General features: G+C 37.1%; 1 pseudogene; it reads right to left on the bottom strand.

Annotated features, from left to right (window-relative positions):
* Positions 1-42,465: 42,465 nt before the first annotated feature.
* Positions 42,466-68,241, bottom strand: LOC122732060 (annotated as a pseudogene).
* Positions 68,242-72,089: the final 3,848 nt, after the last annotated feature.

Genomic DNA, 72,089 nt, shown 5'->3' with positions numbered 1-72,089 from the left:
CGGCTGAGAAGATGTGACTTGCCCATAGCCCCACAACTGAGATGTGATAGAGGCAGAAAATGAATCTAGATTTTCCTGACTTCAAGGCTGCCTACCTTCCCCCTCTCTCCCCACTCCAACTGTTCTTTTATCTCTTATGACACACATTCTTTTATTATTCATTTGAAATGTGACTCCCACAGTTTAGTTTTAAATTTTTCAGTTAATAAGCATTTATGTTCTTTCCTATCAGCATTCCCTCTGCCACCATTAAAAAGGAAAAATAACCAAAATCCTTGTAACAAATCTGCATAATCAAGCAAAAACAAAGTCCTACATTGTCACCACCTAAAAATGTTTATCTATTCTGCATTTGAGTATTACCTCTTGGGACAGGGGTACCATGCAGCATCCTAGATCTTCTGAAATCATGGTTCATCACTCCATTGATCAGTATTTTTAAGTCTTTTTAAAATTGCCCTTAAAATAGGTATTGTATAAAATATCTTATTGGTCTTGCTCACTTCATAGAAGTGTAGGGCTATGTGTGCCGGGGCTGGGTTCACTGTGTGCTGTATTGTTTCACCAATGTAAGTTATATGTGATCACATGGGTCTCTCTAGATGTGGTTCCCAGGAAGGCAAGGCTAGATATCTCTAGGGTGTTTTCTCTTGCCCTTCTCCCAAGAGAGACTTTGATTTCTGCCAGGAGGAGAAGCAAGAGGTCAGGGTCAGGGACTGGCCACTCTGCTTTCTTCAGAGAGAGGGAGCACTAGGTTAGAATTATGTCTATTCTCTCAAATATCGTTAGTGGAGGGGAAATGATTTTTAGGTTCAAGTTGCCGTCCTAATCACTATCCCTTAATGGAGGAGTTCCTCAAACTATATAATCAAGGTTTGACTCCCTTCCCATCCAGTGCCAGCTCCACAATGAAAAAAAATGTTGCAAAGAGTAAATAAACCTATTTATCTAAACTGAAAGCAGACAGAAATCATAGGAAAGTAAGAAGAGAAAAGATAGCAGAAAATATGGAGTGAATCATGAACTTTTCCACTCAGAGCAAGATAACTCAGTTCAGCAGAGAGGAGAAATACTTTTCTCCTCTTGGATGAGTTTCAGGTATCACCGAAGGGGAAATCCCCCAGTCTCTAGTGTACTGAGCCGAGAATAGAGACATGTTTATGGTCACCAGCTCCTTTATAGGTTGACTTCTTCTCAGAGTCTTTATCTCCCTCAGGAATATGGAACTGGGGGTCTTCCCTAGCAAAGCTGGAAGCCAGAAGACTAGGATCTCTCTTCTCTCAAGCTAGTTGAATATTCTCTCGCTCAATATGGAGTCTTATGCAAATTGTCCTCTGAACCAAAGGTTCCATAAGTCTTCCCAGGTTTCTCTGGACCTGTCTCTTTCATCATTTCTTACAGCATGATTTGCCATCACATTCACATACCATATTTCTTCATTTTCTACCAGCTGCTCTGGTTTTGACTCTACAAACATCATGCTTCCCCCAGGATAAATTCGTCATAATGGAGATTGCATCAGCCTTGGTACTCAGCACCTCCTCAGCATCTTCAGTTTGCCTCTCCTCTCTTATTAAAGGCTGGAGGTCGTAGCAAAATACTTCTTCCAAATGCTCTCTTTATAGGGGGCTCAGAATGTCCAACCATCTTCATTTCCCTCAAGCTACTTTGAATAGTTTTGAATTCATAAACATCATAGCCTCATGCTTGTTACCTTCTGGTACCCCCCTTCTCTTTCCACTTCCTTTCCTGTTGTTTTCTCCCACTAGATAGTAAGCTCCTTGAGGAAAGGAACTGTCTTTACTTTTCTTATTTATATCCTTACCACTTAGCATAATGCCTGACACATAGTAGGCTCTTGATAAATATTTGTTGACCACTGACATAATTTGTTTGTCCATTCCTCAATTGTTGGGCACCCCTTGTTTCTAGTTTTTTGCTTCCACAAAAAAGCTGATATACATATTTTTGCACATTTGGATTCTTTTCCATTTCCTTTCATCTCATTGGTCTAGTAGTAACATCATGGGGTCAGATAACATGCACAATTTTGTGACTTTTTGATCATACCAATCCACAACTCTATCAAGTACATTAATATTCCAGTTTTCCCATGGTCCCTCCAAATTTTGTCATTTTCCTTTTTTATCAACTTTGCCAATTAGGTAGATGTGAGGTAAGCACTTCAGAGTTACTTTTATTTGCATTTCTTTAATTATTAATGATCTGGAAGATTTTTTCCATGTTGATGCCTTGGATGTCTTCCTTTAAAAACTACTTGCTCATTTATCAATTTGAGAATGATTCTTATAAATTTGAATCAGTTTTTAATATATCTTGAAAATGAGATCTTTATGAGAGAAGCCTTATGAAACTTCACCCCTGTACTCCCCTGGGAATTTCTGGCTCTGGGATACCCTTTCTCCCACTTGGGAGTTTTTCCTTGGACCTCCACTTTGAGGAGGGCATCCTTTATTCATCTTCTCGATTTGCTTTTGCCTCGCTGGTTCCATCATCATGTCCCCTGTTTCAGCCTTTTCTGTGTATTGTTTCACCCGTTTAGGATATAAGCTGCTTGAGGGCCCAGACTCTCTTTTTGTTTGTGTTTGCATCCTTAGCACTTAGCACAGTGCCTGGTATACAGTAAGTGCTTAATACATTTTTCTTGATTGACTAACTGCTCTTGTTTGTCCTTGTTTCTTCAGTTTGTTTATGATAAGACTTTTAAAGTCTATATCATTTCTCTCTTTTGCTGAGTAAAATGTTTAGCAAAATAAATTTTCCCTTGAAATCATTGTTGTCGTTATTTCATATGAAATTATATATTATTTCTTTGACTTGTTCTTTATCACACCAATTCTTTAGGATTAAGTATTTAGCCAGATTTGGTGGCATGTGCCTGTATTCTCAGCTACTGTGAAGCTGGTAGATCTCTTGAGCTTGGGAATTATGGGTTGGAGTGGGTTATGCAAATATACCTGCACAGTTATGATCACTAATTGTATATTTCCCTCAACTTTACTGTCTTATACTCCCCCCCCTTTTTGCGGGGCAATGAGGATTAAGTGACTTGCCCAGGGTCACACAGCTAGTAAGTGTCAAGTGTGTAAGGCTGGATTTGAACTCAGGTCCTCCTGAATCCAGGGCCAGTGCTTTATCCACTGTGCCACCTAGCTGCCCCCACTGTCTTATATTTTTTACCCTTTTTGTTGCCTGGCCCCATTTTTCACAGCTTCTTTTCCTTTCTTCTTTCCCTGTAAACATCTCTTCATGATCCATTCCTCCCCCCAACCCCAAAGCTTAGGTTTTTTTTCCTTTAAACAAATTCTTCTCTGAATTTATTCTTTTTATCCCCTTCTTTACCTTTCCCCATTCTCTCCTGTTTCCCTATTGAGTTAAATTTATTTCTACTTATATGTGTGTTTGTATGTGTGTTCCATCCTCTTTTGACCAATTCACATGAATGTGAGGTTGAGATGATTCCCATTTCTCCTACCCCTTCCATGTTTGTATAATCATTTACCTGTGAACCTTGATTATGTGAGATAAGTTCCCCATCTTTTCCTCTTTCCTTTTCCTCATTGTATTCCTTTCCTCCCTTTTTTCCTTTAAGATCATCAAAATATAACAAAATCACTCATAGTCCATCTGTCTTATTCAACTTCTTCTGCTGACTCCTGATCATATTAACATATTGAAGGACCCTTTGAATAATGTTCCTGCCTCCAATTTGATTGTAAACAACTCATCTGTATAAGGCCCTCTCCTAATTACTTACTTGTATTTTATTTTTTTATGTTTCTTGAGTCCTATGTTTGTATTTCAAAGTTTCTATTCAGCTTAGGGCTTTTCATCAGGAATTCTTGGAAGTCCTCTATTTCATTGATAATTAATCCCCACCCCCAGAAGATTATACTTGGTTTTGTTGAGTAAGTTATTCTTGATTGTAGGCCTATTTATTTTGCCTTTTAGAATACTACATTCCATACTTTCTGCTTCTTTATTATAGTAGCTGCTAACCTTTATTATAGTTGGTGCTTAATCTTGTGTAATCCTTGTGGTTCCTTAGTATGTGAATTCTTTCTTTCTGGCTATGACATTTATGGAAGTTTTCATTTTGAGGTTTCTTTCAGGAGGTGATCAGTGGACTTTAAATTTTGTTTACTTTGCTCTCTTGTTCTAATATGTTTCTTTCATTATTTCTTAAAATGCAATATCCCAGGTCTTTTTTGATCATGGCTTTCAGGCAGTTCAATAATTCTTAAATTATTTCTCTTTGATTTGTATTCCAGGTCCTCCTTTAAAATATAAAATCCTTACATTTTCTTCCCTTTTCAGTTATTTGATTTTTTAATATTTCAGTGTGTTTCATGGAGTCATTAGATTGTTTGGTCTCTTCTGTTTTCCCAAGAGTCTCTTACTTGGGTAAGGTTTTGTAACTCTTGTACTAAGATGTTAATTCTCTTAACATATCTCTCATTTATTTTTTGGTTCTTTCCTCTATTGCTGTCATTTATTTTGTTTTGTTTTGTTTGCTTTCATTTATTTTTATAATGAAATGACACTATTGGTCACTTTCCTCTTGATACTCCCTTCTCTCTAGATTTTTGTGGCAGTGCTCTCTCTTGCTTCTCTTCCTACCATTTTGACAACTCCTCAATCTCCTTTCCTAGCTATTTATCCAGACCACACTCACTTCCCATGGATGTAACCCAAGGTCCTACCCTGGACCCTCTTCTCTTCTCTAAAGTATTTCACTTTGTGGTCTTATTCCCCTGAATTCAATTATAATCTATGCATATAATTCTTATTTCTGTTTGTTCATCCCTGACCTCTCTTTGCAACTCCAGTCTCACATCTCCAACTACTTTGTGTACATCTTAAAAGGGATATTACATAGACATCTTAAATTCAACTTGTCCAAAACTGAACTCATTGTCTTTTCCTCCAAACGCTGACCTCTTCCTAACTTTTCTATTACTGTCTGTTTTTATTTATTTATTTATTTTTTAATTTATTTATTTATTTATTTATTTATGTATTTATGTATTTATGTATTTATTTTTGCAGGGCAGTGGGAGTTAAGTGACTTGCCTAGGGTCACACAGCTAGTAAGTGTCAAGTGTCTGAGGACAGATTTGAACTCAGGTCCTTCTGAATCCGGGTTTGGTACTCTATTCACTGTGCCACGTAGCTGCCCCCATCTATTACTGTCAATAATATCACCATCCCCTCAGTCACCCAGGCTTGAAACTTAGGTAACCTCAACTCCTCCTCTCTCACCCCTCACATCTAGTTAGTGGTCGAGTCCAGTTACTTCCACCTTTGTAACATCTCTTCCATCTACTACCTTCTCTCCTCTGAAACTGCCATCGCCTTGGTATGGACTCTCATCACATAACTTGCTGGTCGACCTCCCTGCCTCAAGTCTTTTCTCACTCCTTTCCATCTTTCATTGAATTTTCAAGGTGATCTTCCTAAAGGACATGTCTGACCATGTATCCCTCTTTCTCCCATTCATGAGACTCTCGTTGTTCCCTGTTACCTCCATGATCAAACAGAAAACACTCTGTTTGGCTCTTGAAACCCTTCATAACCTCGCCTCTTTTTATATCTCCCTCTCCTTGACATCATCTCTGCAGTAGAGCGACACTATCTTCCTTCCTGTTCCTCATACACAATGCTGCATCTCCTGACTCTATGCCTTTTCATTGGCTATTCCCCATGCCAGGAACTGTCTCCTTCTTCATCTTGGCATCCCAGCTTCCCTGGCATCCTTCAAGTCTGCTAAAGTCCCATCCTCTACCAGAAGCCTGTGGAAGTCCTTCTTGTTCTTAAAGCCTTCGCTCTAAGATTATCTCCAATTTATCCTGTATATGTTTCATTTGTACATATAGTTCTATTTATAACTGCATATGTAATCATTTGCATGTTGTCTCCCTCATGAGACCACGAGCCCTTTGAAAGCAGGACCTTTATCTGCCTTTTTAATATCCCTAGCATTTAGCACAGTACCTGACACATAGTTGGTATTAGGAAATGCTTGCTGATAACTTAAAGTGTAATTTTTTACTTTTGTATCTATCATTTCCTCTGGAGTTATTATTATTATTTTTTTTGTGGGGCAATGAGGGTTAAGTGCTTTGCCCAGGGTCATACAGCTAGTAAGTGTCAAGTGTCTGAGGTCAGATTTGAACTTAGGTCCTCCTAAATCCAGGGCCAGTGCTATATCCACTGTACCACCTAGCTGCCCCTTCTAGGATTTCTAATGGATCTTGTGGATGAAGGCATCTTTTTCTTTGAGGTTCTATTGCAGATGTTCCAGAGTTATTCTACTCTTTTGGGTTCATGTGTTGGGCATTCCTGTCATGCTAATAGCTCTTAATCTTTCTGTTTCTTTCCTCCTTCTACCTTTGCTTTTTCAGATGGGGACTTGGTGTTAGGGCGAGGCTCAGTGTACTTCTAGCAAGATTGTCACGATCTATCTTATCTGTTGTTCCACTACTGGGCTCAGGCAGAAAAGTAGGCAACAATCATTTAATAAAGACATAGCATATGCCAGGTACTGTGCTAAAATACTGGGGACAAAAATACAACAGAAAGAAAGTCAATCTTTGCCCTCATGCAGCTTACACTCTAATGAAGGAAGATGGTACACAAAAGGGATTGGAAAATGGCAAGAGAGGTGGAATATGCCTATGTAGGGGCATAGAGGCAACATCTGGAGTGTTAGAACCAAAGCTTAGAGGGGAATGAATGATAGTTGTCATAGGTCCTCCCCCAAATGGAGACTGTAGAAGGAAATCACCAATGGGAGAAGAGAGGCCCAGGGGCAAAGGGATGGTTCAGAATGAGAAGGCAGCTAAGGCATGGAGGTGAAATATGGAGTGACATAAAGAGAGTCAAGAGGTGGGAATTGGTGCTGCTGCCTCGTTCTTCATCAAGAGTCTGCCTCTGGGGCAGCTAGGTAACCTCCGGCCCTGGATTCAGGAGTACCTGACTTCAAATCCGGCCTCAGACACTTGAAACTTACTAGCTGTGTGACCCTGGGCAAGTCACTTAACCCCCTTTGTCCCACAAAAAAAAGTCTGCCTCTGAGAATCCCTTTCCTTGGTCATGCGTTAGCCTGATGCCCTCCCTGGGCTTCAGAGAAGGCTGCACTGCTTCCTCCTACTCTGCCATTTTGACTGGTATTATTCAGTTGTTTCTAAGGTGAGGTGTCCTACATTTGTTCTTTCTGTCAGTCTTTTGTATAGCCTCAAGTGGATGAGATCCTCTGTTCAAAGAGAGTTCTTTAGGAAAGAAGAGGTTTGGAACAGCCATTGTGGGGATTTTAAGAGCAAATCAAGAATTAACATGTTTATGTATAACCGTTATCTGAGGAGAGGGGAAGAAGGGAAGGAGGGATAGAATTTGGAACTCAAAAATTTAAATAAAAATATTTATTTATTATAAAAAATTAATAAAGAAAATATTTTTTGAAAAAGAACATGTTTATCTTAAAAAGAGTAAAGTTGGAGTGGGGGTGGGGTTAGGAAGACAGGGGCATTAGCTATATACATATATTGAAGGAGTTATAGGGAAAAAGAATTACACTGTTTTACTTGGCCCCGGAGGCCAATGGATGAAAGTTGTGGCAGAGAGATTAAGGCTCAGTGTGGGGGGAAAACTATAACAATTGAAGGTATCCGAAAATGGAATGAGTTACCACAGGAAGTAATGTTCTCCACAGTCAGAGGCTGGATGACCCCTTGATTAAAGTAAGAATTCCTTTTCAGGTTGAGGTTGTACTAGATAACCTCTAAGAACTCTTCTGACTCTGAGATTCTGAATCACCAATGTTCTTATAATTCTTTTAAAGAAAGTTAATCTATTATAAATAGTTCTATAATGTAGCTGGAAAGGTCCTTAGAGATAATCAGGTCCAACACACTCATTTTACGGAATAGGAAATTGAGTTCCAGAAAGGGAAAATAACTTGCCTAAAGCCACACACTAATGAACGGCAGAGTCAGTGCAAAATATTGGTGATTAATTGGGGTGATTAATTTTGTTTAATAATTATTATAAGATGATTATGCTGACATATTCAAATCATCCTTTCTCTGGATGTGCAAGTGAATGGAACCCTGCATGTTTTGCTAGTCTGTCTTGGTATATGAGGTTTCCATCTACTTTGAAAGAAAGGAAGAATAAATGAACAAAAGAAAGCTTATCAATTGTGGCTCAAATGCAAATCATATGATTAGAGAAGTAAAAGTTTGGGCAAAAGTGCCACCTTGTGGAAGGAGTTCATGGGTGCAGGTAGAAACCAGCTGAGAACCTGTTAATATACTTTCTGCTGTCTTGCCTTTTTAACTTAATGTTTCCTTGATACATAATAGCTGGAGATTTTTGAAATGATATAATCTATCCTTTTATTCTGAAGATTGGTTGTTTTAAATCCTATTATTATAAAATTAGAATGGAAAAATCTCAATTCTAAGTATAGGTAGATGTATTTTTCCAATACTTTAATATGATATTGACGAACCAGAAAGTTAGGTATGTATGAGAAATGCCTTCAAAACACAACTGAATTTTTAAATTTTCCTTTATATGATAGATTCCATTACAAAGTATTTCTGGAAAAGAATTAGAAATGTAACTGCGTCTTAGGTGTGGATTGCATGTCAATTTCTTCTTTATAGAGGGATAAGTTCTGAGAATTTTGTTGAGGTTTCTTTTGATTTACTCTTATAAGAATGAGTGACCAGGAATAAACCTAGGCAACTGAAGAAAGCTAGAGGAAAAGAACACTGCTTGCAGTCTCTGCTTGATAGATCTCGCTTTGGTAGAGATGGGGAACATCTCTGGTCTGGCTACTTCAATACACATGCACTCATTTCATTTAGTGTCATTTATTCCTTATGCTGAAGATGATTTGATTGGATCTGTCTATTGTAGATTTCAACCTAATTCTGGGATTTGGGCCATAAAAGGGAGAAGGGGACCTGTAAGAGGACCGGTTGGGAGAAGCAGAGTCAACTATGGTAGATGAGGAAAGAGTTCTGCATTTGGAGTTAGAGATCCTGGATTCCGATTCTGTTTTTTTCCACCAACTTCCTGTGTGATCTTAGGCAGCTTCCTGTGGGCTTCCATTTCCTCATCTATAAAATGAAGGTATTGGAATAGAGCCTTTTTCAATTTTCTCCTGGCTCGATTTCAATATCCTATGATACAGAGAAGAGCTGAGCAAGAAGAGCAAGGACCGGGCTGAGGGTCCTGGTGAAGTCTGCATCGGCACAGCTTCCTCGGTGGCAGCCAGGTGAGGCAGTGGTAGAACCTCTCCTAAATTTCCAGAGGGGAAACCCCATGAACCTAGGTGAGGAGAGAACCATGTGGCTCCAGAGGGGACAGCAGCTATTGCAGTGTTAGAGTGGCAAGAATCCCAGGCTCTAGACTCTTCATCACTGCGTGGCTGCTGAAATGGAGGAGCAGCAAAGGATAGAGCCTTGGTGTGAAGGAGCAAACCTGGATGTTATTTTCCTACTAGCATGAGTTAAGTGGACTATGCAGGTTTGTAGGACGAGGGTTGGCTTTCTAGGAATTCCAAATGGAAAGGTCCCTTTTGGGAAAGCTCTAAACCCATAAGTCTGTAGGACTATACAGGGTTCTTAGGGAAGATGAGGACTTGCCAGTAGGTTGGGGGGGGGGTCGTCTCTTCTGGAACACCACATAGGTTTCCTTTTGTTGTTATTATTGTTGAATTGTTTCAATTGTGTCTGACTCTTCATGACCCTGTTTGGGGTTTTACTGGAAAAGATCCTGGAGCGGTTTGCCATTTCCTTCTCCAGCTCATTTTACGGAGGAGGAAACTGAGGCAAACAGGGTGAAGTAACTTGCCCAAGATCACATAGCTAGTAAGTGTCTGAGGCAGGATTTGAACTCAGAAAGATGAGTCTTTCTGACTCCAGGCTGGTGCTCTGTGAACTATGGTGCCACCTAGTTGCCCATGTTTCCCTAAGAGGGAGTCTCAATTACAGATTTTTGCTGTAGTCATAGTGAGGGAGGATAAGAGATTCTCTAGGACATGGGAGAGTTTGTTTTAATTATTTATGGATACTTATGAAGCCTTTGTATTTTTCCCCCATTTTTTCCTATTAGATGAAATAAAGGCTGTCCTATATCCTTTGTATACTGTTATTTTGAATGCTTGAACAGGAGTTCTTTTATTCACATAGGTCAAAATTTAGACACAATATGTATATGTGTTTATATTCCCTTGGGGAAACGCTGGATGAGGGCAGAATGAGTCAAAGAGAGTGACTTATGACGTTATTAAAGGCAACAGCATAAAAAACATTGGAAGAGAACTAGACTTTTCACAGCAATGGTGAGGGGAAGTGTTCTGAGCCAAACAAAGGATAAAAGGAATCACAGAAATAAAATAGATGATTTAAGTTACATAAAATTGAATAGCTGTTGAGTATGTACAGGGGAACTTTGTATCAGCTATCTCTGATAAGGGTCTAATATATATATAAGGATTTAATACTCTTTTTACTGCATCGTACCACTTTTCAAGAAAAAGCGAATGCCTCATTTACATATTAGTTTTCAAATACTAAAGGCAGCCATCTTTATATCCTCCTTATATTGAGAATTAAAGACCAAGAACCATTTGCAAATGGATAAGTGGTCAAAAGATATGAACAAACAGTGCTCAAAGGAAGAATCGTAAACTATTTACAATCTTACGAAAGACTACTCCAAATCACTAATAATAAGAAAAATGGCTATTTTAGCAAGGGTGATTTTGCCTAATACTGAGCAAATTGACAAACACAACAAAAGATGGGAATAGTTAGTGTCGGAGGAGTTGTGGAAAGACACCCACACTAACTCACTATTTGTTAGGGATGTGACTGGTCCAACCATTCTGGAAAGCAATGTGGGATGATGCTTTTAAAAACAGCTAAAATGTCCATATGCTTTCATTTTATGGAGTCTCTTGTTACACATCCATCCCAAGGATGTCAAAGACAGAAAGACAAGTCCCATATGCACCCCAATATTCATAGCAGCACTTTCTTTAGTGACAAAGAACTAGGGAGAAAAGTAAATGTTCATTGATTGGGGGAAATGACTAAACATGTTACAGCATTACAGTGAAGTAATAATCATCATAGCTAGCGTTTATATTACACTTTAATGTTTGCAAAACATTTTACATGTGTCTCATTTTATCCTTCCAACAGCCCTGGGAGGCAGGCACTAATATTATTCCCATTTTGTATATGAGAATAATGAGTCGAACGGAAGTTCAGTGACTTGCTCAGGGTCACAGCTAGTACAAGTCTTTCTGACTCCTGATTCTGTGTTCTCTTACTATGCCCTAAGAAACAGTGGGGGTATCTAGGTATCTCAGTGGATAGAGTGCTGGCCTTAGAGTCAGGAGGACCTGAATTCAAATCCAGCCTCAGAGACTTACTAGCAGTGTGATCCTGGGCACATTACTTAATCCTGTTTGCTTCAGTTTCCTCATATGTAAAATGAGCTGGAGAGGGAAATGGCAAACTACACTCTAGTATCTTTGCTAAGAAAACCCCAAACGGGGTCACAGAGTCCTGAAATGACTCAACAGCAACAACCAAAGAAACAATGACTATGAAGAGCTGCATGGGAATTCTTACATGAATTGATACATAATGAAGGAAGCAGACAAGCAAAACAATATACACATCTTGTCTTCACCAATGTAAATGCAAAGCCTCTAAACCAGATCCTGACTATGTGTAATTATGGTGACCAGAAAAGAGACAAGAAAATGCATCTCTCTTCTATGCTGCCTGTGTTATGACCACTGGTCATCCTCATTCTCCTCCTCTTTGCTTCCTCCATCACCATGGGCTCCAATAAATGAGCCTTTACCTTTTGTCTTATCTTGCCCATGCTACTTACTGGCCATCCCCTCACCACACTGCTTACATTGCTGCCATCATTCTCATTTTCCCCCCACTGGATAATTAAACTCTGCTCTTGGGTTGCCAGGCTCTGATAGGTGGGTTTCCCCCTTAATTTGTTCCCAGGACATTTCTATATCATGCTGCCTTAAGCTTAGCCATAGTTAGTTCCCTCACCGAACCCAACTCCCCTTTCTATTTCCCCTTTATTTACTATCATCTCTCATTGGAATATAAACTTGAGGGCAGAAACCCTCATTTTTGTATGCCCAGCACTTCCAACAATGCCTGGTACATTATGGTAAGTGTATAAGAGTAAGTGTAGAAATTTATTCTTTCTTTGAAGAGGTAGAGAACTATGATCTACAAAATTATTATGTATTCTGTTAGGATTGTTGATTAGTTTTGCTGAACTTCTTTTTGACTTTTATTCTTTGTCACAAAGAATGGCTTGATGGGTATGGGTAGGTGCAAGATTATATTTGGAAATGAAGGTGATGTAAGAAGAAAATATATTAAAATTAGACATTTTGAACACATGATGATGTTAAGCCACATTTTAAGGTCCTTTATAGCTCTAACTATGAAGATGGCAAAAGGCTTTGCTTTGTAATTATATTGACCTGAATGCTTTTTAAAAAAAAGACTCATATCATTAAGTGCTAGTATTTTTAAAAATAGTTTTAATAGCAGTGTTGTTGAAAACTTGTTATAAAGTGAAATTCAAATCACATAATCTCAAAGCTGTCAGTTAGCTCAGAAATCATTTAGCCCAATCCATACCAGAATAAGGCTGCCTTTCATGATATCCATGGCAATGATGGAGAATTCTCTACTTTGCGAGGCAGTCAGTTTCACTTTGGGGCAGTTCTGGTTATTAGGAAATATTCCTTATATCAGGTTAAAATCAGACATGCTGTAACTTGCACTCATTTATCTTAGTTCCTCCCTCTGTAGCCAAGGATCATGGGCTTTAGCATTGGAAGGGACCCTGGAGGCCATTTAGATGAGGAGAGGAAGGCTCAGAGATTCAGTGACTTATTCAAGGTCACACATGGAGTGAGTGGCAGAGCCAGGATTAAACTCCTGGAATTCACATTCAATGTTCTTTTTTTTTTTTTTTTTTTTTTTTTTTGCGGGGCAATTGGGGTTAAGTGACTTGCCCAAGGTCACACAGTAAGTGTTTAAGTGTCTGAGGCTGGATTTGAACTCAGGCCCTCCTGAATCCAGGGCCAGTGCTCTATCCACTGTGCCACCTAGCTGCCCCGAATGTTCTTTTGACTGCTGTACCATATTGACTTGTGGGAAAAGTCTAATTGCTCTCCTCCATGATAGCTTTCAAATACTTAAGACCACCATTTTCATATCCTTTCAAATCTTCCCTTATTCAGGCCAGATGTTTTACCTTATCCTGATATATAGCAGAGTCCCCAGAAATATAATTCCAAATTTTTATTGTCTCATGTTTTATTTTGCCACCTTTTTATTTCTGATAAACCTTGCATTGATAATGGTGTCTTATTAGAAGTTTAACTTTTAAAAATCACTATCCTAGGGGCAGCTAGGTGGCACAGTGAATAAAGCACTGACCCTGGATTCAGGAGGACCTGAGTTCAAATCTGGCCTCAGACACTTGCTAGCTGTGTGACCCTGGGCAGGTCACTTAACCCTCATTGCCCTGCCCCCACCCCCAAAAAAAAAGAAAAGAAAAAAGAAAAAGAAAAAAATCATTATCCTTTCAAGTAGGTCATTGGTATTTCCATAGAACTGTGATTTCATCAACTTGGGTATTCCTCAATGCCTGTATTATAGGTTCAAAGATCAGAGAATCATAGATTCAGAGCTAGATGGGAACTTAGAGATGCATAAGGTCAAACTGCCTCATTTGATATATGAGGAAACTGAGGCATAGAAAGTAACTTGCCCAGAGTCTCACAGCTAGTAGAGATCTGAGATGAGATTTGAATTTAGGTTTTCCTGACTCCAATTCCAGCACTCTATTCACTATGACCTCTATTTGCTTCAACCTGTACATACCTTCATATTAGACAGTCCTCATGAATTGTTGTGGCTAAAACAATCCATCTCCTAGTGTCCAACTCTTTGTTGAGCTGTTCTGTTGTCACCTAATCTTTTTTTTGGTCAGCTATTCTTTGATGATAGACAGTCAGACCCATACCTGAAGACTTTTTAGCAAGGTGGACTTTCTAATATTCCAAGATCACATCAACATGGAGGTATCAGAATGACATTAGAGTAGCCAATGATGTATAAACAAATTCACCAGAAATGATAAATTCTTGTTGGCATAGTCTTGGAATCAGAAGGACCGAGTTTGAATTCTGCCTTAGACATCTACTGTATGCTGCCTGACAATGATCAAACCAATTAACCTTTAAGCCTCAGTTTCATTATCTGTGAAATGGGAGCAATATTAATACCTATCTTGCAGGGGTTTTGTGAAGATCAAACTAGATAATATATGTGAAATACTTTGTAAATCTTAAAGAATTATATAAAATGATAGTTTCTGTTAAGATTTTCATCATCAATTCAACTTTGTATCTATTTCTATACTTATGTATTGTGTTTATATATGTAGATACACATAATTTTGTTGTATACTAAAATTTGATCCTGGGCAGGGTTATTTTAAAAAATGTATCTTATAACACTAAAAATGTACTTGCTCTTTAACCCGTCAGTACTGCTACTGATTCTAGCTCCCCAAGAAGGTCAATGACAGTAACAAATACAATCCTTAACACTCCCTCTACATATATATCAAAATATTCATAGATGCAATTTTTATGGTAGCAAAAAGCCAGAAACAAAATGGGTGCCTATTGATTGAGGAATAGGTAAACAAATTGCGCTATTTGTAATGGAATATTGTTTCATGAGAAATGACAAATACAAAGAATTTATAAAACATTGGAAGATATATGAACTAGTACAGAGTGAAGTAAGGAGAATTGGTAGAACAGCATAGGTGACCATAATGTAAATGAAAAGAAATTCCAGAAGGCAGCCACATGCACATTAATTAGAATGTCAAATTTTGGTCATTGAGAGCAGTTGAGGTAATGATATACTTCACTTCTTGGTAAAAAGATGGGAGACTCCAGGTATAGATTGGTGCATATGCTATCAGACCATAGTCATTCTGGTGCCTGCTTTTGATACAAGGAAGGGTTCAGCTGGGGAGAGAGGGCCAAATGTAAAAAGCCTCATTAAAACTTAAAAAAATGTGATTTATAAGATAACCTCAAAGAAAGAGTAGCAGTGGAATCTGTGAACATGTCATTATAAGAGACAATGGAACCTGATTTACAGATGTGGGTAAGTCACTTCTCTGTGAGCCTCAGTTTCCCCTTCTGTAAAGTGAAGATAATAATCCCTACCCTGTCTGTCTCAAAGGGCTGTTGAAAGATTCAAATGAATGTGTATGAAAACACTCTGCACCCATAAAGCACTGTGCAAATGTGAGCTGTTCTCATTTTTACATATCAGCTTTCTTTAAAGGGCACTGCTGCCCTATTGGGGATTCATTGGTTGCCTTTTTGCATGTTTCGGTGATGCTGATGCTTAGACATTTTTTCAGAGTCATAAATAGGGCTGTCATTTCCATTTTTTGTTCTCTTTTGAAGGTTTGCATGCTCATTTAGCTGTAGGAAGGGATGAAAGAGCAAATCAACACCCTCTGCGGTTGCTGAAACCCAAGGGGGAAATAGATTTGAAAGCCTGTCTAGGTAATGGGCATCTTTGGATTGTTTTGAGTTCTGCCAACTGCATATAGGCTTCAGACAAACTAGGAAGGACCCTAAGGAGGGAAGCCTTTTCTTTTGGTTCTGTTGGATTCGGGATTTTAGGAGAAAATATTCTTTTTGAGAAGTTCTGTCTCTAAAAGATGAATCTCAAGGCAGGAAGACTCACTCTTAGCAGAAGTTTTCTTTCTTCTCTTTTTCTAATTTCTTTTCACAGAAATGTTAGGATGCCAGCTTCTCTTTTCACTGCCACCAGCCCTAGGGCAGTGGTTTACAAACGTTTAAAAATGTGTACTCCATATGTAAAATATTTTATATTATTTGTGCAAATGTTAGTATTTATAAATGTATATTTATATAAAATGCATATTTATAAAAGGTAGGTTTCTGTTACATGCATTTGCTTTATGTATATGTGTGTTTACAAGTTATATATAGTACTACTGAACTAATATAAATAGTAAAGCTTACACAGAAATAGAAAAGATCAGGGAAAGAAGAAAATAATACTTGATCCTAGAGTCAGGAGGGAGCCACTGGAGTTTGAGGAGTGACATGGTTGGACCTGCGCTTAAAGAAAATGACTTTTGTAGCTGTGTGGAGGCTGGATTGCAGTGAGGAGTGCCTTGAGGTAGAGAGAACAATTAGGATTCTGGTGCAGCAGTATAGATGAGCGGTGATATAATCCTAAAGTAAGGTAGTAGCCATGTGGGTACAGAGAAGGGTTTCAAATGTGAGAGATGTAAGTTAGTCAATAAATTCATTAAGCTTCTATTATGTTTTAGGCAATGGACTCAGGGCTGGGGATACAAAGAAACCCAAACAACATTCCCTGCCCTTGAGGGGCTCACAGTTTAGTTGAGGAGACGTGGAAAACATCATGCAAGCAACTCTGTACAAACACACTATATACAGGATAAATTGGAAGTGATCAACAGAGGGAAGGTACTGGAGCTATGAAGGACTGGGAAAGAGTTCCTTCCTATAGACAGTGGGATTTAAACTGGGGCTTGGAGGAAGCCCGTGAAGCCAGTAGGAAGTGAAGAGGAAAGACAGCATTCCACGTGTGAGAGCCAACCAGTGAAAATGCCTGGAGCTGAGAGATGGAGAGTCTTAGAAGAATTAGCAAAGAGGCCAGTATCCCTGAACTGAAGAAAATGTGGTAGAAGGAAAGCTGGGGGAGAAAAAACGGGGAGAGCTGGGTAAGATGCAAAGATAGAACTGATGAGATTGGGCAGTTGATTGGATATGTGGATGTAGGATGAGAGAAAGCAAGGAGTTCCAGATCACACCAAGGTTGTTGAAAATCTTGGTGACTAGAAGAATGGTGGTGCCATTGATAACAAGAGGGATATTTAGAAGATGGGTGGGTTTGGGAAAGAATAAGGCAATAATATCTGTGATCCAAGTCTCAAGCTATATGTGCTTGCTCAGCCTGGATAGAAGCAGCGAATAAATTTAAATTTATAAAAAAAAGGGGTGGTCAAAAGATTCCTAACAATACACCTAGCTCATGATAGAATTCATTGCTCTGAAAGGAAGTGGGTTTTCTCTCATTAGAGGTCTTTAAGCAAAGGCTGGCTGGTCATTTTTGTAGGATGCTGTAGAAGGGATTCTCATTCAGGTACATGTTGGAGTAGATCGCCTCTGAAGTCCTTTTTCATTTTAAAATCCTATAAAACAAAGAAATAAAACCCATATAGTTTTATATCAGTTAATCCATTTAGCTTTCCTGCCTCAATGCCTCTCTTCATACTGTGCCTTCTGCCTGCACTTCCTACCCCTTTTCTATCTGTTAATATCCCGTCTGTCCTTTAAGGAGAGCTCAAATGCCTTTCTTGCTTCTTCTACCATCTCATTGTTAGAAATAATCTTTCTTTCCTTTGACCTTGTGCTTAGTACCTTCTTGATTTTCTTTAAGTTTTTTGGCTGTATTTTGCATTTACTCTATGGTTATTGAATATTGATGTATGTGTCATGTGGGGATTCAGTGAAAGCAGTGGACTGGGACTCATGAGTTGGGTTTGAATCTTGACTGTCGCTTAATATTTGTGTGACCTTGGGAAAATCACTTTACCTTCTTAAGTCTCAATTTCCCCATATGTAAAATGGAAATATTTACATGGCCTAAGTCACTGAGTTCTTGTGAGGAACAAACATGAATGTATATGAAAGCTTCAAAAACCTTTGTGTTATACAAATTTAAGCTTTTATTGTTATTATTACTCCACTAACATCCTACTTTAATATTTCATGATGGAACGAATATGGTCCTGGGTTCTTTAAAGCTATGTCAGCAGGGTGCAAGGTCCTAGTTCTACCAACCTGTTCAAGATTTTGAGTACTGGCATAGTGATGGGCATATATGTATGTCACCAGTCAGGAGACTAGCTGAGCCAAGTTTATAGATATCATCAAGTGACTAAGAAGGTGATCAATTATTTGACCACAGCTCTCAGAAAAACAAATTATTTATTTAGGCTTCATGAAATTCATTGGTGGAGATGATATTCATACCAATGCAATTATGGATCCATGAAACATTATTGTTGTTGTTACTAGTCTGTATTCTCTTGTTTTTTTTTTTAATCTCCCCTAGTGTCTATCAGTACTCTGCATATGTTGGCACTTTAATAGTGTTTGTTGAATTAATAAATAGTTTAATAAGGCAACTGTATTGCTCCTGACCAGTTTGACCAAAACCCCCAACTCTTTCTTAAGCTTTTAAGGAATTCTTACAAACAAATACAAGACAAACAATCTACCAGAGATAGTTCTGTTTTCCATTTTTGAAGAGTGATTGCAATCATCCTTTGTTTTCAATACTGTGTAACTTCCTGGTGGCACACAGAAATTCCATTATTATAGAGCTGAAGTTCTTGGAAATGTGAAACATTCTGAAAATTCATTCAAAGCTTTAAAACTTATTATATCCAGGAGAGACAGATTTAAGATTGCTACAGTTTCTGGTTGAAGTACTTCGAGCAGAAATCCATACTCCATTAGGTTTTTGAACATTATGTGACCTTAATTTTCCAGATATTTTGCCCTTTAAATTGAAAGTAGTATTTTAATACTATTTAAGTCTTCTGAAGGGGCTTGTAATATCATAGACTTAAGTTGTGAAACATTTGAACCAAATGAAAGGTAAAATAGCAACTGACTCTAGTATCTAGAATTTTACTTTTAAAAAAAATTTCCAAAGATACAGTGCCATAAAGATATGTATTGGACATACTTAATGCACTGAAGTTGGTGAAGAAAGCTATTTGTTGGTATGCGAGGTTGTTCACACTGTACCTTGGACAGCGTTTCATTCATTGTGTCTTTTCTCTGCTTTGATGACAATATTTCTAAGCAGTAGGCACTGTAAGTTCTGTGAAGTTAGGGGATTTATTTCTTATAAAACTATGGTCTGGGCAAAATGAAAATCTACCTGGACAATAGCAGTGGAGTTATCTCACTCCACCAGATAAAGCCAGAAATATAAGACTGCATTGTATTACTGAGGTAACAGGGTCTGTTTGAAAAATCCTCTGTGGAAAAGGCTAGATCAAAAGAATCTTGCCCTTTCATTAGTAAATTAGGTCAGTATTTTAATAATGTGCTCATTGAAAACTGTACACATTTTTCCTGAGTAATTGATATAATATAATCCAATTCCTATCTTAGAGTTATAATAAGTGAACTGAGTTCTTTGAGAGCTCTTAATTGCTTCATCCGTTTTTCTTTGTAAAATGTTGTTTAGAACCTGAATTGGCCATATAATCTTTGCTTTGGTTTGTCGTTCACTCAGAGATATGATACTCTGAGTTTTCTTTATTAGTCTATAGAATCAGGGTTTTAAAAATATATTAGCTCTCATCTTTGTAATACTTTAGTTATGAGTTGACTATTAGGAGCACACTGTTCCCTGAATGATTTCCCTTACACAGACTCACATTACATTTGTTAAATGCCAAATAAATTACATGACCATTTTAATGTCAAGTAATTACTGTATTGAATTGCTAGGGGATATCCTTTAATGTAAAGAAGCAACCGATGATAACATCTCTAAAGCTTTTCACTGCTAGTATCAATCTTATGATGTTATATTCCTTAGCTGTTACACCATATACCTCTTGTGTGCTGTTGTTCTGGTCAGTCTTGTTGCTTCAGCCTTTAAGGTCAAACACAAAGAAATCATCCTTTAGAACCTGGATCCCCAGCAGGTTGTGATTTGTGGCTGGCAAGCTCAGTTGGGTAGAGTCTGGTATTCATGAGGTCAGGCTTATACTTTTGCTCTTTTATATCAGACAATTACACTCAGCTCCATTGCAAGACTTCACTGACCAGTTGTAAGTTTTCTACTGGGAATCAGGATACTTGGGGTCTTGTCTTGATTCTTCCTCTTGTTGTGTGACCTTGGTTAAACCTCAGGTGCTATTGCTACATTTCCAGCTAAATCTCACACTACTCCCTTCTCTGTTACACTCCAGTCAAACTGGTCTGCTCCCTATTCCCAGAACATGGTCCGTTCCTTCTTTGCTTTCATTTTCCCTCTCCCTGAAGTGCCCTCCTCTCCTCCACTTATTGAATTCATACCCATCCCTTAAAGCCCAAATGCTACGTCTTTGCCAAAGACTTTTCTGCTTACCCCTTGTCCATAACTTCAAGTCTTATGTAACATTTTGCATCTTTCTGAACAGACATGATATATTTTATTCAATTAACAAGCAAGTATTTATTAATGGCCAACTATGTGCCTGAGACTTTACCAGCCTCTGAGGATACAAATACAAAGAATGAACAAGCTCTTCCTTCAAGGGGCTTACATTCTAATAGAATTTACATTCTACTTTGTGTGTGTATTCTGTCTGCTAATGTCCCACCCTGATGCTTCATTGTGTCATGGAGGTGACCCTGAATTCTCAATGGATATATTAGTAAAGTATAAACACTGATAAGTCCTACGGTTTAAAAGGCTTCAAGTATGGGTCTAGTGATAGACCACACATGTTTTTAAAGGGAGGACATGGGTAAAACTGGGAATTTGCATGTGTTTGGGTTTTTCTTGTTTAACTTTAAAGCTTTTAGTTATATTAAAGATTTTAGTTGTATTAAAAACTAATATTGATGTTTCAAGACTATTTTAAAACAAACAACTTCTTAAATGCCATAATAGTCATACCTTTCCAATAGTACATTTGTGTACCCCCTTTGAATGGAAAGACAATGACCAATTCAACAATTGCCTAAGTTTTGGGTAAACCAAATAATAGTGTTCTGAATCTGATGTTATTCTCATTAGGGTCAGGGCATCTCCTTTGGAAACACTCAGAGTTCATTCAAAAGACCTTTATAGTCTCTTCTTGTATTAATTAAAATACCTGCTGAGTCCAAAAAAAGCCCACACACATGTCAAAAACTATGCATTACATATGAATACCAGGAGAAAGTCTAGAAAAATTAATTTGATTAATTTAAAAACACTAGATTTTCCTCATTTTTTTCTGAGTTCCATGTTGTTTTTATCTTACCCATAAAATTTTGAATGTGCTGGATTTATTTTCCATATCATAATTCAAGATTTAGCCTTATTGTTATTGTTTCATGGTGTTTTTAATGATGTTAGTGAGGGCAAAATGATAGATTTTGTCTCTTTGTAGGTGAGTTAGATTTGTTCTGTTCTGTGTCCAGAGACTGGCCTTAATCCTGGATAACCATCTTTCAAATATATGCCATTGATGACAAGGGGAAATGAGCCAAAATGTATGGATATAGAGAGCAATATAGTGTTATTAATAGAATTATATTGCCAAAAAGAAAGTAAGTGACATTCTTCTACCTTCTGTCTTGGTCAGAGCATTCTAGATGGTTAGAATATTTTGTTTAGTTCTGAGTATATTTTTACGGGGATTTTGATGATTTGGAACATAGCACAAAGAGGATGATTGGGGGAGTGGTGAGTAGATTGGAAATCAAGTTATGGTAAAATCATTTGTGAAGAAACTGGTGATGTTTATCTAGCCTAAAGACAAGACTTAAGGGGATTGCTTAAACTCTCTGTACTTCAGTTTCCTCATCTGTAAAATTAGCAATTTGCATTAGATGATTTCTAGGATCACTTTACCTGGAATGCTTTGATCCCATGATTCTATAAAGTATTTGAAGGTCTGTCAGGTAGAAGAAATATTACATTTTACAGAATCACAGAATTTAAGTGTTAAAAGGGACCTTAGTGGGCATCTAGTCCAAACCATATTCAAAAGGAATCCGAACTATACAAGTTGCCACCCAGCCTCTGCTTGAATATCTACAAGGAGGGTAAACACATGCCCTTTTTGGGACAGCTCTAATAGTTGGAAAGTGCACCAGTTCCTTCAACTAATCCTCATGTCTCAATTCAGGGCCATTCATCATCATGGTTGCCTTCCTCTGGACATTCTCCACTTTATTAATAGCCTTCCTAAACCATGGTACCTAGAACTGCACATAATACTCTAAGTGTGAGGTCTATTGAGGCCAAACACTGTGGAACAATACATCACCTCTCTATTCTTGGAAGTTATTTCCCTCTTAATACAGCTTAAACCTGCACCAGCTGTTTTGATTGCCACATCACACTATAGATTCATATTGAATTTGTAATCCACTAAAACCTACAGGTATTTTATAGAACAATTACTTTCTATCCTTGCCTCCGCCATTTTATACTTGTGACATTGATTTTTATTGTATCCATGTGCAGTATCTCTATTGAATTTCATCTTATTAGATCCATCCAATGTTTTAGCCTATCAAGATCATTTTGGATACTGATTCTGTCATCCACTTGTGTTAGTCGTATATCCCAGCTTTGCGTCATCTACAAATTCGGTGAGCCTGCCATTTCTGCCTTTATCCAAGTCATTGATAAAAATGTTATATAACACACGGCCAAATGCAGAACCCTGAAACACTCCACTGGAAAACTCCTATCATGCTTCCATCAAACCATTAACAACTATTCTTTGAGGCTGGCTATTCAACCAGAATCCATCTGGATGTAATATCGAATCCACTTCTCTCCCATATTCTCCTAAGAATAGTGTGAGATACTTTATCAGTACTTTTGTTAAAATTTAGGTAGATTGTATCAGCAGAATTCCCATCATCTATCAGTGTGGCAATCCTGTGAAAAAGGAAAGGAAATTCTGGCAGTCTAGTGTGACTTGTTCTTGATGTACTCTGGCTCTATGTAATCAGTACTTCCGTTTCTAGTTGTTCTACAGCTATCTCTTTAATGATCCATTCTAGACTTTCCCCAGTAATTGAAGTCAGGTTCACTGACCTATAGTTTATAGACTCTGTTCTCTTTTCTCTTTTGAAAATCGGAACATTTGTCCTCCAGTCTCATCGTACCTCACTTATTTTCTATGATCTTTCTAATATCACTGACAATGCCTCAGCAATCACTCACAATTCTTTAAATATCTGAGGATATATCTCATCTGGGGCATGTGACTAGAATTCATCAAAGGCTGCTAAGTCTTCTCATATTTTCTCTTTGCTTATCTTGGGTATCAACTCCTTGGTAATCAATTTTTTATTCTGCTAATTCCAGTGTAAAACACTACTTAGTAGTAGGCATTTCATAAAGGTTTATTTCCTTCCCTTTCCCCTGTTGCCAGCTATCACTGTCCCATCCACCACAAGCAACATTCCTATACTTTCTTTGATTTTTTTAAAACATCCAATATAGAAAAAACCTGTTGCCTTTAGCTTCCCTTACTAGTCCCTGCACATTCTGAAAAACTGTGAGATTAAAATTGGATATTAGATCATAAATCTACCCTACTTAACCTTTCCCTTAATTTATCTCCCAGACTAGTAAATGGAAGAAGCTTCTGGTTTTCTAGATAGAGCCTTTATTGTATGGTAGTCACAAGGTGATGTTGATTAGAAGGATAGGAAAGTAGAAATACAATACAAATCGTCTTAAGTCTAGGCTTAGTCTATATTCTGTATAAAACTCACCAAAAGCGGAAGGCCACCTTTGGGGCGAGAGACCGAGTCAAGCTCGTGCTGTTAACCGAGAGCCGGGCGGAGTCAAACTCCAATCCGCGTCTGTGCAGCACAGCCAGGAGACCAGCAGAGCAGGAAAAAATGCACAATGCTTCGGGGCAGCTAGGTGGCGCAGTGGATAGAGCACCAGCCCTGGAGTCAGGAGGACCTGAGTTCAAATCTGGCTTCAGACACTTGACACTGTTTAGCTGTGTGACCCTGGACAAGTCACTTAACCCTCATTGCCCCACAAACAAAAACAAAAAAATGTATAATACATTAAGTGTGCAGTTTGCAAAGCTGTTCTGCTTGTTGGTGCTTCTTTCTGACCTTCAATTCTCTCCTCTGAATTAAAAAAAAATGTCTCAATGACGTTTTTTGCAACTAAATCTCTATCCTCTGTCTCCCTTTTCCTCCCCCTTTGCAAAAAAAAAAAAAAAGAATAGAATCTCAGGAAAAGTTTTTGAAAAACAGTAGCAGTGTTACTAGGTAAAACTATGAAACTAGGGTTGGACTAAATGACCTCTGAGGTCCCTTCCAACTTTAAGATTTTGTTATTTGACCTAAGCATAGACATATGCAGAAAGTTCCCATGATCAGTTTATACGTATATATATATGCCACAGTATAATTTTTCTAATAATGATAGTTTGGGGAATAAATTGGAAAATTATTCATTTTTTCATTGATTTTTTTCTTTAGGTAATGGGGATAAAACCTGATGGAAGTGCTGTCTCATGAATGTACTCACTTTCATGTAAACCAGGTGAGTATACTACTTCAAAAATCTTAAGCTTTTGATTATTCATTGAAGTATGTTTTGTTTCCGCAAGACTCTCTTCTCCAAATTGTATTTATTTCTCCAAAAAGGCTGGCTTCTAAATTAATGTTGGTGGCTTACTCAAAGTTCACAATCCATGAGAAATTCATTTATTAACCTGGAGAAAGGAGAATCTCTATAACTTTCAAGGACCTTGTTAATGTGAATCTACTATCTCCAAAACTTATGTGACTTAATTTTAAAATTTTGAATAAAAGCATTTTATTATTTTCCAGTTACATGAAGAGATAGTTTTCAACATTTCTTTTTATAAGATTTCCAATTTCCAATTTTTCTCCCTCCCTCCCCTCCCTCCCCCTTCCCCTAGACAGCCGGTAATCTGATATAGGTTTATATATATATATATATATATAATATTAAACATATTTCTACATTAGTCATGTTATAAGAGAAGAATCAGAGCAAAAAGGAAAAACCTCAAAAAAGAAAAACAACAGCACCAAAACCAAAAGAAATAGTATGGTTCAATCAGCATCCATATTCCACAGTTCTTTTTTTTTTTTTTTTTGGATTTGGAGAGCCTTTTCCATCATGAGTCCTTTGGAACTTTTTTGTACTGTTGTATTGGTGAAAAGAATCTAGTCTATCACAGTTGATCAACAAATAATGTTGATGATACTGTGTACGATGTTCTTCTGGTTCTGCTCATCTCACTCATCATCAGTTCACGTAAGTCCTTCCAGGCTTCTCTGAACTCCTCCTGCTCATCGTTTCTTACAGCACAATAGAATTCCATTACATTCACAACTTGTTCAGCCATTCCCCAATTGATGGACAGCTCCTCAATTTCCAATTCCTTGCCACCACAAAAAGAACAGCTATAAATATTTTTGTATATGTGCCCCCTTTTCCCTTTTTTATGATCTCTTTGGGAAAAAGACCCCAAAGTGGTATTGTTGGGTCAAAGGGTACACACAGCTTTATAGTCCTTTGAACATAATTCCAAATTGCTTTCCAGAATGGTTGGATCAGCTCACAGCTCCACCAACAATGCATTAGTGTTTCAATTTTTTCATAGCTTATACAACATTTATTATTTTCCTTTTTTGTCATATTAGCCAATCTGATAGGTGTCAGGTGGTACCTCAGAGTAGTTTTAATTTGCATCTCTCTAATCAATAGTGATTTAAAGCATTTTTTCATATGGCAATAGATAGCTTTGATTTCTTCATCAGAAAACTGCCTGTTCATATCCTTTGACCATTTCTCAACTGGGGAATGACTTGGATTCTTATAAATTTGATTTAGTTCCCTATATATTTTAGAAATGAGGCCTTTATCAGAAGTACTGGCCATAAAATTGTTTCCCAGCTTTCTGCCTCCCTTCTAATTTTGGATGCATTGATTCTGTTTGTACAAAACCTTTTTAATTTAATATAATCAAAATCATCCATTTTGCATTTCATAATATTCTCCTTTCCAAAGATCTGAAAGGCAGACTATTCCTTCATCTCCTAATTTACCTATGGTATCACCTTTTATGTCTACATCATGTACCCATTTTGACCTTATTTTAGTATAAGGTATAAGATGTTGGTCTATGCCTAATTTCTGCCATACTAATCTTCCAGTTTTCCCAGAAGTTTTTGTCAAATACTGAATTTCTATCCCAGAAGCTGGAGTCTTTGGGTTTATCAAACAGTACATTACTAAAGTCATTTACTACTGTGTCTCCTGTGCCTAGGCCATTCCATTGATCCTCCACTCTATTTCTTAGCTAGTACCAAATAGTTTTGATGACTGCTGCTTTATAGTAGAGCTTCAGATTTGGTACAGCTAACCCACCTTCCTGTGCATTTTTTCATTATTTCCCTTTATATTCTTGACCTTTTGTTTTTCAGATGAATTTTGTTATTATTTTTTCTAGCTCTATAAAATAATTTTTAGATACTCTGATTGGTACGGCATTGAATAAGCAAATTAATTTAGGTAGAATTGTCATTTTTATTATATTAGCTCGGCCTATCCATGAGCAGTTGATATTTTTCCAATTATTTAGATCTGATTTGATTTGTGTGAAAAGTGTTTTGTAATTGTGTTCATAGAGTTCCTGGGTTTGTCTTGGCAAGTAGACTCCCAAGTATTTTATATTTTCTATGTCACTTTAAATGGAATTTCTCTTTCTATCTCTCGCTGCTAGACTTTGTTGGTCATGTATAGAAATGCTGATGATTTATGTGGATTTATTTTATATCGTGCTACTCTGCTAAAGTTGTTAATTGTTTCAAGTAATTTTGAGTTGATTCTCTAAATATACCATCATATCATCTGCAAAGAGTGACAGTTTTGTTTCTTCCTTGCCTATTCTAATTCCTTTAATTCTTTTTCTTCTCTGATTGCTAAAGCTAACATTTCTAGTACAATATTGAATAATAGAGGTGATGATGGACATCCCTGTTTCACCCCTGCTCTTATTGGGAAGGCCTCTAATTTAACTCCATTGCTAATGGTTTTAGGTAGATACTGCTTATTATTTTAAGGAAAGCCCCACCTATTCCTAAGCTCTCTAGTGTTTTTTTTATTAGGAATGGGTGCTATATTTTGTATGACATGACTTAATAACAAATATTTATTGTGAAAGGGGAAGAGATGCCACAAGCTATACTATCATGCTGGAATTTGCTGTGATCATCCTTCTCTCATAGGAAGCCTGGGGCTGATTCAGGTTGGACTTTTGTTATCTCTTCCTTAAGTCAAGAGGGAGCTTTCCTCTGTTATCTTTCATGATTTCTCTTGCTGCTCCTTCCCATAGAACTTAAGTATTTGCAAAATTTCTGTCTTTGGCCTTCTCATCTTTAAATGTGATTATCATAATCTAGTCTGCATTACATTTATTCGTAAATTTGTAGTTGTCTTGTCTCCCCCGTTAGGCTATAAGAACTTCATTAGTAGAGGCAGCCAGGTGGCGCCATAGTGCACAGAACGCCAGGCCTGGAGTTAGTAAGACTCCTTTTCTTCAGTTCAAATCTAGCCTCAGACACTTACTAGCTGTGTCATCCCGGGCAAGTCACTTAACCCTGTCTGCCTCAGTTTCTTCATCTGTAAAATGAACTGGAGAAGGAAATGGCAAACCACTCTGGTATCTTTGCCAAGAAACCCCCAAAAGGGGCCATGAAGAGTCAGAGACAACTGAAAATGACTGAACAATGACTGAACTTCATTGGTAGAGATTGTGATCATTTATCCTCATTACTTCTTCAGTGCCTAGCACTGGTGTACATTGCAAATCGTAGAAACTTAAGAAATGTATATTGAATGAATAAGGATCTTACATGGCACTCAACTTGCAAATAGATTCCTCCACTGAGAAGGGAGATGATTTTCTTTAGTAGTTTAAATCATTCCCTGTGACCAGGCTGTTAATATATCAACTTCTAGCTTCTCAAAAACATATTTTAAGCCCCAATGTTATTTTTTAAAAACCAATCAATATCGAGCACCTACTATGTGGCGGGCACTGTGCTAAATGATTATAAATTTCCTAACACTCAAAATGTTCAAACTTCAGAAAATCTGTTCATAGGAAAACTAATAATACTAGCTCACATTTGTGTCACATTGAAGTTCTTTTCATGCATAGCACTTCCTCTGAGGCTACTTCTTAGCTTCCACTCAAATTGTCAGGATGGCTTACCAAAACGTGGATGGCATCTTACCTATTCTCTTTTTTGGTCCTAGGGGTAACCCTGAAGGGCTAGATTGTTAAGTATAATTGCTTATGCTCCCCCCCCCCAATAATTTATTTGATTGATAATTATCCTGTAGCCTCAATTAACCTGTGGCAAAAGACATTTGCTAAATGGGTATAGGGAGAACAGTCAGCACTAAACATGCCCTCCAAAAGGGATATGAATTTCTCCTTTTGTACACACTATGGGCTCAAACTTATAATAAGAATGGTTGTGAGGTAGACTTGCAGAGAAGGGATTTCTAGTAACCAGATGCGGTGAGGTATGAAAAATGGCTGCAGTTCAAAAAGTGACCTCTAGGCTAATGTTTCCCAAACTTTTAGTTTGGCTTGAAATATATTAAGGCATTATAACTGCCCATTGGAAGAATTCCAGGGGACTGAAAAACGTCCAAGAAAAGGGAAATGCCTTCAAGAAAATCTGGTTACAAAAATAAATTAAATTAAGCCTATTTTGAGCTAAAATTGCCATAAATAACATTTTTGCTTCATATATAACTTCATATTTCAGAAGGTAAAATACAACTATTTTTTTCGAGGAATAAATACCTGTTTCTATCATGCAAACCACAGGGTTCCCTAGAGTACAGGAAATGGTGTTTATAGGCAGTCTTCAAGAGTAAATGATTGTTGAATGCCTTATCCTCTTGGGTTGATCTGCAGTGATCTTCACATGCCATGCAGGTGCAGAGCCACTTGGACAGATGAGAAGAGTGATTCTACTGGGCTAAGGCTAGGGTAGGTTGGGGCTGTCTTCTACACAGGATGGATTCCAAGTGTTTTACTCTTTGTTGAATTGATTGGATGGGGTATGTTGGAGCAATCTGTTGCCCCAGAAAGAGCATCAGATTGAGAGTCCTAATACCTGGGTTCAAAACATGTGCTTTTGACCTTCAGTAGGTCACTTCATCCCTGTGACTTGCGAATCAACCAGTCACATCAACAAAGATTTGTTAAATACCTGCTGTTTGCCAGGCACTATGCCAAACATTGAGGATACAAAGGAAGACATAAATAACAGTTCCTGCTCCCAAGGAGCTCACAGACTAATAGGAGAGACAACACGCAAACAACTCTCTATAAACAAAATTTACACCAGATAAATTCAAGATAATCTTAGAGGGAAGGCATTGGTATTAAGGGATCAGGAAGGTCTTCTTGCAGAAAGTGGGATTCTACCTGGGATCTGAAAGAAATCAGGGAATCTAGGAGCCAGGGATGAGGAGGGGAGAGCATCTGAAGTATTGGTAACAACCAGTGGAAATGAACAGAGTAAGGAGATGGAGGAACAGTAAGGAGACATTGGCTTATAGGAGGAAAGTAAGGTAGAAGAGGCAGCTAGGTAGCACAGTGGGTAGAGTGCTGGGCCTGGAGTTGGGAAGACTTATCTTCTTGAGTTTTAATGTGGTTTCAGATACTTACTAGGTTGTGTGACTCTGGGAAAGTCATTTCACTCTGTTTGCCTCAGTTTCCTCATCTGTAAAACAAACTGGAGAAGGAAATGGCAAACCACTCTAGTATCTTTGCCAAGAAACCCCAAATGGGTCACAGAGAGTCAGACATGACTAACAACACAAGGTATAAGAAGAACAGAAAGGTAGGAAGGGGCCAGGTTATGAGGGCTTTAAAAGACACTTGACACTTACTAGCTGTGTGACTCTGGGCAAGTCATTTAACCCTCATTGCCCCATCCCCCCAAAAAAAAATGAGGAAGAAGGGAGGGTTTGGAGAAAGGAAAAACATAATGAGTTCCATTTTGGACATGATGAATTTTTAAGATGTCTATGTGATATCTAGTTTGAGATGTTTAATAGGTAGTTGGTGATGCAAAACTGGCTATTAGGAGAGAGATTAGGGCTTGATATGAGGATCTGAGAATCACCAGCATAGAGATGATAATTAAATCCATGGGAGTTGATGAAATTACTAATTGTATAGAAGAAAATAAGAGGTCCTAGGCAGAGTCTTGGAGTGGAATATTCTTGTGGGATGGGAGTCACAGATATTTAACTCCCTTATTGTGGATTATTTAGGTCTTTTTTCTTAGACTTGCTCTATTGTCATTAGTGTATTTCCCTTTTATAGCAAAATCCAGAGACAATTGGGATCTCTTCAGCTTAGAGATAGCTAGGTGGTGTAGAGGACAAAGTGCTGAGCCTAGAGTCAGAAATTCAGCCTCAGATACTTAATAGTTGTTTGACTCTAGGCAAGTCACTTAACCTGTGTTAGCCTCAGTTTTTTTAACTGTAAAATGGATTTATTAATAAAAAGCACCTACCTCACAGGTTGTCATGAGGACCAAATGAGATATTTGTAAATAGCTTAGCACAGTGCCTGTCATTTTACAGATGCTATGTAAATGCCCTCCCCTTCCTTTTCCTTTCCCCTAGAATTCCTTTTCTAATCAAAACACTTTTTGATATTCCTGTGCTATGATAAAAAGGCATAAAAGGTGTCTTTTCTTATATCAGAATCAAATAAAAAGCTGCTAAGATCATGGGACAAAATACTATAGAGAGAAAAGGGAAGAAAGCCCAGGACAGAGCCTTAGGGGACACCCATGGTTAGTTGGTATGACCTAGATGAAGATGCAGCAATGGATACTGAGAAAGAGCAGAATGACAGCTAGGAGGAGTTCCAGGCAAGATCAGTGTCACAAAAACCTATAGAGAAGAGTTTCAATAAGAGAGTGATAATGCCAAAGACTGCAGAGATCTTGAGAAGGATGCTAATTGAGAAAGGCTGGTAGATTTGGCAATTAAGACATTACTGGTAACTTTGGAGAGAATCCTCTCAGTTAAATGATGAAGTCAGAAGCCAGACTACAGAGAATTAAAGAAAGTAAGTGGAGGCACTCTGGATGGTCTTTTCAAGGAATTTATAGAAGAGATATTTAGGATGATAGCTGATGGGGATTGACAGATGAAATGAAGGGGTTCTTTTGAGGATGGGAGAGGCATGGACATGGTTACAGGAAGCAGGAAAGCAGCCACTAGACAAGTAGAGGTTAAAGACTAGTGATAGGGTGGGAATAATGGAAGGAACAATCTTCTGGAGCTGGAATGGGTGTAGAGGGGTTTGCCTTGTTAGGGAAAAGGGCCATCCAGTAGAGATCGGAATGAAGGAGGAGAAAATGATGGAAGACATCTGAGTGATATGAGATAAGGAAGAGAGGAGAAGGAGCTCTCTGTCAATGACTTTAATTTTTCAGTGAAACATGAGGTAAAGTTTCCAGATGTGAGGATAGGGAGAGGGAGAACCATGGGAGTTTTAAGGAAGGATGAAAAAGTTTGGAAAAGCTGATGTGCTGAGCAGGATAGTAAATAGAATAGGAAAGCATAGAAGGATTGCCTTGCCTCAGTGAGGGCTTATTTAAGATTGTGTAATATAAATTTATACTGACTCAGCCAGGATGGTTTCATGATTTTCTTCAGCTTTATTCAGCAATATGTGAGCGGAAGTGAAGGTAGCAGATGATGGGAATAATCCAAAGTTGAAGCCTGGCATACAAGAATGGCAACAAGATAAGAAGTGCAAGATACTTGAGAGAAAAAACAACAACAGTGTAGAACCAAAGGATCAAGATGGGCAAGGGAGGAGAATGTAGCATGTGCAGATATGATGACCTGGAAAAAATCTGAGAGGCAGAAGGATTGGAAGTCAAGATGAGGATGGAGAACTGCAACAAGAGGGTTTGTCATGCAGGGAGGGAGAGTTATCATGACAATGGATTATGATCAGATAAAAAGAATTTCAAAGTTCATTAAGTGAAAGTGGAACAATTATGAGTCAAAGATCAAATAAGATCAAAAGTATGACCATCTCTATGTGTTGCTGAGGTGGAGTAGAGAAGTCAGTCTTGGGAAATAAGGAAGCTGAGGAACTGGTTGTTAAAGGTTGTGTGTCTGTCTGTGTACACACACACATATACACACACACAAGGGCAGGATTGGGGGAAGTAGGGAAAGACAGAAAGATGGGGAGGTAGACACTGAGCTTGTTGAGGAAGGTCAGGAGATAACAGCAACCAGAATCTGAATTGTTTAAAAAAATATTGATTGAACGAACTCCAGAGGATTGAAGGTTATTTAGTGATGGTGGTAGAGGATAGCTTAGAAATGGCAATGGAGAGCAAGGAATATTCCAACTCCTCACCTTAACCAGTGAGTGGGGGTAGTGGGAGGTGGTGGTAGGGAAAGATGAATGAAAGTGAAATTAGTGCTGGAAAAGGTAGCTAGCCAAGAAATGTCATCAGAGGAAACCAGGTTTGAGTGAATGCAACTAAATGCAAGGAACAAGAAAGGAAAAAGTTTAAAATGAAAGCAAGCATAGAGGGCAGCTAGGTGGCACAGTAGATAAAGCACCGGCTCTGGATTCAGGAGGACCTGAGTTCAAATCTGGCCTCAGACACTTGACACTTACTAGCTGTGTGACCCTGGGCAAGTCACTTAATGCCCATTGCCCCACAAAACAAACAAAAAAATGAAAGAAAGCATGTTAAATATGGACTATGAGAAGCTTTGTGGTGGGAGATAAGGCAGGAATCAGTGCAAAAGGAATTGTTCCTCTTGGCTGAGGGGAACCTGTGTAAGAGGGTTCAAAACAAGGACATAATTGCTGGGACTCAATCCAAAATAAGGGGATGACCATACAAAATAAGACAAAAAAGCTGTTACCAGAAGAGGTGAAGGAAGTCAGAGTAGCATTATCAAATAGTAAGGCTGCCTTCCAGAGGATAACAGACATACAGTTTCAGAAATCACATCTTAGGAAGGCCTTTGGAAAATTAGAGTTATTCCAAGGTAGTATGCCTAGGATAAAGAGGAAGCTAAAAACCATGCCATTCAAAACCGTGTGATAAGACTGAAATGGGATTCAGAATCAGATACTGACATCTGAATCCTGGCTTTGCTACTTATTCCTTATTTTATCCTGGGGAAACATTTAATCATTCTGGTCCTTAGTTTCTTCATCTCTAAAATTAGGAGATTGTATAGCTGGTCTCTAAGATCCATACTAGCTAAAAATACCTATTAAACTGTGAAGGAACTGGGAAAATTTAGACTATATAGAAGAGAAGACTCAGGAGGTACTATGCTTGCTGTTTTCCAGTATTTGAAAAAGTGATCATGTATCAGAGTTACATTTGCCCTGAGGTGTCCTAGAGGACAGGACTAACAACAATGAATAGAAGTTACAGGGAGGTAGATTTGGGGTCAAGGTAAAGAAAAATTTCCTAAAAATTAGAGATGTTCAAAAGTAGAATAGAATAATTTAGCGGGAGGTTTTCATGTTGACAAAGGGTGACCACTTATTGAGGATATTGTCTAGAGGGTTGCTCTGAGAATCTATGATTCTTATCTTTTCTTGTGTCTTTGTGCTGGTTTGATTCCAGGCTGAGACTTGCAGATGCAGGTGGGGTGGCTTCAGTATGAAGATTTTTTTTAGTGATATGGGAATAGGTCATTAAAAATAGATTCAGAAGAAAACTTAGAAATGAAATCTGTATCCAATGGTAATAACAAGGGCAAAACACATACACACTGGCTTCACTTCATGGACAACCTATGAATGCTTCTAGTTCTTGGCATCTATTTCTCTTTTCTTCTACTAGCAGAACCATTTTGGAAAATATGGTATAAGTGATATAATTCAAGAAAGATATCATCAGAAAATATCGACAAATCCTATAGTAAGAATGGGATAACAGATGGTTAGTATCCAGAAAATGACAAAAGACATGGGAGCAGGGAAGTTTCTGGTATGCTGTGGCAGATCTATAGGTAATATGGATCAAAATCAGACAATATAAGAAGGGTGTCAATGTATTTTTATTTGTACTAGTGGAAGCAATATTCATATATGTTTTGTTGAAGTATTGAAGCATGAGTCAGTTCATAAATTGTACAATGAATCTAAAAGAATCAATGTTAATGAAATGTCTAGATGAGGAAGGGTGGTAATTCTATAGGAAGAAATAGGAAAGTCAGGAAAGGGGGTAGTTTTATGGGGGGGGGATGTGTTCAGTTTTGGACATCTTGAGTTTGAGGTATTAATGAGATTTCTAGGACAGTCAGTCAACAATCAGTCAACAAGAATTTTTTGAGTTCCTTCTTCCTATGTTCCAGGTACCATGCTAGGCCCTGGGTAGACAAAGAAAGTAAAAAGCAGTTCCTGTTCTTTGGGAACTCATAGTTTAGTGGGGAGGTAGGCAGGCAGGCAGTTGGAAGTGTGGATCTTTAGCTTGAGAAAGGAGCCAGGATGTAAGATTAGAACTTAGGAAACATTCTACCTAGAGATCATAGCTGAAGTCCTGAGAATAGATGAGATTGCCAAAGAAGAGAGAGTAGTGAAAGGAGAAGAAATAATTGAGGACTAATCTTTGGGATGACATATGGTAGTGGGAAGAAAAAGAGAAATGAATGAGACAGGAGTGATAGGAGAGGTATGAGGACAACCAGCATGGTTCAATGTAATAGAGGTCAAAGAATGAGAGTTAAAATAATGGGGGAAGTGATCAGCAGAATGTATGTAAAATGACAAAAAGTCATTGAATTTGAAAACTAGGAAGTTATGGGTGCTTTTAAGCTCTTATGGGAATAGAAATTTGACTTCAAGGAGTTAGGTATTGAAGAAATGGAGCCAGAATATATGAATTACTCTTTTAAGAAGTTTGGCAGTAAAATGGAAAGGAAAGATGTTATTGTAGTTTAAGGGGGAAACATTTTAACAGATTCAATGAAAGCTTTCCCCCCTCTGCTTGAGGAAACATGAACATGTTTGTAAGGAGAGAAGAGTGAGAGAATTAGTGAAGCTAGAGAGAGTGAAGCTGGAAGAGAGTAGATAATTGATGGACTAAGGAATTGGATGGGCAGGAAGGGACAATAACAACAATACATTTATATGACATTTGACAGTTTACAAAGTACGTTCCTCACAATAATACTTTGAAGTAGCATAGATAATGCTATCCTAATTTTACAATTGGAGAAATTGAGGCTCAGGATCATTAAGTATCAGAGCTGTAATTCAGACCCAGCTCATCTGATTCCAAATCTATTTCTCTTTCTGTTTTATCACATGCAATCAAGCAACTATGCAGAAAGGGCAATCCCAGTAAAGACAAGAACACATCTCTTCCTCTGTTACAAGAAGAAAAGAATATATGAGAATATGAGTGAAGAGATCAAGTAATTTTGAGGTGTAGAGGAGGAGAGTTGATTATGAAACTTTTGTAGGGTGGCCTTGATATTAATGTTTATTAGCTGAAAAGGAGATAAGAAGGATTTGCTTCTGAGTAGCTGTCATGAGAAAAGGAATAAACATCATACAGAGCAGTAAAAATAGTCTGGCAGTATGAACTTATTGTGGCCTGAGTCAGGACAGTTATATGATTTTCTCTAGTCACTACTCTAGTCTACTCAGGAGCAGGAGTAGAAAATCAGGTGATCTAGGTTATCCAGTATTGATAATTAGCAATGTCATTAATGAAAGGCAAAAGGATTGAACAATTCAGTTAGCCAAAACTAAATTGTGGAACTCTTTTGAGGCAAGAGAAGATATGGTGGTGATATGACCTGGGAGAAAAGAGGGAAGTCTAGAATTATTTCTATGTCATTATTCCTGGATGAATATGTTGGAATAATAGAACTTTAGATCTTGAAAACTATCTTAAAGATCATATTATCTACTCTCTTCATTGTATAGACAAAGATACTGAAGGCTGGAAAAGCCCTATAAATAGAGAAGTCATATAATACTATAAAGAATTTCCAGTGAAGAGTGAGAAAGTGGTGAGAGGTTCATACATACATTTATTTCCTCCTACTCTGTTTACCCTTTTCCCTTCTTCTGGTACAAGCATAGGGTAGATTTGGGAGAAGCTGAAGAATAGGTTTCCAAACTAATCTTGATATGCCATTCAGTATCTGTTCCCTCATTGCCTCAAGACACTAGGCAAAATTGAAAAGTAGAAAGGTTTTGTTGGCGATATCTTCTCATTAGCTTTTGGTCACTGTTTCCTGATCTCTTTATTCATGGTCCCTGATATATACCATCTTCAGACCACTTGCTTCTCGACCCAATCAAAATTTATAGAATCTAAGTGCTGGGGACCTCTGATAATCATAACTGTTAAGTAATGAGAAGAGTATTCACTTTGTACTTAGAAATTTATTTATGAACGAAAACTAAGAACATGAGGTACTTTCAAGTCAATAAAGAAGTATATTTTGCCTATAAAAAGCACACATACGTTCGTTGATCATATATCACATTTATACTACTTTCATTTATCCCTGCTTGAAATAGGCCTATCTCTTGGGCCTAAACTTCCCTAAATAGGTATTACTGTTGACAGAATGACAGTTACTCTATGTACAGGTATAGTGCCTAGAGTGAGATGTTGAGATTAATCCATTTCAATGTGATTAATTTTGCTTCCCTTATTCTACTCCCAATTTAGTGATGGAAAGTCACTAAAGTCTCATTGATCTCTGATTTCCAATCAAGCATGAATCTCTGGGATTGATTCATTCAGCTGCCCTGGTCTGCTTAAGGGATGTTTCCACTATAGTTGGATAATTCACCATGTTGTGTAGAAACCATCATTTCCATAAGTTTCCGTTTATACTGTTTAGCCAACTATAGGTAAAGGCCTAATGGGAGTGAGACAGCTCAGTTGAGACAACTGTGTCTGATGTTCTGTTCCATTCTGATTTGTTCAGCCTTAATAGAAGCAACCTAAATTTAATAAGGTATGTGGGCTAAATTTACATTATGAAATATTAAATTCTTTTATTTGAAACACCACTTAGAAGTTTATCATTTCCTCATTAAAAACATTTTTCACAGGGTTGCTAGAATGGTATATCAGGGAAATGCCTTATAGACTCAGCATACTTGGATTTCATCTGAGCATTTAGCAAGGTATCTCATCATGTGATAGTGCACAAGGCAGGAAGGATGTAGGTTAGATTATAGTACAATTAGGTGGCTTCAGAACTGTTTGAATGATCACATCTGAGATTGATGATTAATAGATATCAGTTGGGAAGGGAGATTACTAGTAGAATGCCCCAGAGATCTATCCATGCTCCTTTTCTTTTCAACATTTTTATTGACGACTTCAGTGAAGGTCTAGATGTCAGCCTTGTCAAATTCTAGGATAACACAAACATTGTAAAGATAGCCATTATGTTGGATGAGAGAATTGGGATTCGAAAAAGATTTTGATAACCTAAAATAAATCCAACAAAATGAAATTTTATAAAGGTAAATGTAAAGTCTTCTTGCACTTGAGTTTAAAAAATATATAGAAAGTACAGGATGCTAGAACTGTAAAGAGATAGTTTTCTTTTTTCTCCCATTGGATGACAAGCTGAATGTTAGTAAAGTGTGTGCTGAAGTATCAAAACAAAAACAAACAACAACAGCAAAATCCCCCAAAACTCTTAGGTTACATTAATAGAAACATTGACAAAGGATATGACAATTCCTAGTGTATTCTGATCTGGTTAGAACTTTCCTGAAGCACATCAACAAGTTACAGTATGTCCAAAGGAAGTAAAGGAACTAGAAGTCTTCAAGAACCTGGGGACATTTAGCCTGGAGGAGGTGCCATAACAGCTCTCCCCACATATAAGCAAATCTCATGTGGAAGAATAGACTTACTTCCCTTGACTTCAGAAGACAGAATGTTAATCAGTGGATTGTTTTAAGTTATAAGGAGGCAGATTTTGGCTCAGTATGAGGATGAAGTTCCTAGAATTGTCCAATAATGGACTGAGCGGCCTTAGTACACCGTGAGCTCCTTGTTACTGGAAACAGTTTTAAGAGCCTAGATCATTGTTGTTGTTGTTGTTGTTGTTGTTGTTTTTCAGGGATGCCCTGAGGTTAGGGTGAAGGGAGGTTGTAATAGATGACTTTTGAGGTTCCTTTCAGCTCTGAGGTTTTGGGAAATAAAAAAAATTCTTCTTGGTGTGATGAAGATTTGAAAACAGTTTGATGTTCAAATGCTTGTTAAGAAGTAACCAACTACCACCTTTCTTGAAGTGTGCAGCTGTCTGTAAACATAACATATAGAGACATCTTTGAGTAACTTAGTATTGTGTTGTTTAGTGAAAGTGAAGCTCAGCCTAATTTTAATAAGGAAAATCAACCACTTTTTTTCTTTTAAAAAATACAGAAACATTTAATTTTAAGATTCTTTAGCAGGTATTACAAAAGATAGTTTTAATCCTTATCTTGAAAAAGTAAATGATAGTTTCCCCTTAATTAAGGGTAGAAAATATTCATTGGTTCCCCCAAAGAAATAGTGTTTCTTTGTTGCCCTTAAAATCTCGAACCTGTCAATGAAATGGTGTAATCTAGTAATAACCTGCCCGAGGCATGTTGCCTTTTCTTGGTCACCAGTATCTAAAAATGATGTGCTCTATTGATTTTAATCACATTAAAAAAAAAAAGTTCTATTGTAAGATTTCAGAAGCTCACCAAATGAAGAAATCTATGCCTAAGGAATTTTCCTCTTTTCTCTCAAAACACAAGTATTAATATCTCATTCCTTTGTAACTACCTGTTAAGGCATAGTGGAGACTCCTAAGGTTTGGAATTAGATAGCTTGAAGTCATTGGTATGCTGATATATTTATTATTCTCTTTGATATTCTTCTGGATCTAAGATTTCCCCAATATGGATATACCCTCTACTGATACAAATCACCACCCTTCCATGTATTTTCTTCCTGTATAATTTTAGTATCTATCTTTTCATAAATTTTCTAGAGAAGTTAAATCTGTCCAATTAACTGGAAACCTGTATGTGTGTTGTTTTTTTTTTTAAATCTTAGGGGTAAATTGATTAGAGCATTACCATAATTAGGGATCCTAAAAGAGGGGACTGACTATCGTTTGAAAGAGTTGTAAACTGGCTTCATGCCTTGTTTCTGCATCTATTGAATGGGTTGTGTTTGTTTCAGAAGACTTTGATGATTTTAATCCTTCTGAACTATGTTGAAATTGGGTAACTTGAAATTTGACATTGCCATACTGCTGTTCCATCGATCAGCATTATTTATTTTATCTTATTTTATTTTAGAAATAAACCTAAGGTAGGGGTGGTTCTTATTTTTAAATGAGACAGTTAATATGTATTTCAATGTCAAGGGCACGGTAGGAAGTTTTCTAGGCTTTTTCTATTAGGATGATGCTGAGTAGTGAGCTGCTATACTGATGTTGAATCAGAGGAGTTTGGTGTAAAGTTCTAGCTTGTTCCTCTAGTCAATATATGATAGCGGTATGCTTTGAATTAATTACCCTTGCCACGTAGTAGGCAGTGCAGTGTAGAAAAGTGTCAATAGCATGGGACTCAAAGTCCAAATTTGTAGTGGATCGAATCTTAGCAACTGGAGAGTAGGAGCTAAGGGTTACCATGGTGTGGACAGTGAAAGGACAAGAGGTAAGAAACTCAAGGTTGGAAAACAGTGACTTGTTAAACTGGCTAATTTTAGTGTCAAGACTGCAAAGGAAGAAAATAGGAGGCCAAAACAAGGGCACTGGGAAAACGAAGGGTACAGAGGAATGGTCAAGGGTCAAGAAGAAGATGAAGAATTTTCCAGAGTCACTTAGTGGAAGATTAGTTAGAAGTTAGTTAGAAGGTTAGTTGGAAGTTAGAAGAACAGGAGATTATGATCATTGGGGAAATTTAGAGTTCAAGATCTTAGAGACAGGATATTTCAGATGAGGTTAAGGTCTAAAACATGACCAGAGTAACTGAGGTAGGAATAGAGATAATTAGATTTGAGGGCATTAGTGAATTGAGTTACTAGGCTGTTCAAAAGATCTTTTTTGTGAATAGTGAAGTAACCAAGATGAGAGGATAGGTTGGAGTGGAATGGAAGATTGTGCCAAGTACCAACTCATTGATGAAAGAGAGAGGGGGACTTGAAGTTTGATAGATGATAACAAAGATCTGGATGGCGGTGGCACTGGAGGTATTTTCCCCCAAATTTAACTTTATTGTTTTACCAAATTAATAAGACTTTATTTTTGTTTTATTTCTGTCTCTGTCTCTGTCTCTCTCTCACATGCACCCTTCCAAAGAACAATAAAAAGAAAAAGGAAACCCACATAAGAAACATAAAGAGTAATACAAAATAAATTCTCATATTGGCCATGTCCAAAAATGCATTTCTTATTCTGTATGTTAAGCCCATCTCTTCTCTAGTAGGAGGTAGAGTGCTTCACTTGGAATTACAATCTGTCATTACATTGATGTGAGTTTTAAATTCTTTTAAAGTCATTTTCCCTTGTAACAATGTCATTATGTAAATTGTTCTCCTAGTTCTGCTCACTTTATTCTCCACCAGTTCATAGAGTTCTTGCCAGTTTCCTCTGATACTGTCTATCTTGTTATGGCGCAATTCCATTACATTCATATACCATAATATTTTGCCATTACCTAATAGGTGGTTACCCCCTCATTTCCAGTATTTTTCTCCTACAAAAAGAACTAAGATATAGATAGATACTTAGATAGAGAGAGATATGTATGTATGTATGTATGCATGTATATTTGTACATATAGGTCCTTTTTCTCTTAACTTTGATCTCATTGCTTTATGTATAGTAGTGGTATCATTTGGTAAAAGGATATTCTCAGTTTAATGACTTTATGGGCCTAATTCCAAATTGTTTTCCCAAAAGACTGTACCAATTCACAGCTTCATCAATAGCACATTAATGTTTCTATTTACCTCAAGTCCTTCTAACGTTTGTCATTTTTCTCTTTTGTCATCTTTGCCGATCTTAAGGGTATGAAATAGTTTGGTGTGGTACCAAATAAACAAGTTGATTTAAGAAGTATTATTATTTTTATTTTATTGGCTTGGCTTACCCATGAACAATTCCTATTTCTCCAATTATTTAAATCTGTTGTTATTTCTGTAGAGAGTGATTTGTAATTGGATCAATATTATTCTTGTGTATATCTTAGTAGACTTTCAAATATTTGATACATTTCCTAATCATGTATTTTGTATACTCTAACTTTGATTAATTTATTTTTTCAAATAATTTTATTTGACTCCACGGTTTTCTAAATAAAATGTATCATGGAAGAAACGATCATTTTATTTCCTTTTTGCCCATGCTTATTGCTTCTATTTTGCTTGCTTATCATTAGAGCTAGCATTTCTAGCACTGTAATGAAGATGATCTCCATTTTATCACACACATATATCTCTTATCTATCTCTGCCTGTCTCTCTGTCTACCTACCTATCTACCTACTTACCTAACATGCCTGTTTACTTGTTGTCTCCCTCATGTGCTTGGCACATGGTAGGTAACGAATAAATGTTTATTGACTTGACTTTGTTAAATAGTAGTGAACATCTTAGGGAAAGGTCTCTAACTGTTCTCCCTTACATTATAATGTTTACTATAATTATTTTATAATACCACACATTATGTTATAATATTTACTACACATTATGGTATTTGTTCTTATTTTTAGATAGATATTATTTACTATAATAAGAAAAGTCCATTTATTTATGTGCTTTCTAATTTTTTCCCTTAAAAAAAACAGAAACAGGTTTTGGATTTTGCCAAAAGCATTTCTGCATCTATTGATATAATTATTTGATTTTAAATTTAGGTTATTAATGTGGTTTGTTATATTTATTACTTCCCCATATAAAACTAACATTGCATTACTGGTACAATTTCTGGTAATAGTATCTAATCTTTTTTCATATATTGCTAAAGACTCTCTGCTAATATTTTATTTTAAAATTTTGCATTAGTTCATTAGGGATATGTCTATAGTTTTCTCTGCTTTATCTCTCCCCAATACAAGACCATATTTTATATCACCAAAAAAGATTAGAAAGGTCTTTCTTTTACATTTCTGTTTTTCCAAAATATTTATCTAATAGTGAAATAATTTTTTTTCTTAATGTTTGATAAAATTCACTTTTAAATTTATTTGATCCTGGATTTTTTTCCTTTGGTAGTTCATTTATTATTTGTTCAATTTCTTTTTAAAAATATTAATTATTTAAACAATATATTTCTTCTATTAATCTTGTCATTTTATATTTTTTGTGATCTGTTTCCAGAGGTGAAGATAGACTGTCATTGGTGCTGGGTGGAGGACTCTGAGGGTTGGGGAGACAGGAGCAGGAAGGGAAGGGGAACTAGAGGTAGCAAGGCAGGCCCTTCTCAATCACCAGGGGCTCTTCCATGGGACCATACTGCTTCACCACATAGTTGTCTTTGTCAATGAGGAACTTGATGAAGTTCCACTTTATTTTGTTGCCCCAAATTCCCTTCCCTCTGGGCTGGATTTTCATCCATTTCCACAGGGGGTGGGCATCATCACCATTGACACATATCTTGCTGTACATATCAAACTTGACATTGTAGCCAGCAGCGAATTCTCAGAAACCACATTACTCCCTGACTCTTGCCTCCCAAACTGGTTGCAGGGGAAGGCTAAGATCCATAAACCGTGCTCAGCATATCTGGCATGCAGGTTGACAAGCTGAGTGTGGTTTACGTCTGTCTCATTGGAAGGCTACATTGGTAATGATGCAGACATACCACTTATACTTATCCAGGGACACTATGCGCCCATCAATGTCCTTAGCTGAAAAATCTTGCATCGACCTGGCGCACATACTGCTGGAAAGGCCTGGAGCTGCCAGGACTGTGCACAGCAGAGCTGACTTCACCAGGTGGTAGAGGCAGCTCTGCTAATCTTTTTTCATAGTTTTCTTGCATTGCTAATATTTCTTTCCTGAATTTTTCCTCTATTATTCTTATTTGAGTTTTTAAATAATTTTTTTCTTTTAAGAATTCATTTGCTCCTCTCATACTTCTTGTATGGCTTGTGTTCATTCTGCACTTTTCTTTGAGACTTTGCTTGTAGATATTTCCAAATCATTGTCTTTTGAGTTTGTATCTTGAGTTTCCCTGTCATCACAGAAACTTTTTACAGTAATTTTTGTTGTTGTTGTCTGTTTTTCTCCTCAGCCTATTTCTTGACTTTGGACTTGATGTTAGAGTTTGGCTCTGCTTACCTCTGGGGGTGGAGACAGGGATGGCTGGTCTGAACTTCTGTAGCTTGATGTGGGCCCCCATAGGTGTTTGCTACTTCCAAGGTATTATGATCTGGGGAAAGGTCTGGTCACTGTCCTTTTGTTCTGCAATCTGGTCCTAATGCAAATAGGGCCCTGCTTCCTTGTGACTATGACTGCTCCTCTCTACCCTAGAATCCCAACCTGGAACATGGTAATTTGGAGCTGCCAAATGGTGCCAAATTTTGTGCCTAGTACTAGCACATGTGTCCCCTGGAATCTCTTTCTGAGCTTCAGTTGCCTTACTATCTCTGAGTATTGGGCAAGCCTGGTGGTGCCTCTGTTGCTGCAGCTGTGGCCTCCAAGGTCCACTTCTGGTGCCACTTCACTTCTAGTTAACCCCTATTCCAGTTTCTGCATCTTTCTAACTTCCCTGGGCTAGATAAGTGAAGCACTCTGACTTTTTGTTGACTTTTCTGCTCAGGATTTGATTTGTCATTTTTGGGGTTGTTTTTTAGGGGAAGTTTCAGGGGAAGTTTGGCAATGGTGACCCTTCACTCCCCCATTTTGACTCTGCCCTCCACACTATCTTTCTCTCTCTACTTCTTACAGCTTTTAGTTTACTTCAAGGATTAACCCTGGTACCATCTCCTAAACAAACCTTTTTCTGATCTCTCAGTCCTCCCTCCCCACTCAATTCTCTTGCATTTATGTATTTGTGCATATGCCATATCCCCCCAGTAGAATGGAAGTTGCTTACAGAAAGGAACAATTTTGGTCTTTGTGTCCCCAATGCCTGCCACGGTGCCTTGTATATAATAGATGCTTAAGAAAAGATTTTATTGAATTAAATTGTGGGTTGCCTTGTATTCCACAGCCCCAGCTTGGTGTCTTTTGCTGTGTAGGTAGGGATGAAGTAGACAGGATTGGGTATCCATCAAAGTGTTCTAGATTTAAAACTTCAAGGGACATTAGAGATCATGTAATACATTGTGTGTTATGGTTGTTTTGTCTTTTGTTCACAAAGAGAACCATGGCATCGAGATGATGTCATTGGATTTAAGTGAGGGAGGGCTGTGCAAAGTCACCAACCTCATTCCTCTAGAGCCATCTGGGTCCAGTGGCAAGATATAGATCAGAAAGACAGGAGGTAGCCCTGGATGTTTTAAGGCAATTGGGGTTGAGTGACTTGCCCAGGGTCACACAGCTAGTAAGTGTCTGAGGTGAGATTTCAAATCTCAGGTGCTCTTGACTCCAGGGCCAGTGCTCTATCTCCTGTACCACCTAGCTGCCCCCATTGTATATTAGGAGAAAGTGAAGCCCAGAGAGAAGTAATTTAGTTAGGTTACAAAGTTAATGGATACCAGGGTCAGGTTTCAAACTCATCTTCTGCCTCTGAATCCAGAGGCTTTTCACTGTACTACCCCAACTTTCCCAGAGTTCTCAGAATCTAGGGACAATGAAAATGAAAGAACCAAGGGTTGGAGAAGCAGAATTGAGGAGGAAGAAGTCAGTTTTGCCCCTAGGGAATTGTAAATTACAGGGTAGGTGTGGAGTTTGGGAGGTGGAGCCAAGATGGCAAGTGAAACCAGGAAGCCACCTGAGCTCTCCTAAATTTCCCTCAGAAACAAGCCTCTCAACAGGTTCTGGAGCTGCAAAATTTGCAAAATTAAATGGAGTGAAGCAATCATCTGATTTAAGATAACCTAGAAGATCTTCAGGAAAGGTCTGTTTCATCTGGGTAAAAGGGGAGCACAGCTCAGTAAAGAGGGTGTCTGGGCAAGCAAGCAAAAAGCTCTTAGTCACAGCACAGATCAGCAGCTGAGGACCCGTGGTCCTAGCTCAGCAAACTAGTGGCACAGCAGGCCAGTTGTGAGGCCTCCAGCCCCAAGGAAGAAAACAACCTGCCAGCTGGAATATTGGCTAGCCAAAAAGCCCAACTAGGTTGGGCCACTCCAGCGCAAGTGAGCAAGCTGTGGGCTGCTGACACCTCAGAACAGAAAGCTGGTGATTCGGCTCCTGGCTCCCAGCAAAAGAAGCTCCAGACAGTGCTGTACCCCAGGAGTAGAACTCAACCTTAAAAAGCACAAAGGAGGCTAAAATAAAAATATGAATAAGAAACAAAAAAGAACCCTCACCATTCACAATTACTATGGTGATTGGGAGGATCAAAACATAGACTCAGAGGAAGATAACAATGATAAAATGTTTACATGTGAAGCCTTAAAGGGGAAGAAGAATTGGTCTTGAGACCAAAAATCCTTCTTAGAAGAGCTTAGAAAGGATTTAATATACCAAATAAGAGAGGTAGAAGAAAAATTGGGAAAAGAAATGAGAGTTATGCAAGAGAAAGTCAATAGCTTCAAAAAAGAAAATAATGCCTTAAAAATACAATTGGAAAAATGGAAAAGGAGGTGCAAAAGCTGACTGGAGAAAATAACTCCTTAAGAACAGATTTGGGGGTGGGGCAGCTAGGTGGTGCAGTGGATAAAGCACTGGCCCAGGATTCAGGAGGACCTGAGTTCAACTATGGCCTCAGGCACTTGACACTTACTAGCTGTGACCTTGGGGAAGTCACTTAACCCTCATTGCCCAGCAAAAAAAAAAAAAAAAAAAAAAGGAAAAAATCAGAATTGGGCAGATGGAAACTAATGACTCAATGTAACAACAGGAAGAAGTAAAGCAGAAACAAAAGAATATAAAAGTAGAAGAAAACATAAAATACCTCTTCAGAAAAACAATAGACCTAGAAAATAGATCCAGGAGGGACAATATAAGACTAATCAGACTACCTGAGGACTATGATCAAGAGAGAGCCTAGACAGCATATTTCATGACATTATCAATAACTACCCCAATGTCTTAAAACCAGAGGAAAGATTAGTCATTGAAAGAATCCACTGACCACCTCCTGAAAGAGACCTCAAAAAGAAAACTTCAAAGAATATCATAGCTAAATTCCAGAACTATCAAGTTATGGAAAAAATACCTCAAGCAGACAGAAAGAAACACTTTAAATATCAAGGAACAACAATCAGAATTACACGTGACCTTCCAGCTTCAACATTAAAGGATTGGAAGGCTTGGAACATGATATTCTAGAAGGCAGAGTAGGTGCTTTGTGTTGGTGGCCACAGCTTTTCTTCACTTTTACAGGTCTGACCCAAAATTACAAATTTGGTTTAAAAATAATGAAGTAATGCCTTACACATAACAGGGACCTAGCAAGTGTTTAATAAATTGATTTGTTAGGTTTTCCCCCCCAAACTTGTAAAAAAATGCTTCAGGTAAATAGTAGTCTAGTGGATACTGGGCCACCTTAATTATTTTAAAATGAATTTCCATAAGGCACTAGGATATAACATAAAAATTAAGTACTTTTCCCTCCCTTTATAAAAGAAGACAAAAATGGGCTACCCTATATTTAAAACAATTTTTTTCCTATAGGGATAACTTATTCTCCTTAGTCTTATCATTATAATAGAAACATGATAAACAAATGCAGAATTCTTTTATAATATAACTTTATATACTTGAAGACTATCATTTGGTTTCTATATAGATCCAATCTAGATGCTATGGAAAAAGTTAAAAAAAAATCAACCAGTTTTTAGGTCTATACTATATCAAGCAACTTGTTTTCATGGATTTTCCAGCTGACTTTTGGACTGGCTCACAGAGTCTATACTGTTAAGAGCTGCAGGTGATCTCAGAAATCATTGAGGCTAACTTTCTCATTTTATATAGTGGGAGTTATAGATGAGGATATCATATAGATATAGCCTTAGTGCAGAGAAAACTCAAAAATTGCTTTGGGGAAGAAAATTGTAGCCATTGATGTCTTATAAAGACATTCTTACGTTCATTTTTTCCTGAGGAAATGACTATAAATGTATCTTATAGGACCCTTTCAAGGCTAAAATAATAGGTAAGAGATTTGCAGTCACAAACTAGTTCTGTTGGCTTGTTTTACACTTTTGCTGAAAAGGAAATATATAACCTAAAAAGTACTTACAAATGAATGAAATCCTGACATGCTTTGAGCTTTGTTTATTTGTTTATGTTGTGACACATGCTTATTTGTCCAGTCTTCAGGAACACAGAAGAAAACTATTTGATAGCTAACCTTTGTGACTTTCTAATAAATCCATTATGCTGAAAGACCTGTTTAAACATGATTCCTGGCACAATAGAAGAAGGGCTATTAATCTTTGTGTTTAAATAAAGATCTGCTGAATGTGCAATACTTGATTAATTTTATGCCATCAAAATATGAATGGCATTATTTGGTTTGTTAGATATTGTAGATTTTAGCAACCAATCCCTCAGATCTATTCATAAGTTGGAGAGAGAGAAATGGGAGTAAATGTTTGTTCGATTTTGTTTTTCATTTACCCTAAAATAATTAGAATTCAGCCAGCCAAAAAGAAATTAAATTTCAAATCAAATTATTTGCAAAGTAATTTAGTACGCAACTGCTCAACCAATTGTCTTAGAATTATTGGACTAAGAGAGGTAGAACATTATTTGGGTAAATGTTCTGCCATGGTAGGTTGAAAGGCAGAAATAGAAATCCTTAGTGAGGAAAAGGAGCTCCTTTGTTCTTCTAGTTTAGCTATTAAATATCTCTTAGGGAATAGCCTACTGATAAATCTCAAACTTTGGGCTAAACAACTAAAGTGCTATTAAATCTCTGCCAATGTTACTGATGCTGTAATAGTATGATACCAAGAAACTGATGCTGAGCAAAAGGAAATACTTGCAGAAAAAGGTAAGAAAATGATAAAGCTGTTTTGATAACCCCAGTAAAGCCTGCCTTTTCAAAAAGCATAGAAATAACATTGAAAAAGATGTCCTGTTGGAAATATATGGAAGTATGTATTTTTGAAATTCAGAGAGATATGTTTTTAAATGTATGATTGTAATAAGGTGTCTCAACTGGGTTGAAATAGTTGATTTTGTTGGTATAGAGAACTCACAGCAAGGAAACTCCCTTTACTCCTGGAGATTGACACTTTCTTGGCAATTTAAAGTTGCACTCAACTACATCTTTTTTTTTTAATCCCAACAATTTTAAATTATTAATATTTTCTTCAGTTCCAATATAGAAAAGCCCCAAATTTATATTCTTTGTGCATGTGTAAATTGAATCGCCTTATATTTGACATATATTTTCTCCAAATATAGACAGAAAAGTACTTTCCCCACTTAAACAGAAAGGTTGTAATTTGCAGATCCACTCTGCTGCTTCGAAGTATTGATGGTTACAGACATTACATTTAACCTTAAATTAAAAACATTTTCTTTCCTATTAAAGCACAGTTACTTGTGAAATATGTATGTATGCATGTATATATACATGCATACATACACATATACATATATATATATGTGTGTGTGTGTCCTGAGGTTTCTTTGTCCCACTATAGAGAAAAACAAAGCAAATCTTTGTACTAGCTGTATTTATTTTGTTTTGTTATGGATAAGTTTACATTCAAAGTACCATGTAATACTTATGTTGCTTTTTCCTTTTCACTCTCCATGTCTAGAGGATTAACGTGATTCCTATCCATGCTTACTATGGTGAGTTTGAACTTCCTGTAGAATACTTAATTTTCACCTTCCCTAGACTTAAAGTTAAATCTTTTCATTATAATGCACTATACAAGGAGTTTATACAGTTCTGATTTGAATGTGCCCTTTGCATCTTGCTGATCTTAGAAAGCTTTATGCACATTACCTGTGGTGAATATCATAACTTTTTATAGTCATAGAAACATGACCTTGTTTAAGCAAGTGCTAGCACAAAGGGTGGTTTGTTTCAACAAAGTACATAATTTAGTTTTATATATAAATGGTTCCTAGACTTTGTTCAACAATTCCATTCAACAACTATTTATTAAATACCTACTATGTGCAGAACACTGTGGTGATGGCAGAGGTGGAGAGATAAAAAGATAATTTGGGCAACCTTGTCTTTAAAGATCTTAAAATATCATAAAGATAATATAACAGAAATTTACTATTATTATAAAAGTTATAGTACAGACTACAATAGGGTATAAAAAGAACATGGATGGGTTACAAAGTACTATCTTTATAAATATATATACTTGTAAGGTTGGAAAGAATGTTGATAATGGGTGCCAGGGAAAGGTTCATCAGATGGTGGCATTTGACCTGGTCCTTGAAGAATTCATTTGTTTAGCATTTATGAAACATGGGGCAATGGGGGAAATCTATAGTTTAGATAAAGCATTGTCCCTGTCTTCAGTTGCAGCCCAGAAGGAAGATATGACTCATACAAAGAGAACTATAAGATACAATATTATATGATAGGTGTCTTGGAGAGTTGCAAAAACAAAGTTCAGTGTATGATTCATGAAGAGAAAGGTCATTGCCAATGAAAGGATTAGGGAGAGCTGTATTGAGGAGCTGGCATCTGACTTGATGTTTACAAGATGGAAAGGAATTCAGTAGATAAAGATACAGTGGAAGGAAATTTCAGGAACAGCGAATATCGTGAGCAAAAGCAGAGAGGTGAAAGAATGTAAAATATGTTTAAAAGGCGGAAATGTTCCCCATAACCTCATATTTACCTTTGTCCTGGCCTGTTTGGGTAAAAGCCAAGGAAGGTACAGCAGCAGAGGGAAGAAGAGTGGATCTTGACCATATGGGATGTGAGAAAATTATTAATAATAGGATGTTTTGGGGACTCAGAGACCACACACACACACACACACACACACACACACACAGGAACTCTGGCTGGTTTTGCAGGGTCAGGAGAATTTCAGAGGAAATGTAGATTGACCTTCCTGACTAACTAAAGGAGGTTAACTAACTTAAGACTACCTTGAAGTCATGTTAATCAATGAACTTGAATGCTACCGGCCAATTAGCTTGGATCAAGGTGGAATGACGCACCTCTACCTGAGACAGGTTAAAAACCCTGGAGAGGAGTCTCTCCCTCTCTTGGCACACTCTTTCCCTCTCCCACACTGCTCTTTCTTTCCCCTCTATCCTAGGTATGTAGGGCTTCTTAACTTTCTGAGCCATATATAGTTAATATGCTTTAATAAATGCTTAATGCCCCAAACTGGTACAAATATATTATAAATCCCAGCTAAATTCCCTAATACTAGGGACAGTTGTGATGACCCCATAAGTTTTTATTCATCACAGTTAGTAGAACAAGTGGTTATTTGGGGAAACAAGAGGTTAAGTGGGAGATAGGAGAAAGTGTTACCCAACTGCTTTTTTCTGCCCAGACTTTGGGTAAAAGTTGTAGGGAAGTGAGTACAATGGTATCTGCAGAAGAATCTAGGGATTACCCCATTCAGATATAGAAAGTATGGTTCCACTGGCTTCGGATAGATGCACCTATAAGTGAGAAATGGTAGTTGTGACCGGGATATATTGAATCAGTGACTAAATGAGAAGAGTGATGGTTTTGTCTGAAGCTAAAGGACAAGTTGTAATTAAGCAAGGGAATAATAACATTTAGCTTCCATTCAAAAGATGATTTTTTAGGCATTGTGGAATGGAGATTTCTTCCTCTCCTCTGAGCCCCCATTTCCTGCCCAAAAACCCTCTTCTGATTTTAGTAGTCAGACCAGTTCCTGAATGCTCCGTGCTATATTTAATTAGTCTCTGGCATTCCAGCTGAACTCTCTCAACATTTCCCTCCAGACAACTTTAAAATAATACACGAAATAAAATTCTGGAATGACATAGTCAATGAAAGGCTTAGGTAAGACATTTTCCCAGACACCCAAAATAGGAAGTAGGTCATGGACACTCGGGTGGAGGCCAGCCCAGAGCTCAGCACAGTGCTAACATTAGCTGTAGGCCTCAGAGGCTGCAGTTGTAGTGACAGCAGAAGAAGCAGCAGCAATAGTTCTGGGAGCTCTTACCACTCAGATATAAGGGGATTGGACAACTGGTTGGAAAGAAACCACTGGGTGCCATTTTGTGGGCATTGGGCATAGGACAGGACACTGGTGGGCAACTCTTTCCCACATCACAATTTCAGGGAGGAAAGAGCAAGACCCTAGTTTCTAGTAGCAGTTCCAGGGGGGCAGCTAGGTGGCTCAGTGGATAGAGCACCGGTCCTGGAGTCAGGAGTACCTGAGATCAAATCCGGCATCAGACACTTAACACTTATTAGCTGTGTGACCCTGGGCAAGTCACTTAACCCCAATTGCCTCTCTCTCCCCCCCCCCCCTCTCTCTCTCTCTCTCTCTTTCTCTCTCTCTCTCTCTCTCTCTCTCACACACACACACACACACACACACACACACACACACACACACCAAAAACCAAAAACCAAAACGCAGAAGTTCCAGGGCAGGAAGAGTAGCACTAATACTTTTGGTCACAAGAAAGCAGGGGTCCTTCTTGAGTAAAGATTAGAACAAAGACCAGGAAATCATTGACCACACTCCTCTCCAGATCAAAACACCATGGAAGTACCAAAAATATAAAAAACCCAAGAAACTAGCTATGAAAACAGCAGGGTGGAAAAAGCCTAAAGCTTCAGAGAGTTCCTCTCCCGCAATCCAGGTGAGCAAAGCTGAATTCTAACATAAAATTGAAAGTCAAGAAATAGGCTGGAACAATGAGTAAAGAATGAAAAAAAGAACCTGACCATAAAAATCTACTGTGCCTAGAGGAAAGCTCAAGACACAAACTCAGAAGAAGACAACAATTTGAAAACATCTACAAGCAAAGGTTCATAGGAAAAAAAATCAGATTGGACACAAGTTCAAAAAGAATTCCTAAAAGACCTAAAGAAAAAGAACAATTATTACAAAAATCAAATAAGATAATTAGAGGGGTAATTGTGAAAAGAAATGAGTGCAATGCAAGAAATTATGAAAAGAGAATTAACAGCTTGGTTAAAAAGGCACAAATACTGAAGAAAAAACTCCCTATAAAGCAGAACTGGTCAAATGGAGAAAAAGGTAAAAAAGTTCACTGAAGAAAAGAATTCCTTAAAAATTAGAATTGGTTAAGTGAAAGCTCATGTCTACAAACATCAAGAAATAACAAAACAAAGTCAAAAGAATGAAAGAAATGGAAGAAAAATTTTTTATCATTATTAGGGCATTTAGAAGGAATTTATATAGATAGAAGGCATGGGCATGAATCTATTGTGTTGTGATGATCTCAAAAAATGTATGGTTGAGAAAGAAGGGGAGAATAATTTGTAACTATGCCCAAAGTTATGTAAAACCATGTATACCTTTGACCCAGCAATATCACTACTATGTCTATACCCCAAAGATATCAAAGTAGAAAGGAAAAGACATATATAGAAATATTTATAGCAATTCTTTTTGTTATGGCATAGAACTGGAAATTGAGGGGATGCCTAGCAATTAGAGAAGAGCTGAACAAGTTGTGGTGTATGATCATGATGAAATACTATTGTGCTATTTGAAATAATGAGGAAGATGGGTTCAGAAAAACTGAGGCTTATATGAACTGATGAAAAGTGAAGTGAGCAGAACCAGAACATTGTACATAGTAAAGCCAAATTGTAATGATTATTAACTATGAATGATTTAGTTACTCTGATTGATAGAATGTTCCACAACCATTCTAAAGAACTCATGGTAGAAAATGCTATCTACTTTCAGAGAGAGAACTGATGAACTTTGAGGCATTTTTTCCACTATTTTTTCTTGCTTTTTTTTGATAACGTGGCTGACATGGAAACATGTTTTGCGTAACTTCACATATACAATGGGAATCATAATTACTTGACTTTTCAATGGACAAGGGAGGGGCTGGAGGGAGGGAGAGAATGTGGAACTCAAAAAAAGTAATGTTAAATATATATAGTGTGTATGTACATGTATATGTGTGTATATGTGCGTATATATGTGTATATATGTATATATCTACATCTATGCTACACCTACTTTTATGTCTATGTCTACATTGACATTGACATTGATATCCCAGCATAGTAGTTTTTGGAGACTTTAATGGTCCTTTCTGAGTTAGACAAATAATTTTTCTTTAACAAATTTATGATTTATTTATTTTAAGCTTTAAAAAAAAGATTTCGAGTTCCAAATTCTCTCTTCCCTTCCAACCTCTCCCCCACCCATTGAGATAGAAAAGAATATGGCATCAATTATACATGTGGGAAGCATGCAAGACATTTCCATATTAGCCACATTACAAAAGAAAAAAGCAAGGTAAATAAAGTGAAGAAATTATGCTTAAATTTGCACTCATTTCATCAGCTGTCCTGGAGATGGATAGCATTTTCATCATGAGTCCTTTGGAATTGTCTTGGATTGTCATATTGATCAGAATAGCTAAGTGTTTTACACTTGATCATCATTATGTCGCTGTTACTGTGTACAATGATCTTCTGATGATGCTCATTTCATTCTTCAGATTATATAAGTTTTCTAAGGTATTTCTGAATGAGTTATACAATTATAACAGGTAAATGAAAATAAAATAAAACATTGAACATAACAAATCATTGGAAATTTTTGAGCTAAAAGTTTTATGGTATCTTCTTAATTAGAAACTTAAATAATATACCTATTTCTCAGCACCAACTGATCTTTACAAAAAAGGATCATTTTTGAGGGCATAGAGAAATGATAAATCAATGTAAAAGATATATTTACTAAATATCCTTTATAGATATTTCTCTTCCCTCATCCTTCCCCCACTTTTTTGGGTCTAGTCATATGATTTAATCAGTTTAGGGAGTTCCCTTCTCTTCTAATGGAGATTGGCTGCTGTTCTGCAACTTATGGCATGTTCCAGAATGTTATACAGTAAAAGTAATGATTAATGCAGAGGATACAAGCAAAGACCTGAAAGGAGACTTAAGAATGACATACTGGATAATAAAAGGGTAAAAAAAACCCAAATCATAGAAACAACTAATAACCATGTGAAAGAGAAGATGATAATGAGACAACATACTAGAATTTGGGGGATATAGCAAAAGCAGTATAGAGATGAAAAACTATAAGTTTGAGAACATATCTTAAAACAATAAAAAACAGGATTAATGAAATGAGTATATATTTTTAACCTAAAAAATCTAGAAATAAACCTAAAATAAATACAAAGAAGGATATCTTGAAAATTAGATGATGAATATATAAAAAAGAAAAAAAGACTAGGAAATGGAATTTTTTTAAAAGGAAAGCTTTCAGTGTTTCTAATTAATTTATATCTCTTGATTTTAGATAAATGCATTTGATCATATTAAGAGACCCACTTCTGTTCCTATGCTGCTTGGAGTTTTTACATAAATGAGTTATTTTATTTTGTCCAAGGTTTTCTCTGTCCCTGTTTATAGGATCATATATTTTTTTACTTATGTGGTTAATAATGCTAACAATTTTCCTGATTTTGAATGACCTTTGTGTCCTTGGTATATATCCAATTGTATCATAAATGTAAATGATTTTTTAATATGAGCTCTTTACTAATATTTATTTAAAGTTGTTAAACAAGTAGACATGAGTGTTCTATAGTTCTCTTTTTCTGTTTTACCCCTTCCAGGTTTGATTATCAAGGTAAAATTTGTTATGTAGAAATTATTTAATATATTATCAGTTTATTAATTATTAATTATAGTATAAGGTATCAATATTCTTTTAATATTTGATAGAATTAACTTGTAAATCTAATATAAAATTTCTCCTCCTTTGGTAGTTCTCTGACCTGCTAGATTTCTATTTATGGGATTGTGTTGTCTGCAAAGCTCATTTTGGGGGTTAATTTCAGTATTTTATAGTTTTATAAATAAAATAAGCATTCATTTCTTATAATTTCTTAGTTTTGATAGCATATAATTATCTGGAGTAGTTTCTTATAATTCTCTTCATTTTCATTATGTTCAATGTGAATTCACCTTCTTTAACATTTTTGGTTATTTGATTTCTGTCTCTTTTTTGATCAGTTGGGGAAGGGAAAGAAATAACAATAGCTAGAAATTATATATGTCCTAGCATGTGCCAGGCATTGTAATAAGAACTTTAAAAGTGTTATTTCATTTGATCCTCACAACAATGCTATTATGATCTACACTTTATAGATGAGGAAATTGAAGCAAGTAGAGGAAGTGACTTTTTCAGGCTCACACAGCTACTAAGTATCTAAGGCTGGATTTAAGCCCAGTTCTTTCTGATTCCTGGCCCAGTACTCTATCCACTGGGCCACCTACCTGCCTCATAGTTACTAATGATTTATCAGTATTTTTATTTTTGGCCATCAATTCTATAGTCTTTTTATTTTCAATTTTATTCATCTCCTTTAATTCAAATAGTTTTCTTTTATGCTTATTTGGGGTTGATTAGTTTTTCATTTTATATTTTTCTAAAATTGTATATTCACTTAATTACTATTCTCTTTTTTATATTCTGTTAATACAGGATGTGCCAAAGGCCTTATACTTTAATAGCTTTAAACTTCACTAAGACTATTTATTATTACAGAAATATAATTTTTCCTCTGAGTTCTGTTGTAGCTACATGCATTTTTGTTAGTTGTCTCATTGTTATATAAAATCCTCTATTACCGTAATTATTTATTGTTATTATTATTATTTGTTCTTTGACTCATTCACTATTCATAATGTCAGTACTTAAAACCATTTATTTCAGTATCTTTTCGTTGTGTTTTAATCAGTCAATAAACATTTATTATATATGTACTGTGTTGTGGGTACAAAGAGGCAAAAGATAGCTTCTGCCCTCAAGGAGCTCACAATGTAAGGGAGGTTGTCTAACAAACAAACAGCTATGTACAGAGAAGCCATAAATAGCAAAAACAAAGGGAGGGTATTAGAATGAAGAGGGATTGAGAGAGGCTTTCTGTAGAGGTGGGATTTTCATTAAGACTTGAAGGAAGCCATGGAAGCCAGGTGGTCAAGAGGAGATGGGCAAACATTTCCAGACATGGGGGATAGCCAGAGAAAATGTCCAGGACTGAGAACAGCCATGAGGCCAGTGTCACTGGATCAAAAAGTACATGGTGGTATGAAGGTAGAAGGGATAATAAGGTATAAGAATCTTGTAGGGGCAGCTAGGTGGCACAGTGGATAGAGCACAGGCCTTGGAGTCAGGAGGATCAGAGTTCAAATCTTACTTACTAGCTGTGTGACCCTGGGCAAATCACTTAACCCCAATTGCCACACACACACACACACACACACACACACACACACACACACACACACAGAAGAATCCTGGGAAACCATTGTGTGGGAGCTAGGTTAAGAAGGACTTGGAACTCTAAACAGATTTTGTATTTGATCTCGAAGGTGATAGGGAGACATTTGAATTCAGTGAGTTATGGGAGTGACATTGCCAGACCTGTTCCAAAACCAATCTTTTGCCATTTTCATCTTTCTAACATCTCTTGCCTAAATCCTCTTCTCTCCTCTGACACTGCCACCATCTCGGTGCAAGGCCCTCATCCCTTCATGCCTGGAGTAATGAAATGGACTGCTGGTGGGTTTGCCTGCCTCAAGTCTTTCTCCTCTCTAATCCATTCATTTTGGTGGCTGAATGTAGAGTGAATTGGAGTGGGGAAAGACTTGTGTCAGGCAGAGTGGTGACTATGTCAGAAGGGGTCATATTCAAGAGATATTGTAATGATGAAATGGACAGACCTTGGTAAAAGATTGCTTGTGGTACAGGGCAGAGAGAAAGAGAGAGAGAAAGTGCAGGACAGAGAATGATGCTTAAATTTCACATGAGCCTGAGATACTAGAAGGATGGTGGTGCTCTTGACAGTAATAGGAAGTTTGGAAGGGGGAGGGGTTTAAAGAGACAGGTGAGTTCAGTTTAGGACATGCTGAATTTAAGATCTGGATTTCCAGTTCAAAATATCTGAAAGACAGATGGAGATGTGACAATGGAGAGCAGCAGAGAAGTTGGGATGGATAGGTATATTTGATAATTATCAGCATAGAAATTATAATTAAATCCATGGGAACTGATGAGATCATCAAATGAAGTAGTATAGAGGAAGAAGAGAAAGTGGTCCAGGATAGAGCTCAGGATGTGACCCAAATGATGATGAAGCAAAGGAGACTGAGATGTGGTTAGAGAAGTAGGAGGAGTACTCACAAAGAGTGCTGTCTTGGAAACCTAGACAGAAGGCAGTTAGCAGGGAGAAGAGCATGCTCAACAGTGTCGAAGTCTGCAGAGGGGCCAAGAAGAATGAAGGTTGAGAAGAGGCCATTGGATTTAGCAATTAAGAGAACATTGATAATTTTGGTTGAATAATGATGTCAGAAGCTGTATTGTAGAGGGTTAAGAGGAGAGTGAGAGAAGAAATGGAGGCATCTATTGTAGACCACCCTTTCAAGGAGTTTTGCCACAAAGGAAAGAAAAAAAATATAGGATGATAGCAGAAGGATCAAATGAGGGTTTTTTTGTTAGCATGTTGTAATTATTAAATAATATTTTCCTGAGTTAGGATCTGTAAAGAATGTGCATCTTTACATTTATTTATAATTTCTTTCTTACCTAGGAAATGATAAGTTTTGCAAAGATGTCATGTCATGCTGAGTAATGTTTGTGTTTTAATATTTGCATTCAGTAACCACTGTTAGTCTTTCAAATGTTTTTCCTCTACCAATCTGTTCAGCTCCATTTTCTTTTTTATAACAACTTTTTGTTATTTTATCCAGCTCTGAAAGATCATTAATATTTCCTTTTATTGTGTTATCTGTGACTCTCTGCAATTCAATTAGGTTTTCCTTTGAGAATTTAGATATTATGTCACCTGATGGTTGTTTCATTGTTTCTGATGACTTTAGGCATGATGTAGTTTCCATATTTATCCTTGTTGACATTATGGATATTTATTGTTGCCTTTTGATTTGACCTCCAGATTTTTTTGGTAATTACTTGAAACATAATAAATTTTGTTTAAGCCCTTAATTTTGATTCAGTGTATAGCTTTGTGTTTTAAATGTGTTTCTTACATGCACATTTTTTTCGGTCCTCTTTCATTTAATTTGTTTCCATTTATCCAATTAGATTTAAGGCTATAATTATAAATTTGAATTTTAAAAATAATTTTGTAATGATCCCCCTCCACATGATCTCTGAAGGAAAAATATGCCACAGAAGTATTGGGAGAAAGTTTGTATATGTCATTGAATCATTGGGGGAAATGCTACATTTTTGAAATAAAGATCCTTTTGTAAAAGCTACCTATTGTTATGTGGTTAAATATAACTGGAGTTCAGGTCACTGACTTCTAAGAAATGTGGGGAACACAGTCAGTGGGTGCCCATATGAATGGCAGCAGAGAAGTACAGACTCCTCAGGGCACCCAAGAATCCTGAGGGGACATACAGCCTTCCTGGCTCTGAGAGAGTGGGCATACTCTTCTCCCTGCTAACTGCCTTCTGTCTATGTTTCCAAGACACCACTCTTTGTGAGTACTCCTCCTACTTCTCTAACCACATCTCAGTCTCCTGTGCTGCATCATCATTTGGGTCACATCCTGAGAGAGTGGGCACAGAATATACTTGTTATATTAATTTGATTCCAGCCTTTTCCTATAGATACTTTTCCACTATCTAGTACCTTACCTTAACCAAACTTTGTTTATTATGATGATCTCTTTCCTCCCTTTTTATCCTTCTCTTCCCCAACTCAGATAAGACTTGGGTTCATAATCCTTCTTTACACCTTCCCTCCTCCCCAGTCTACTCTTTTTTTTTGGGTGGGGCAATGGGGGTTAAGTGACTTGCCCAAGGTCCCACAGCTGGTAAGTGCCAAGTGTCTGAGGCCAGATTTGAGCTCAGGTACTCCTGAATCCAGGGCCAGTGCTTTATTCACTGCGCCACCTAGCCACCCCCCCCAGTCTACTCTTAACCAGAGTAGCATCCATTTGCAGTGTCCTTGTCCCAAGAATTTAATATACCTACATCCTTATTTCTTTCCCTTTCTATTCCAAAAGCTAATCTTTGACTTGTGGGCTTTGCACATAACAGATTATTATTGTTGTTGTTGTTGTTTTCTACATATCTTTCAAGGTAAGGCTTCTAGAAAGCAAAAACCTTGCTCTTCTCTCCAATTCAATAAATCCAATAAATATTTATTAAGCACTTACTATATGCCAGGTACTGTACTAAATGCTAGCGATACAATTAATAAAAAGAAAGACAGTCCCTGCCCTCAAGCAACTTCTTGTTGTTTATCCTTTGTTTTTGAAGAGGGCCATGACAGATGTCATGACTTGCAGTGAATTGTATTTAAGTGAGTTAGGGCTGTGCAGGGTCACCAGCTTCACTCTCTCCTCCAGAGCCATCTTAGTCCAGTGGCAAGATATACATCAGGCTTACTGGAGTTAGCTCTAGATGTTAATCAGGGTTAAGCGACTTGCCCAGGATCACACAGTGTCAAGTGTCTGAGACCAGATTTGAATGCCCGTCCTCCTGACTCCAGGGCCAGTGCTCTCCATTGTGCCACCTAATTGCCTTTAAGGAATTTACAATCTAATGGAGGAAAACAACACACAAAAGGAGGCAGGAAAGTGGCAGGTGGGGTGGAAACCAGGGGGTATCTTGTTCTGTGATGTTGAGGCAGAGCAGAAGATGCAGAGTCCAGTGAGATGAAAAGTCCAGTTTCTGACTTCTAAAAGGACATTGGAAGGAATTTGGTATTCTATCTGTCCATCCCACTACAGATATCACCCACTCCTCCCTTCTTCATCTCTTTAAAATATATTGAAATATACCTTTGAAGAGTTTTCTTATGAAAAGTTTAATTCCCAGAAATATTAATTGATGAAGAAGGCATTGCGATATGCTCTGAGTTACTCTATGCCCTCTACTACAGGATCTGTTTTCTCATTCTAATAGGTGTTTTCTGCCCCTGTACTGGTGTCTATCTGTCCAGACATCTGTCTGTATGCCAGATGCCCCTGGGAGCTCAGACATTACCTTGGGTGGGATGTGAGTCAGAAGCACAAGCTCTGATTGAAAAAGGTCTCCTGATTACCCACTTGCCCAAAATGGTGTGTCTGTCCATCTATCTCTGTGTCTCTGTCTGTGACTCTGTCTCTGTGTCTCTTTCTGTCTCTCTTTGTCTCTGTCTCTCCAAGAAAATATATTCCCAAAGCATTCTCTTTGTATGAATGGAGTACAACTCCTGCCCTTCCCCACCCCATGTCCCCTTCTCTCAATGTTCTATTCTCACCTTTCCATTGTACTTCAGCAGGTTGAGAGATGCCCCCAAACTCTCATATCCCCATTCCTCCTTCTCAAGTCCAGGGGCTGGACTGCAAGTACTTCTCTGCCTTTCTCCCTATGAGAGACACTCCCCCAATCCCCCCCAATTAAATTATACCTCCCTCACCTATAGTCCAGTACAGAGGCAAGTATATCTCTGAATTTTCTTCAGCCTTTCTTTTTCTCCCTGAGTGACTTTCTTCTTTATTCCCCTCCTCCCATTATTCTCTTTGGGTGAGATGGTTTTTAGTCTACATAATATTAATTCATATCTTTCTCTCCTACTTTTTATTTATTTATTTTTTAGTGAGGCAATTGGGGTTAAGTGACTTGCCCAGGGTCACATAGCTAGTAAGTGTTAAGTGTCTGAGGCCGAATTCGAACTCAGGTCCTCCTGAGTCCAGGGCCGGTGCTCTATCCACTGCACCACCTAGCTGACCCTTTCTCCATACTTTTTAATACTCTTAGGCATCTTGGCCCTAGCTTTTCACTCTTTGTTCTCTCATCATCCTTCAACAGTATAGTTCTTTAAAAAATAGTTTCATATTATTCTAAGAAGCATGAAAGTATTGATGTCATTCTTTTCTTATTCTTTGTGCTTGTCTACCTTTCTTGTCTGTTTTCTTTGAGGTGTTTGCATGTTGAATATTCTGCTAACTTGTCTTATTTTCTTTTGAAGGAATGAGTCAACCTCTTTTCTGAAATTTCAACTTTTCCATTAATTATTAGGTCTAGATTTGAAGATATTATTTGTGGTTGAAAAATCAATCTTCTTTGCTACTCAAAATCCCATATTCCAGTTTCTTCTTACAGTCCTCAGAAATGAGGAATTATTTCACATGGTTTGAACTGATTTTCTTTGGTAGCTATAGGGCATTTTCTTAGCTTTCTGAAATATTTGTTACTTTATTTTAAAGTTCAAACTTTAGTTTAAAGTTTTAGCTGTAGTTTTACTAGTGAATTAAACTCTGTATTTCTCTTTGTTGGTGTCTCATAGATTCCTGAAACTGTTCTTTGGCCTTTGTTTCCAAAGTTCTGGGCAATTTTTTTTTCATTTTTCCTGAAGTATGACATTTAGAATTGATTTTATTTTGCTGGGGAACCTTAAGTGATTACTGCATACTATCATCAAGATTAATCACTTTAACTTGTATAGAATTAATATGTTATATACAATGGGGGATTTTTTGCTTCTCTTCTATTAAATTTTCTTCAATTTCTATATTTTTAAAAAATAGAGCTCTGCTATTCTTTTTGGTTTTTGGTTTTTGTTTTTGTTTTTTGGTGAGGCAATTCGGGTTAAGTGACTTGCCCAGGGTCACACAGCTAGTAAGTGTTAAGTGTCTGAGGCTGGATTTGAACTCAGGTACTCCTGACTCCAGGACCAGTGCTCTATCCACTGCACCACCTAGCTGCCCACTGCTATTCTTTTTGAAGAACCAACTCTACTGTGTTATGTATATTCTAAATTTTCTGTAATTACACGTCTTTAAAATTTTTCCTTTGCCAATTCTCAGTTCTCTTCTAATATATGCTTTAATGACTATCTTTATTTTTTCAAATATATATATATATATATATATATATATATATATATATATATATTTTTTTTTTTTCCCCTGAACCATTCTGGGATCTCTGGCTATTAATTCCATTATTTCTAGAGCATCCTGTGGAAATGTTGTCTTACTTTCTCTTTCACTAGGGAATTTCAAGTCCCACTTTGTTGTCTTTCCCAGTCTTCCTCAATGTTAGGTGCCTTCCTATAAAATTATCTCTAACTTATCTTATACAGATGGATAGATAGATGGATATATATATATACATATATATATGTATGTATATATATTATATATAATTCTTTGCATGTTGTTTCCCACCATTAGACTGGGAGCTCTTTGAGGACAGAGACTTTTGCCTTTACTTGTATTCCTAGTGTTGAAGAAAGTAATTAGCACATAATAGGCATTTAATAAATACTTCTTCATTTTTTAGTAATTATTGTATTTTCTTTTTTCAAAATTGTTTGCTTATTTTTCCTTTTTTAAAAACACTCTTCTGGTTTATCTGAGTGGCTAATTGGGCTGGACTTGTGTTCATACTTTTCCTTGGTCCTTTTTTTTTTTTTTTACTAGCTATTCCTTCATTTCTATTCAGTATTATATCAGGTCCAGCTCTATTGGTGCCTCTCCTTCCACCACCACTTAGGTTGACCACTTGGTACCATCAGATCTGGACAGCTTTGGTCACCTGACTCCTTTCAGCAATGGGTTTCCAATTGTATAGAAGCTCTACCACATGGAAACTCTAAGGCTGGGGGATGGTGATAGCTGGGGTTTATGTTGCAGGCCCTTTAAAGTCTTATTACAGAAGTCCTTCACCAAATGTACTAGATAGCTTCTTAATTGGCTCTATTCTTCCGGGACCCTCCCCTATCTATAATTTTCTTCTTTCTATTTTGTCAGTATTCTGTTCTCCCTATGCCCATTGAGGAGAGTGGGATGTGTGTCAGGAAGGAGGGGGAGCAGAAGGGGAAGTCTAGCTGAGTCATTACTGAGTAGAAATTCTGAAGGGATAACATAGAAAGCACTGTAGGCATGACTCAAACGAGGGCTTGGCAACATAGTTGTACCAAGTATGCTTTTCACAGCTAGGGGAAATGAGGTTGGTAATATAGCCAACTAGTTTTGTGTTTGTTTCTGTTGGAATTACATAAGTAATTTTATCCTCCAGTGTACTATTCCAAATTAAATTAGTATTTCCATCTACATAGTAAAACAGGAAAAAGAGGATTGTACACAAAACTGTAAATATCTATTTTGTGTAGCTTATTTTCTTTTAAAAATATATAATAAATTCAGCATTAAACTGTTAAAGATAATTTTGCAGGGTGGCTAGGTGGCACAGTGGATAAAGCAAGGGCCCTGGAGTCAGGAGTACCTGAATTCAAATCCAGCCTCAGACACTTAACATTTACTAGCTGTGTGACCTTGGGCAAGTCACTTAACCCAAATTGCCTCACCAAAAAACAAAAACAAAAACAAAAACAAAAAACACTAAAAAAAACCCCAAAAAACAAAAAACAGAATGAGAGCCTAAAAGCTCCCCGGTAAGCAAAATTATCTTTATTTTTTTGTTTGTTTGTTGTTTAATGTTGAATTTATTATATATATTTTAAAAGAAAATAAGGTACACAAAATAGATATTTGCAGTTTTGTGTACAAGCCTCTTTTTCCTGTTTTACTATGTAGATGGAAATACTAATTTAATTTGGTGACAGTTCAAATAAAAGAAAGTTCTATAAAATACAAAACAAAGGGATATTGAGACGCTAGAATAGTAGATAGAATTTTAGAGGGAATGTTTAGAAAAGAGGAAAAGGCTAACCTGGACACTTTTTATCATTTTAAAACTGCTTTGAAGCCTAAGGAATAGTACACTGGAGGATAAAATCCAAAAGAGAGGACTTCAAGAAAGATGAGAGAGTGCATTTAAAATGCTTCCATAAATATTTTTCTTCCTTTTTTATTTTTTCTCTTTTCTTTTTTGTAGTTTTATCCCTAGCAACCAACTGAAATAAAAAGAAAAAGAAAAACAGAACTCCTGTAACAAATATGCACAATAAATTTCCCTCATTAACTATATCTGAAAACATTTGAGTTCATTACCCTTCTGTCAAGAGATTGGTAGCATGTTTTATTATCAGCCCTCCAGAATTATAGTTACTTACTGCATTGATCAGAATTCTCAAGTCTCTCAAAGTTGTTTTCCTTTACAATGTTGCTGCTATTGTACAAATAATTGTTTTCCTGGTTCTATTCACTATACATCAGTTTATACAAGACTTCTTAGGCATCTCTAAAACTGTCTCTTGAATAATTTCTTAAGGTACAATAATATTCCATTTTATCCATATACCATAATTTGTTTTCACCCAGTTGTTGGGTACTCCTTTTAGTTTTTAACTTTTCTATAACAAGAGAAAGCAGTTACAAACATATTTGCACCTATGAGTGCTTTTACCTTTTAATTTGATCTTTATGCAGTATAACCTTAGTAGTGGTACAGCTGAGTCAAAAAGTATGCACAATTCAGCAGACATAGTCTTAAATTGCTTTCCAGAGCGGGCAGCTAGGTGATGCAGTGGATAAAGCACTGGCCCTGGATTCAGGAGGACCTGATTTGAAATCAAGCCTCAGATTCTTGACACTTACTAGCTGTGTGATGCTGGGCAAGTCACTTAAACCCCATTGCCCCGCAAAAAAAAAAAAATGTTTTCCAGAATAACCGGACCAATTTAAAGCTTCACCAAAAGAATTTTAGTTTGCCTGCTTTCCCAAAGCCCCTCCAACACTTACTTTTTCCTCCTTTTGGTTCATTTTTGTCTATATCGTGAAGTGAAGCATAATCTTAGAGTGGCTTTAATTTTTTTTAATTTTAATTTTTTAAAATTATATAACTCTGGAGGTGCATAGTATGCTTCATCATTAGTTAGAGTTGCTTTAATTTTCATTTCTCCAGTTCTGAGTGATTTGGTGCATTTTTTTCATATGGTTCTTGATAACTCAGATTTTGTCATTTAAAACTGCTTGTTTTTATTATTTATATGTTGAGAAATGCCTCTTATTTTTATACATTTGAATCAGTTTGTTCTATACCTTGGATATGAGATTTTTCCCCTTATAGTTCTAATTGCACAGATAGGCAACATCTTTTAAAATTTTCTATAATCGAAATTGATCTCCATCCTTTGCTTCCTTAATCATTAACTCTTCTACTCATAGTTGTAAAAGCTAAGCTTCTCTTCTCTAATTTATGATGTGACCCTTTATATTTAGTTGATGAATGTATTTGGAGTTTGTCTTGGCATAAGGTGTGAAATGTTGGCCTAAACCTAATTTCTATCAGAGCCCCTTCTTCTTAGTACTTTTTGTTGGATAATGGGTGCTTATCTGAGTAGGTGGGGTCTTTGGTTTGATTGAACACTAGCTTAATATCTTTGTTGGTTTTTTTTTTTAAGTGAGGCAGTTGGGGTTAAGTGACTTGCCCAGGGTCACACAGCTAGTAAGTGTTAAGTGTCTGAGGCTGGATTTGAACTCAGGTACTCCTGACTCCTGGGCTGGTGCTCTATCCACTGCGCCACCTAGCTGCCCCCTTTGTTTGCTTTTGTATGTTGTGTACCTACTCTTCCTCTGATTAACCTCTCCATTTTTAACCAGTACCAAATCATTTTGATGATTACTGCTTTGTAGTAGAATTTTACATCTGGTACTGCTAGTCCCCCTTCTTTCCCACTAATCCCCCCCATTATTTCTCTTAGAATCCTTCTTTTGTTCCTCCAGATTAATGTCGTTATTACAATAATCATTTAATAGCTTGATTTGTAGGTCATTAGATAGGTGACTCTAAATGTCTTTTTTACTTTTCATATAGTGGGTAGACCCTTTGGATATTTATATCCCCTTTGAGCCTCTCCAGGTAATAGGAATTGACTCTGGAAAGTATAGTCATAGCATAAGAGGTAACTTGATATAGTAGAGAGCATGTTGGACTTGTAGTCAGGCGAGACCTCCATTCAAATGCTGTTCCTGAAACCTCCTAGCTTTAGAACCCTGTGCAAGTTACTTAATCTTTCTGAACCTCAGGTTCCTCATCTGTAAAATGGGAACAATACCTATTACACTTATTTCACAGGATTGTTGTGAGGATTAAATGAGACAATGTATATCACATGCTTTGCAGACTTTAAAGGGATGGAGTCTTTTACTGGTCCTTAGAGGTTGCATCCATCTGCACTGTGATTTGGGTAGGCATGTCAACCATTGAACTTTTCCAACCCTAAATAGCAATAGTTCTTATCTTGTACTGCCTTATGTTGTACCTGTGTTCCATACAAGTCAAAATACCTTAGTAGATTATGAACCATGGCCAGTAGCTTGATTGCTACCATCACTGACTTCTGCCAGTTCAGTTGATTTAAATTGAAATCATGGCTGTTGTTGGTCAAGTTTTTCAGTTCAATCCAGGAGAGATTTTCCATAGGCCTTGGAATCATTTTCTCTTAGGAAAGGTCAGGCTAGATTTAGATATGCCTTGGACAAGTTAGGGTGAAACATATCTATGAGTTTTAGTGGACTGCAATCTCAGAATGACTTAACAGAATGTTGATGCAATAATAAAAAAGCTAAAACAGTCTTAGGCCACCTTAATAAATTACATGTGTATACATATAATTATATTTGTATATATGTGTGTATATATTGAATTAAATTTATATATCTATATACCTACATAAAAATCTGATTTCCAAACAACAATATTTCCTAAGTAAATTTGGTTTTGACATAGAGCACTTTGGGGTCTGAAACATATGGGGGGAGGTAGAGGATGGAATCTAGATAAATCTAACAACAACAACAAAGGAAAGAAGTACTTGAACAGAATCTTAGAAAAGTTAGATATAATAGATCTCAGGAAAATATTCAATCAGAATTTCTCAACTGTGCATGGCACCTTAAAAAATTAGCCATGTATTAGGATATAAAATCTCACAAGCAAATGCAGAAAAAATTAAATGCATGTTTTACTGACCATAATGCAATGAAATTATATTCAGTAAAGGGCATTTGAATCAAAGATTAAAAATGAATTGGAAACTAAATAACTTAATCCTTAAGAATGGATAGGTCAAAGAATAAATCATGGAAACAATCAGTTCCTTCCCTTCCCTTCCCTTCCCTTCCCTTCCCTTCCCTTCCCTTCCCTTCCCTTCCCTTCCCTTCCCTTCCCTTCCCTTCCCTTCCCTTCCCTTCCCTTCCCTTCCCTTCCCTTCCCTTCCCTTCCCTTCCCTTCCCTTCCCTTCCCTTCCCTTCCCTTCCCTTCCCTTCCCTTCCCTTCCCTTCCCGTCCCTTCCCTTCCCTTCCCTTCCCTTCCCTTCCCTTCCCTTCCCTTCCCTTCCCTTCCCTTCCCTTCCCTTCCCTTCCCTTCCCCATATTTGAAGTTTTTCATTTATAATACTAGCAGCTGTCAGGTAATCCTTATTGTGGCTAGTTGGTTCTTGGATTTTTTTCTTTGACAACTTGGAAGCTCTCAATTTTGTCTCTGTTGTTCTTGGGAATTTTCATTTTGTGATTCTTTTTGGGAGGTAACCCGTGTATTCTTTCTGTTTTCATTTTTACCTCTGGTTCTAAGAGATCAAAGCAGTTTTCACTTATCATTTCTTGAAATTTGGCATCTGTTTTTTGTCATGGTTTTCAGTTTCAATAATTCTGAAATTACTACTCCTTGACCTGATAACATATGCCTTCTTTTTTCCATCTTTTGGTTTTGTTTTAGTATTTCTTCTTGTCTCATGAAGTTCTTGTTTTCTGTTTGTCCATTCTCGTTTTCATGGAATTTATATTTTGAGTAAGTTTTCCTATGTTCTTCAAAGGTATTTTCTTTGCTATTATTCTCCTTCCTAGATATTCTACTTTTTATCTTTTGTTTGATTCCTTCCATGTTCTCTTGTAGTTTTAGTGGCCAGTTTGTTTCTCTAAGGCGTCACCTGGACTCATTATGGAGTTACTATCTTCTGATTTTGCCCCGTTGGTTTTTCTCATTCCAAAATATTTCCTCATTGTGCCTATTGCTTTCTTCTGTTTACTCATATCGCCAGTCTTAGTTTCCAAATTGGGGGTTTGACTTTGGCTCAAATTCCACTCCTGCACTCCTGGATGAAGTGGGTAAGGCCTGATTTATCCTGAGTTTGGTGTATAAGACTAGGTCGGCCCTGCCTTCTGTAGGACTTGCCTGATCTTGTCTCTGTGGTTCAGGCCTAAGTAGCATGGTTGCTAAACCAGTCCTGTCTCCTGCCACAGACTAGGCTCCTTGGTCACCCTACTCTGTCCCTGTACCGGACTGGTCTTCTGCTGAGGATGAAAGATTGCTGCTCACCCATACACAAAAAGCATGTTGCTCTGGCTCTTTCTCCTGCTCTAGGACTACTTCCCTTTTCACTTATCCTTCCTTGCATCTACTCTGTGATTCCACAGAACTCTGGCAGTCTTTTCGTGCAGTCCTAGATTGGATAGGTTTTATCATTGTGCCTTCTGGTACATTTTTAGAGCTTTCATGAGATGTTTGGGGGGATCTGGGCTCTTCTAAGTACTAAAACTGGCATCTTCTTACTTCCACTCTCTTTTCTTAACTACCTTCACCAGTTGGTGAGCTCATAGAGGGCCAGGATGGTATCTTATTCTTTGTGTATTCCCTATAAGGCTTAAAATGAGTCCTTTTTATGGTATTGGTATTGGCTTTTTAGATGTATGTAAATTGACTGAATGATAAAGAGGATCAGGGAAACAGGGTACTTTTGAATCAGAGTATTGTTCTGATTGGGAGAGCAGTGGGTACATATGGGAATCTATAGTATCAACAATATAATGGCACTCAGGAACTGGTATGGAAGGGTGTTGGGATATATAATCTTTTTTGGGGGGGAAAATGAGGGCTAAGTGACTTGCTCAGGGTCACACAGCTAGTAAGTGTCAAGTGTCTGAGGCTGTATTTAAACTCAGGTCCTCCTGAATCTAGGGCTGGTGCTTTATCCACTGTGCCACTTAGCTGCCCCCAAGATTATATATCTTATAATGAAGCCAGTGTGGAATAATGGATAGAGAAGTGGTCTCAGAGTCAGGAGGAACTGTTTAATCTATAAAGAACTAATTCTAATATATACTGTCTGTGTGATGCTGAACAAGGCACTTAAAGATGCAGATCTCACTTCCTCACCAGTTTATTTTTATTATGTTTTAGAACAATATTTCCTGATTACATGTAAAGACAATTTTTACATTCACTTTTTGAAATTTTGAGTTCCAAGTTTTCTTTCTCCCTTCCTCACCTTTCCCCTCCCTGAGATGGTAAGGAATTTGATATAAATTATATATGTCAAAGCATATAAAACATATTTCCATAGTAACAATGTTGTGAAAGAAAAATACCAAAAGGGAAATAAAATGAAAAAACAAAGAAAGCAAAAAATCATATGCTTCAATCAGCATTCAGACTCTCTCTTGGATGTGGATAGCATTTTTCATCATCAGTCCTTTGGATTTGTCTTGAATTGTTGTCTTGCTGAGAATAGCTAAGTCATTCATAATTGGTCATTGTATAGTACTGCTATTACTGTGTGCACTCTTCTCCTGGTTCTGTTCCCTTTATTTTGTATCAAATTGTGTAAGTCTTTCCAGGTTTTTCTGAAATCAGCTGGCTCGTTATTTCTTACAGCACAATAGTATTCAATCACAATCATATACTACAACTTGTTTAGCCATTCCCCCAACTGATGGGCATCACCTCAATTTTGAATTCTTTGCCTCCATAAAAGAGCTGCTATAAATATTTTTGTACCATTAGGTCCTTTTTAGGAATTTCTTATATCAATGAAATAATAGGTTTGTTCCCCTCACCCCCCCAAGCTTTATTTAAGAAAAACAAATGATTACTAAAGAAATTATAAAAAGTGTTTGTAAAATTGTTTACCAATAGTTATTCCTTACTTTGGTATTAATAATTATTTGATTTTTCCATGCATGTCCATTTGACTTAAATTGTGCAATATTCTTTTTTTTTTCAATCTTAATAGTATTTTATTTTTTCATGTTACATGTAAATACCATTTTCAACATTTGTTTTTATAACATTTTGAGTTCCAAATTTTTCTCCCTCCCTCCCTTTCTTCCCCCATCCCCAAGATAGAAAGAAATCTGATATAGATTATATATGTAGAATCACATTAAACATATTTCTGTATTAGTCATGTTGTGAGAGAAGAATCAGAACAAAAGGAAAAAGCCTCAAAAAACAAAAACAAGTAGAACTAGTATGGTTCCATCTGAATGCAGATGGAAATGCAGTTATTTTTTCTGGATGTGGAGAGCATTTTCCATCATGAGTTCTTTGGAATTGTCTTGGATTGTCATTGTATTGCTGAAAAGAGCTAAGTCTCTCACAGTTGATCATTGCACAATCTTGCTGTTACTGTGTCCAATGTTCTCCTGGTTCTGCTCACTTCACTCAGTATCAGTCCACTTAAGTCCGGGTTTTTCTGAAATCTGCCTGCTCATCATTTCTTATAGTATAATAGTATTCCATTACATTCATATACCACAACTTGTTCAGCTATTCCCCAATTGATGGGTATCCCCTTGATTTCCAGTTTTTTGCCACCACAAAGAGAGCTGCCATGAATATTTTTATACATGCCGGTCCTTTTTCCTTTTTTATGATCTCTTTGGGATATAGACGTAATAGTGGTATTACTGGGTCAAATGGTGTGCACAGCCCCAGAGCCCTTTGGGCATAGTTCCAAATTGCTCTCCAGAATGGTTGCATCAGTTCACAACTCCACCAACGATGTATTAGTGTTCCAATTTTCCCACATCTTCTCCAACATTTATTATTTTCCTTTTTTGTCATATTAGCCAATCTGATTGGTGTGAGATGGTACCTGAGAGTTGTTTTAATTTGCATTTCTCTAATCAGTAGTGATTTAAAGCATTTTTATATGACAATAGATAGCTTTGATTTCTTCATCTGAAAACTGCTTGATCATTTCTCAATTGGGGAATGACTTAAATTCTTATAAATATGATTTAGTTCCCTATATGTTTTAGAAATGAGGCCTTTATCAGAAGTACTGGCCATAAAAATGTTTCCCAGCTTTCTGCTTTCCTTCTAATCTTGGCTGCATTGTTTCTGTTCATATAATACCTTTTTAATTTAATGTAATCAAAATGATCCATTTTACATTTCATAATTTTCTCTATCTCTTATTTGGTGATAAATTCTTCTCCTTTCCATAGATCTGAGAGGTAAATTATTCCTTCTTCTCCTTGCCTATGGTATCACTCTTTATATCTAAATTATGTACCCATTTTGACCTTATTTTGATATACAGTATAAGATGTTGGTCTATGCCTTGTTTCTGTTGTATTCTCTAATTGTGCAATATTCCAAACGTATATCTGTGGTTTGTAATTGGTATCAATGTTTGATAGGCACTTTTCAGTGTGTGTCTTTAATATAAAATTATATAACTTTTCATGGTATAGTTAGATTTCTTTTGATTTTCCTTAATCTAAAAAATCTAATTTTAAACATAACCTTTAAGATGCAAACTTATTATGAAAATCTGAGAAATCTGTTATTTATTAATTTGGATCCCCAAACTAATAACATAAAGGTTTCCATCTAATACTTGAAGACATGCTGACTGATAAATAGGCATGGAAGAGTTTATGAAATTAATAAAACTTACAAAATTGGGTCATATTAAAAAATTGTGAACATAGAGTCAGAAAGAAAGGTAATGTTGCATAGCAGAAGGAGAGCTAGCCTAGTAGATAGAGACAGGAAGACCACAGTCCAAGAATTCAAGCACTATATCTGACACATACTGCCTTGGGATCCTGGAGAAATCACTTAACTTTCAGTGCCTTAGGCATTTCTCCAG

This window comes from Dromiciops gliroides, chromosome 6 (assembly GCF_019393635.1).
Source record: "Dromiciops gliroides isolate mDroGli1 chromosome 6, mDroGli1.pri, whole genome shotgun sequence".
NCBI classification, from domain to species: domain Eukaryota; kingdom Metazoa; phylum Chordata; class Mammalia; order Microbiotheria; family Microbiotheriidae; genus Dromiciops; species Dromiciops gliroides.
This window is presented reverse-complemented; position numbering and strand designations above follow the sequence as displayed.